Here is a 72,089-nt window from a genome sequence, read left to right on the forward strand (position 1 = left end):
GTCAGTTTCATTCTGCTGGAGGCCTCCGACACCGAAACCCCATCTTTTTGGGTTAGCCAGGTGGTATGTGACACACATCCCTGTTATTTGGGAAAACAGTTTATTAAATTGAACCATTATTGTTTTCACTATTAATAAAAATAACAGTACATGATGGAGTTGTAGCCTTGGGGCAAACTATCACAAGTCACTATAAAAGGTGGGAAGAGCAGATAATGTGAACTCTCTGGGCTTCACTTCCACTTATCTCAGAAGGAAGTAAAAGCTAAAGAGCAGAGACCACACCTAGAAGCTTTGTAAGATTTAACTTTGACCTTTTGAGGCTTTTGTTCTGTTTTGTTTTTGCCTCTTAGCTGTTTCACCCATAGTGATGAACACTGAAATGTGAGATACCTTTTCTCTGATAGCAGCAAAGGGCAATAGAGAGCTGGCAAGCTCTCTCCTTTCCACAGCCAGGTGTCAGAAGAGAGTAGTCCAATGGGCAGTAATGCGAAGGAGACTGAGCCCTGGGGTCTTTTAATGGGGCACATGAAGATCCAGTTTGAGTTTGAAGTGTGGGTGTGCTGATTTAAGAGACAAGCTCCATGAGAAACACGTATTGAAGAAAACCATCCCTGCTTTTAGGAAACATTAAAGGACTCCAGGAACGTTGCCCAGTACCAATATGGCCCCAATATCTGTGGAATGTAGTCCCAGGCTAGCTGTTCAACTCTGTTTCCCATAATTTGCTTTCACATTCACCATGCCTTATGTAACAAACTATTTGGGGTTGCCTGTACAAACCCAAAATGCTCTGACCTTAAGCAGTTACTTCCTCTCAAAACTATTTCACTGTCCTCTCCACATGTGTTCCTCATTCCAGTAAAAGGAAACTGTTTATCAACACTGATAATTGCTCGAATTAAAAATTTGAAACCATCCTTGAATCCTTTTTTATATCCACTAATGAGCTTCATCAACAAATCCAGATTCCAACCATGTCTCACCCCTTCCATTACTACAAAGCTGGTGCAAGGCACTGCCTCCCTTGCCGAGATTATTGCAGGAACCTTTTAATACGTCTCATTATTTCTCCCCTCACCCTCCTGATGTCTGTTTTCAACAAAGCAGAGGGAGATTCTGTTAAAATATAAATCACATTGTGCTACTCTACTCAAATTTTTCTTTATGTCCCATATCAGTCCAACAAAGGCTGATGTTCAAACAATGAGTTACAAAACCTTCTATGATCTGGCCTCATCTACTGTTCTTGCTCCCTGCTCATTCTGTTCCAGTCAGAATGACTTCCTTGTTTTTTTTTTTTTTTTTTTGTACAAACTAATAACATTCACTCCTCAGATCCTTGCCACTACTGCATGAAATTCTCTTCCCCTAGTTATGCAAATGACATTATCCTTTACCTTCTTCAGATATATGCTTAACTGTCATAGTCTTACTAAAATCTATTCTTATCTTTTCTGCACAGGACCCATCATTATCTATTTTGTTTATATTGCTTTCCTATCTGCCTCCTATTATTGGCAAGGAAGTTTAAGCAACCGGCAATTTTGATGTATTTTGTTTATAGTTGTGTCACCCAGGCCCTAGATGAGAGCCATGCATATAATAGATTCTCTTTAGATGTTTCTAGACTAGATAAATTAATAAAGTCAACTCTTACATTGTTGAAAGACTTCAGGAGTTATTCCTCCCTTGAAGGGCCATAGTTTTTAGAGGGTTTGGAAGCATACAACTCCTGAGTTTCAAATAACAAGGATGATGAATTCTTTTTAGACAAATGTCACTATTGTTATTAGGTCCTTATTTTAATTTCACAAACTCCCTGTGGTCATAGTTAATCTGAGACCCTTTTGGGAAAAAAAAAAAAAAAAAAGGCAATTATCTCTTGGTTTCTACTTTCTCCAGCACCATGACATCCTCCCATGATTAATTCTCCCTTCATTTTTTCATAGAAGCAACTTTAGATCCAGGACTCATTCTCTTCAAACAAATTACTGAAGGCAACATGATAACCTGGCAGAATTGTCTTAGCTTCAGTTGTCTATTTCCCTTTGAAGTTAAATCCCCTCTGCTCTTATCAGATTATCTCAGTAGATTGTATGTGATGTATTATTGGTTTTGTTGTTCTATTTTAGTATGAACATTTTACTGTGTTCTAATAAGAGGGGAAATAAATTTTCAAATGACATGAATAATTATAAGTGTAAACATTAGCTGGGGATGTGCCTACTGGGAGAATGCCTCAATAAGAGAACAAAACCTGTGGAAGCCAACTAAGAGAAAAAGCGGCAACTGTAATCAAAGTCTTTCTTCCCTTCTGGTAATTTATACTGCATATAGGCTCTTGACGCTGAGTACATGAGCAAAGAGGAAGGCGGAGGAGGATACAGACTAAGTTTTCAGTTTATAGAGTTGGTACATTATTTGTGAAGCATGGACATGGGCAGTGTTGGACTCTGAATTGCTCAGTGCAGAGAAAAATGGCTCAATTTAATTCTAATCACCTAATATGTATGATGGCCTTACTTATAACAAGGGATCGGTGGTAGGCATTTCCAAAGAAACAGAGATGAGTAAGCATCATTTCTGTTTCAAAGAATTTTAAACTTAATTGAGAGAGAAGACAAGAATATAAATGACAATATTGCAAAAATTTAGTCACTATTTGGTACCAAGATACAGGCATAAATAGTCAAAATGATACAGGCATAAGATTACTATGAAGTTCAATTGATGAAGAAATTATAACTAATTTATTTGTGTTTGGTGAGGACTGGAAATGAGTGTGCATATGTATAAATACTGGAATAAGTCTTTGCTCCTCTATAAAGAGAGAATCTAGATTGAGTTTTAAAATATGTGTGTGATTTTTTAAAATAAAGAGCCTCAAAAAATATGTCAGCAAGTGGATGTAAAGTTGGAAATTATCCATTGAAAAAAGCATGGAAGAGTGATGGTAAGTAGGGCTGAAAGATAAGTGGAAACAGATATTAATAAAACCGTTGAGTATAGAGCAAAAGTTTATACCTTATGGGAAATGAGGAGCCACTGAAGACTTTGAGGCACAAGGGCAACATTATAGGAGCTCCCCAAATGGTAAGATTCACTTAAAAGTTTCCAGGGAAAATGTAAAATTGCTACTCTCTCTTTTTCTTTCTTAGTATCTCTTGGTCATTGGCTTCCAAGGTCTTTGCAGAGATAATCTGACCTATTATAAAGAATTTAGAGATTGAAGTTGAGATTTTGATCAATATTAAGTCCTAAAATAGAATAGGTTCTCACAGCAATTGCACTATTATTTCTGGCATTGTAGGTAGAGCTGAGCTAAGGAAACACTTGCAAAGGATTAAGTAACCTGCCTAAGGTCATATAATTAGTAAGTAGGAGAGAGAGAGAGAGAGATTGAGGGAGAGAGAGAGAGAGAGAGAGAGAGAGAGAGAGAGAGAGAGAGAGAGAGAAGGGAACCAAATGTGCATTGTTGAATTGTTACAGAAGCACACCATTAGTCATTTGCTTAACATAATATAATATAGCCTTGGGTCAATTAATTTAAAGCACTAGAATTTTCATGGACACTAATGAGTCGGATTAACAGTTAAAATTTTTAAATATATGGCTGAATATGTTTGTACTTTTAGTTAAATATTTCTCAATTGCCTTATTATATCGACTGAACAGTTTTAATCAAAGAAGTTTACACAGAAATATTCATGTATCCTGAGCTCTCAAGGCTGTGGCTTTCAGTGAAGAACAAATAGAGATATCTGAAGCACGAACAAAGGGAAAAAAGGCTTCTTACTTCAACTGTAGACAAATAAATTTCCTTAATACTTAGTGAACAGTAAGTAGGTTTGGTTTGGGGAAGTAGGTACAAGAATAATTCTGCAATCTTTTTTTAAAAGGAAACATTCTCATTAATGCAGCTGAGGTGTTCTTGTTTGCTCCATTTAACAGCCATTCAGCTGTATTCTTGCATGGTGTGTGTGAAGAAATCAGTTATAAAAATGTAAGCACCCTTATTTAAAAATAGGTAGCAAGGTTATCTTTTCCTCCACTTACCTACAAAAGGATAATTGCAGCTGCATAGTGCTCAAAGAATTAAAAATGGGAAATCATTCAGGGAATAGTTATTCAGGGAAAAGCAATAATAACCCATTTTTTCCCCCTCCAGTCTCCAAAAAAAGACTTTGGAGAAGTTTCAATTTCCTTAATATATTTTCCAGTTTCCAAAAAATGACTTTTTAGAAAAGTTGTGATTTCCTTAATATATTTTCCATTTCTCTTCCAGGTCAGCTACTTAGCCTAAAAATCAATGTCTCTTCTCTATTTATCCTTTGGCTAGGCTCCCTTCTAGGTACTTGAAGGGGCAAGAACTATGTCACTAATAGTATTGATTTTACTCCGCTATTAGGGATGGACCATCATAAGGATAAACTTATTAGCATTTGCCAAAGTGTACTCTTAAGTGTTCATTTCCATAATTAAACTGTAAAGGTCCTCATGAACAGAAACCAGAAAATGTGTGTGTATATGTGTGTGTTATTGTTAAAACACTATTTGTTGAATGAGAAGTTAGAGAAACACATGAAGAAAAATCCTTTGGATTTGGGAGTCAGGAAATCTTATATTTCTGAGACTATTGTGAAACTGTAATATTCATTTATAAGATATTACACTTTGTCAACCAAGTAAAAGACGTCATGTAATTCCTTTTATTTCCTTTCCTTGAGGATGAGGCTCCATTAGAAGTTAGTGTTGGGTCAAGAATTTTTAAAATATAAGTTGTACCTTATCCAACAATTCTCCTAGAAATATAATTTAGAGAGATAGACTCTCTGGGTCAGGCTCCTAGATAGTATCTTAAATCAGGTTTCAGAAGCAGCATATGCAATACAAATACATGTGTAAGTGAAGTGACTTTATATGAAAGTGCCCCAGGAGAAACTATGAAAGAATAGAGGGAGAAGAATAGGGAAGTGAAAAAGTTGTAGCAAGAGGGCAGAATCAAGCAAAGTCCCATTATATAACAGCCTGATGACACAGGAGGACTCTGTGGTATAAATTATGCCTCTAAGTTTGTCCTGGCCTGAGGCAGGGAGCTGGGCTTTCATATTCCCACACCTGCATTAGCTAAGGATACTTGTAGCTCTTTGCTCCATGTAGGCAAAGCAGTTTCAGGAGCCCAAGGGCAGTTTGCAGAAGAGTCTCAGTGCCAGTGGTGTCAGCAAAGCCCGCTGAAGCTGGGAGAGAGGCTCACAGAACATTACAAGGGGACAGAGGCTGACTGAGCAGAGCAGAGAGTGTTCACTATATAGACAGGCAATAATTAGAGATGTCCATATTTACATCTGAGTTTGCTTATTACAATCACCTGAGAATGCAAATATGGGATGAATAGCTTTATTCACAATGTGACATACTATACAGACATTTAAACGTTTTCATTAATTTATTCAACAAGTATTCTTTTGAGTTTAACTTACTTCAGGCACTAGGAAGACATCAGATAAAAGAGAAAAGACAATCTGTTCACATGTGGCTAATACCCTAGAGGGGAAATGCGACAAAAAATGAATAAGGGAGGTGTAGTACACAGAAGACAATAAGTTATACAGAACAAAACAGTACCAGGCATGGTTAAGTAGAAATTCCAAGGGTGAGAGGCGTATACAAAGAATGGAATACACAGTATATTTTAAATTCAACAGGGTGAGGATTGACTGTGGAAGAGGGGCGGGGATGGGTGGGGCAGGGAACAGCAATGGGGGGGAAATTGGGACAACTGTAATAGAACAACAATAAAAGAATCAAAAAATAAAAATAATAAAATAAAACATAGTTGAGAAATGCCAACTGAGGAAATACTTGAAAGAGATGAGAAAATATTTGCACATACATATCTGAGGAAGGATTTTTCTAGTCACAGGAAATAGTGCAAAGGACATAGCAGAGGGAACGTGCCCTCTGTGTTTGAAGAGTACTGAGAAATTTAGCTTGTTAATGGCAGATTAGGAGAGAGGAGTTCTGAAAGTGATAAGGTCAGAGAGTTAACAGAAAGCCACATCTAGGGCTTTGTAGGTCATAATAAGGACTTTAGCTTGAGGAAAATCAGAATCCATTGGAAGATTTTGAGCAAAAATATGGTATGATCTGAATTACATTTTTAAAAGGGTCACTTTGGCATAACCATTTTTTTCTGACTTCCCTCCAATTACCACAGTTTTTCGTCTTTCATTTAAGACCAACTCCTTTATATTTGTCTTGGATTCCACCCCTGCCAGCCTTCACAAGAACTCTTACTTACTAAATTGTCACTCTTAGTTTGTTTCATTATTCACTTATTTCTCTCTAATGGTTTATCCCCTTTAGTATGTAAAAGTGCTTTTGTAATTCTCATATTAAAAGAAAATTCCTTAACCCTTTGTCTCCCCTCCTCCCGCCCTTAATCTATGGCCCATGTTCCTATTGCCTTAGATATTTCTACTCCATCTCACCTCTTTTCCTCTCAACTCATTCTTGCACCTTTTATTCCCTGACCATTTCAAACACTATTTTTACCAAGGCCTCCAGCAAACCACGTCTTGTCAAGTCTATGTTCTTATCCAATCTCACAGCTCTGTGCAGGGGAAATTTAAAGCTCTTTTTTCTGGAAATATTTTCATTCATAAATAACACAATCACTTGATATGTTTTTCTTATGAAAGTGTCCTTTGCTAGCTTCTCCTCTGTGGATCAATTTCAAATATTGGAATAGGCAAGGGAATGGTCCCAGGTCCATTATAGTCCCCTCAGCTATTTGGCTTCTGTGTGTTTCTGTCTCCTGAAACATTTTTGAGGACAGACATAGCCAGTGGGAGATAAGCAATTTTCATGTAGGTATTTTTTTAGATCTAATTATTTTATTTATAACATTTTATAAAATAGATGTCATTACATAACACTTCCTCTAAGATACTTGTGCAGCATAAAATACACATGGTTTCACAGTATAATTATAAAATAGCACAAGAGGTTTCAAAAAGCTTAGTTCTATATACAGATAGTAGGAATATACATGTAAGTAAAAGCAGACAAATAAGTATTGTTAAGAAAAAAGGACTAATTCTTACCTTTTTACAGTCATGGGATGGGTGCCTCTCTATTGGAAGAGGAATCTACATACTGACATAGTAATGATGTTTTAACATTATTTAATGAACAAGAGGAAATCTTTAATCTAAAAAACTAACAAAATGTTGATAAAAATATATACCCTGAGAATTATTTTTTCTCTCTTGATTTCAAGCACAAAACATTTAACTTATTACTGTGGGCTGGGTTTTCTTTTTTCTTCTCTATTTGATATTTAGTTCTGTTCTGCTCTAAAAGAAGTGTGTGTGTGTGTGTGTGTGTGTGTGTGTGTGTATGTGTGTGTGACAAAGAATGACAAGTATAGATAGAGAGGGGTGAAGGGGAAAGGGAGAAAGAGTTAGATTTAGATTTAGCCTTACTGCCAAAGAACATGAACATTGATTATTGAAAGTGAGTCAGAAGTATTATGTCCCCATACTTCTTCCTGACTCCAATCCTTTTATCTGCCTTTGTCAGTTTGCAAAGCTCATCTCCCCCAAGCAGGCAAAAGAATTCACTCCCACTTCTTCTTCCCACACACACCCTCCTAAGTCAATAGATGAGCAATAAGAACTATATGGATGAGCTGTCAGAAATGGAAGGAATAAAAAAAGGTCACCAAGTGAAGCTGTTAGTGTCCCTTTGGCACCCACAGAGCTGTTTCCCACTGAGCAAGGATCAGAGAAACTCTACAGATTCCCTGGATAGTATCTTTCTTCCTCAGAGGAAGAATGAGAGCACTTAATTTGGGGGTACCTTGGGCAGCATGTCTGCTCGCTTATTCTTTCTAGACTTTCTAAAACTTTTGCAGCCATAAATACTCATGTTCATAGTTACCAATTTTCTACTCTGTCCTGCTAATAAAACACTTCTTTGCTGTTTGACTTTAATAGTTCCTATTTCTTCTTTGGCTCATTAAACCAAAAGATTTTTACAGCTGAGTCTAGTATTTCAGAGTCTGGCTTTGTTAAGTGTTTTCTCCATAAGTGCTTTGGTTTGATTGGAAGCTATACATCAAGCTTATTGATAATCCCAAGAGCCCAAAATTTGGCTTCCCTAAAGTGTATAGATGTAAGGCCTAGGAGAGCTCTAAAGTATCTATTTAGAACAATAGTCCTGGCACATGTGGCTCTGCACATGTTTAGCAAGTCATCCCACACTTTGATGCCCACAGAAGTAGTGACATGGGCCAGAATGAAAAGTGCATATGCATACATGCAACAGGTATTAATGACCAGGGCATGCTGGAGGGCATAGGACCAGATCAAGAGGAAAATACCTATTCAGCCCCAATCATTTCTTGTCCATTGGGCATTCAGGTCTATGTTGTCTTCTGTTCTAATTTTAAGAGGAAGCAGAAATATGGGTTTTTCTGTGAAAGCTCCTGATAAAAGCATTATTTTGCATCTTATTTCCTACAAGTCAGTAGAGTAAGAAAACTATCCTGGTTCTTCTAATAAACATAATGAATACTTTCTCAATAATTAAACAAAATTAACTTAGTTAGAAGTACAAAGTATGTAAGTATAACAGATAGGGAATACAATTCTGACCAAGAACTACATGAATTAGATAATAATTATTTTAAGGAAAAAATGGAGTTTATTTCTGGCCTGGAAATGGCCTCCTTCATTCAAGAAGAGACTTGACACAATTCTTTATGTTGAGGGGAAAAATAACTCACCTCTGTGTCTTCTTGTGCAAACCCTCTAAAGCAGGGCTTGGCACACTTTTTTTGATTTCTCTTGCAACTACTCAGTTGCACCATTATGGTATAAAATTAGCCAGGCCATATGTAAACAGATAGTCAGGCCTGTATTCCATTAAAGTCTTCGTTCTCTACTACTACCAGGCTACAAAAAGGAGTACCTTTCATCCTTTTTCCAACAACAACAACAGCAACAACAACAAAAAACCAGGACTAAGGGACATTAGACCAAGCAGTAAACTTGGAAAAGCCAAATAAATGGACAAAGAAATTCACCAGCTGTCAACTTCTCCTCTGCATTAGACCTACATAGAGATGTCCATAATGCAGCTAACCATTATTATTATACAACACTTGGTGTGAAGCTCTGAGGCAGCTTGCCAGGATATGTTACAAGGTCCTATGTCTAAGATCACTTACCAGTTTTCTTCACTGGCTATATCTCTTCTCAGATGAAGCAAGATAGCTACACCTTTCTGTACTATACACTAAACCATGAGCTCAGCTAATCCAATGGACCAACCAGCTAGAGCAGTGGTTCTCAACCTGTTGGTTGCGACTCTTTTGGGGGTCAAATGACCCTTTCACAGGGGTTGTGTAAGACCATCGGAAAACACATATATAATTACATATTGTTTTTGTGATTAATCACTAGCTTTAATTATATTCAATTTGTAACAATGAAAATACATCCTGCATATCAGATATTTACATTACGATTCATAAGAGTAGCAAAATTATAGTTATAAAGTAGCAACGAAAATAATTTTATGGTTTGGGGTCACCACAATATGAGGAACTGTATTAAAGGGTCGCAGCATTAGGAAGGTTGGGAACCACTGAGCTGGAGTAAAATTTATTTTTGCCAGTTTTATATCACCAGTGTTTCTGAAATCTCCATACTTACTTCATCCAAGATACTTTCAGACATTTTATTAGCTAAATGTGAATGACATAGCAAATGAGTTTTTCTTTCCATAAAATATTCAAAGTATCATGTCTTCTGGTTTCAAGAAGCATTTATTTATATTTTACTACTATACCTTCAATAGATATTCTAATTAAAAATCAAGTTGCAATTCATGGCACTGACCATGGGTCTTAATGGGTGAGATAAATTAAAAATTTAAGTTCAGTCAAGAACTCTTAGAAAAAATTGAATGTCAGACAAGGTTGGATAGCCTGGATCCCTAAATGAATGAAGAGGAGTAAGGGTACTTGGAAACAAGCCTTGACACATGACCTCATGATATTGCTTGAACAAAGCAGTTGAAGAGGGCATATATACTCTCTATTAAAGGAACAATTACACATATTGCAGTTGTCATTTAATGACTGAATGGTCTGGTCAAGGTGAGTTATAATTGAATATGTATTATTAAGATGCATTAATGGATTTTTACTTGGTAGTTAATTCATCTACACAAATGTTGTTTATCAATCTTTGCATTTCTTAGTGATCATCTGGCATTTAAAACATTTATAAAAGGCATTCTCTACCCTGATCACAATTCAATGGGGGGAAAAAAGACTGATAAGAGCAATAACTTGAAACAGAAATGTAATTTCATATTTCAAAGCTCTCAGTTCTCTGATTAGACTATTACTCTCTGCACATAATCTCTTACTTAACTAAATTGATTCTTTTTCAATATAAAAATAGTACAAAGCCTTTGAATTTTGAACTAACAAAGTTCTGTAAGCTCTTTGAATTGTGAGCCAGAAAATAACAAATCTTATTTAATTAACAAAAGAATGAGATAGGGATGAAAAACATGATGTTAAGACACAGTAAGAATTGATTGGAGCTGCGTTTTTTTAGCTGTAAATTTGGTGAGCAGACTTTGCTTATGAGACAAGCAATATTAATTTACCGTGTTCTAATAGCAGATTCTTTGTTTAAAAAAATTAAACTGCACAGACATAGGAAAGCATCTGTGGGTGCATTTATTTGCACCAATAAAATAATTTTATTGATTTCTATTCATGTGCATACTTAGAATTTAAATCCAGATTATCTTATACATCTTTATTAATTAAATATTATATACCATTTTATATGGGTATACTCATAGAAGGAGAATATGGGGCACAATTAGAAGAAATAAATTTAGCATGGCTTCAGCACTCTAAAATCTTCTTGTCTCTGTGAGGCTGACCTGCCCCATGTTTGTGCGCCAGATGAGGCTGAGCTGCCTCCAACACCCCGGCTCGGTTGGAAACTACTTTGTCCAGCAGAGGTTTCACGACCACGGTGGAATAAATTTATCCAGGACATTGTATTTTGTCTGCGGGAGAAAGGAGGTGGCTGTTCCCTCTAGTGGAGAAAAGAACAAGACCTCCATCCCTCATGTTTTTTATTGAGAAGGGTATGCATAGTAGATACAAGGTCAAAATTCATAAATCTTCAATAGCTTTTAGGCACCTGGATTATAGTTGACAGTTATAGATTATAAGTATCAATATAGAGGGCACAGTGACCAGTCTGTGTCAGGATCTATTAAACATCTTGACGCCACACTGGCATTAGGTGCAAGGTTTCATAATTTCTTGCTAGAGATTGTTTATAATTAACTGAGAAATAAGAAAAGCAGAGCAAGCTCTGAAAGATAATAAGCATTTTTTAAATCTAATTCCCATGGAAACCCTCTGAGTGGCCTTCGGTCCAGTCTGCCTCCGCCTTCCAGTGTTCTGTTGAGACTTAGAGGCCTCCCGTGGGGGGGCCTGGCTCACAGCTTGGGCTACAATTCCTGAAACCACAAGGAACAGTTCCCCACATCACTGTGTTTAACTGACTCCATATTGCATGATCAGTATCCCAGTGATGGGAAATTTCAAAATCAGTTTATTTTCACTGTCAAAATTTACTATATATTATAAGTCATATTAATAGTCTAGTTTCTATACACCATGAGAACAAAGATAACAAGATAAGTATTTCGTAAGCTTTCATCATTCTTTGGATCCAGTAATATTGGAAAACATACATGAGCTCATTCCTTTGTTCTTTGTTCTACATAGAATTGGTCTAAACTCCCCTTACGTGGTTTATAAATAGTTCAGTTGGTGGGTACTTAGAGGAACAAGAACGAGAAGTTTTTAGGGAATTGCAACTTTTGCAGCAGCTCCTCTTGCCCCTGACAAGTGTGACATAGGGAAGACTAGAAGAGGAAGAAGTAACCAGGTTAGAACAGTGATTTGGCATTGCACTTCTTGTTGGAGATGCTGGTGTTCTAGGAGCAGAGGATATCACCTGGGCTCTGCAGATGGGCTCTGAGCTTACCAAGGACAAGCTGGATTTTGGAGGATTTGAGGACTTTTTTATTACATGACTTGTAATTAAAAATATAGTCCAAACATGTTATCTGTGCTACTTTATTATATCATCTTATGTGAGACTTGGTGACGGACACCAAAGAAGCAGCCTGTTTCCTTTTCACTTTTTCTGGAACTAACTCAAAGCAAGCAGAAGACAAAAGACTAGGACACAGTTCTGGTTCCAGAAGTTGGGAGAACAACATTCTTCCTGGAAAGCAAAGAACTTTCACAAAACATATCCAAAGTCCAAAGAAATATAGTTTAGCTTTTGACAGTTTACATTATGGTCACTTGATTAAGAAAATATATACTGGATCTAGTAATGGGACAGTAATAAGGGGACAATTACTATTCTACTTCACAGAAAAGAACCGTGGATTGGCCAACCAAGTCCATATAGTCTGTAGAAGGGGTGAAACTATTCAAGCTAGTGCGTCTTCTGGGAATGACTCTATCAGTGCTATTTTAAGCTTTAAATTACAGTACTACTGAAGTTACAAGGGAAACAAAAAAACAACACATTTTTATGTGGATTTCAAGAACATTTTGGAAATGCTTATTCATGACTCATTAATGTATCAGCATATTTCTTCACCCCATGAGGAGAGGACAACACTTACATCCTCGCTTCTCTGAACTTCTGTGAAATTTCCTACTTGAATTTCCATGAATCAGCTCTCCCCGAGATCCCCAACAGAAATTACCACCATTAATGAACAGCCTCCTCCTTTTCCTTGCCCTCACTGTGCTCATGTGAGGACTGCAGAAGTTCAAAAATGCAGTTTCTGTTTCTGCTTCTGACACTAACTATATACACTTCAAGCTGCTATCAGGATAAAATAGAACAATGAATCCCCAAGTTGGGTCTCCAGCTTATGCAGAATCCTTTCCCTTATGAAAAGTCATGGAATTGTTACCTAATTTCTAAATACCACTCCAGGTTCTGGAGAAATCTCATTAGTGGGGGAAACAGTTCTAGTTTGGCATCCCAGTGTGTCAGTATTAAGTCAAACTTGCTGAGAGTTTTGGACTTATTTGTTAGTTTTAAGAAATGGAATTCATTCTTGTTTCCTTGACCAAGCCTCAACCTGTACACTAGCACTGGTTACTGAATCACTGTCAACCATCACAGTCGCTACCCTGACTACATTTCTATTTCCATATGTCCCCTTCAGCCAAAACCAAGCTCTTGCTTGTTCCCAGATATTTTTTTTTATCATCAACTGCCTGTTACCAACTTTTCTAGATTCTGTTTTAGATCAAGTCTTTACATTCTGGTCAGTTTCCTTTCCTTTCCATCCTGATGCACAATTTGTTGAAAAGTTTTCTGAACACTGTCAAACATTCACAAAATATAAGGTATTTTATTTTTAGCCACTATTGCATTTTTAGATGATATTCTTCCTCAGGGTGTAGATTGATCCTTCCTTTACATGACTGATCATATCATTGCTTCTCCATTGCTATTGCTATGTCTTGTTCTTCCTTCCACCTCATTAATATAGACTACCTTTCAAGGCTCCCTCTTCAATCGTCTGTTATTTTCTTTCAACATACTTTCTTTTAGAGACCTCATTTACTCCCATGGTTACAACCATCATCTCTAGACAACTGATACTTGGGCCAACATCAGTCAGGAACTCTAGTCCTTGATTTTCAATATCCCATTTACTATCCATTGGTTTAATAATACCAAAACTAAACTACTAATCTTTTCTCACAAACCAGTGCTTCCTACAGACAAGCCCATTTTCATTAATTGTACCATCATTTCTCTAGGCACCAAGACTCAAAAAATTGACATAATTTTAACCCTTTAAGCTTGTCAGTGACTTCACATTATCAATAAGACTTATCGATTTCCTATCCCATCTCTTGCATTACTTCTTTTTTTAAAAAAATTCCTTCAGTGAAGATTCTAATACAGGTCATTATTAGCTCATACATTTACCTTAGTCTTCTGTTTTCCCACCTCAAATCATTGTTTATATCCTAAGGTTAATCTTGCTGAAATTCTTTACTTAAACTTTAGTAGCTGTCCATTAATGGTAACACTATTTAACAAAGAATGAGATACATCACAGTGATTAAAAATTGAGAAAAAAATGATTATTTTAGTTGTATAGCTTTAAAAATAGGCATAAAATATAATTATTACTTCAAACAGTGATTATGTGAATAGTATTGCTTAGGATAAATATAAAAATTTTAAATGTCTCAATTTAAAGGAAAAATGAGTAAAACATAGTAGGAAAACACAACAAAAAAGAGTAATACTGACCTCTTGAATGAAATCTCTGTGACTTACTGTCATCTACTATTTTTCCAGTAACTTTTCAGTTTTGTTTTCCACTACCCAACCACAGAGATTTTCTCCTCCTAACATGTAAATTGATTTAGCATCCCTGAAACATAGTATTTTATTCCATATGAGGTTGCCATGGGGTAGCAGGGCAGTGAGAAGAAGGGGAACTAGTTCAAGGATAAGTATTATATGATAGAAAGACAGCAGAAACAGGAGTCAAGGTCAAAGATGGAGGGAAATAATTGGAGTATCAAGCTCATAAGACACGCCAAGGATGCACACCAAAATCAGGATGTGCATTTGGCAATCAAGGAGGTCAAAACTGAATTGTGGTATGTGGAATCAGGTATAGTTGGGGCCCAATATAATTATTCACAATCTTAATCTGTGAATGCTTGGAATGAAGAACAAGTAAGGCTAACACTTTCAAGACTCCTAATGTTTTCCATATTTATGATTTTGCCTTGCTATACTCTCAACCTGAACTTTCAAATTTCCTAATATTTAACTTTCTGATTCTTACCTGTTTTTTGAAGTATATTTTATTGATTATATTGTTACAATAGTTCCATTTTTTCCCTTTTCTTCCCTCCGCCCAGCACCCCACCTCCCCCAGCAATCCCCCCCCACAAGTCCATGCCCACGGGCCGTATATACAAGCTCTCCCGCTTCACCCTTTCATATATTCTTCTTTTTAAAAAAATAAATAATTAATTAATTAATTAATTAATTTAACAATAAAAAATAACAATCCCTCCCTCTCAGACTTAAGACCCTTTATAATCTTATAAAGGACAATGGGCGAAGGTCTCAAGCTGCTTCAAGCTGGACATGGTCATCATCCTACCTACCCGTGGGTCCAGAAATCCCTAATAAGAGTGAGGGTGTGGAGGGGAGGGTGGCCTTCCCACATGGGGAAGGATCGTGCAGATTCCAGGTCAGTTGGCTGTCCCCGGACAACGGCGTGCTTGGTTTAACAGGCTGGCATCCTTGTTGTATTCTGGGGGCTACAGGTTTGGCAAAAGCGTTAAAAGATATCATTCAATCCATAACCACTAGATGACAAAAGGCAGGTATTAATTTTTCAATGTCCCACATTAGGGAAAAGAAGGGCTTCTTTGGAGGAAGGTGTGCCAGGCTCATCTCACCTGTCCAAAACACTTTTGCCCATTATACTTAGTTTGGGCTGAGGGAAATATTTTAGGTTTCCCGCCTCTCAGATCTCTGGGCTCTTTCTGTCCAAGCCATTAGGACAGAAAAGAAAAACCAGTTTTAAAGTGAAGCCCATAGACCACCCCATTTTTCACCAACCCAGCCACTTAGTTCAGCCAAACCATTGAGTCTCAGGAGGCAGCAATGCAGACAGGATTAAGTGAGGCCTATATGTACAGACAGACACTCAGGTAATGAGATCATAGGCTTATGCCCTTTGAAAACAGAAAACAAATGTTAATTTCTGTAACATAACCCACAAACAAGTCTCTAAATCTGTAGGACTGTCTTATTGGAAGACATTCAGTTACAAGGCATTTGACATTCTTCTTGCCTGTAAATTAAACATCTTGGATGATACCACAGACATAGTTTAACTTTCAAGTGAAAACAAATTTTAAATGAAAAGAAACTTTAAAGACAGTTAACTTCACTACTTTATAGTCTACCACTGAGCATTGTGATTTTCCTTGAATCACGATTTTTCTCCCTAAGATTACACTCCTTGTCATTAAAGGGACTGGATTAAGCCCATTTTTAATTTATCCTGTTCATTTGCATAAACACAACAAGAGCGGCAAATGATCACTTATGATCTTTAGTTCTGCCTTGCTGGAACTTACGCAAGGAACATTTAGGGTGACCTTCAGTCAGCCCTTCAGGGCACAGAAGCTGAGTCACATACCTGGCATTCAGCCTTGCCTGTCCTTCTAATATTCACTGAACTTGCATTTCCATTCTTTATATTTTCATTTTTTCCCCCACTAAAAATTTTTTTGTTTGTTTTTCCATTACAGTTGTCTCACTTTTTCCCCCCTTTTGCTTCACTGCACCCTGCCTCCCTTCTCCCACATTCAGTCCCCACCCAGTTGTCCATGTCCGTGGGTCATTTATACATGTTCTTTGACTAGAACCTTCCTGTTCTTACCCCCTTATCTCCCTCCCATCTCCCCCCTTGTTACTGTTAGTTTTTTCCTTGTTTACATACCTCTGGTTCAATTTTGCTCATTTGTTTGTGTTGTTCATTAGTTTCCTGTAGTAGGTGATAGCATATGGTATTTTTCTTTCATTTCCTGGCTTATTTCGCTAAGCATAATCCTCTCTAGTTCCATCCATGTTGTTGCAAATGATAGAAGGTCCTTCTTTCTTTCTGCTACATAGTACTCCATTGTGTAAATGTACCACAGTTTTTTGATCCACTCATCTACAGATGGGCACTTACGTTGTTTTCAGCACTTGGCTATTGTAAATAGTGCTGCTATGAACATAAGGATGCATAGGTTCTTTTGAATTGGTGTTTCAGGATATTTTGGATATAATCCTAGCAATGGAATTGCTGGTTCAAAAGGCAGTTCCATTTTTTGTTTTCTGAGGAAATTCCAAACTGTTTTCCATAGTGCCTGCACCAGTCTGCATTCCCACCGGCAGTGCACTAAGGTTCTCTTTTCTCTGCATCCTCACCAGTACTTGTTGTTTGTTGATTTGTTGATGATGGCCATTCTGACTGGTGTGAGGTGGTATCTCATTGTGGTTTTAATTTGCATCTCTCTGATGGCTAGTGATGTTGAGCATTCTTTCATATGCCTATGGACCCTCTGTATGTCCTCTTTGGAGAAGTGTTTGTTTAGGTCCTTTGCCCATTTTTTAATTGGGTTGTCTGTGTTCTTGATGTTGAGTTTTATAAGTTCTTTATATATTTTAGAGATCAATCCCTTGTCTGAGATATCATTGGCAAATATATTTTCCCGTATGGTTGGTTTCCTTTTCATCTTGTTGATGTTTTCTTTTGCTGAGCAGAAACTCTTTAGTTTGATGTAGTCCCATTTGTTTATTCTTTCCTTTATTTCCCTTGCCTTAGGAGATATATCAGTGAAAATGCTGCTACATGGTATATCTGAAATTTTCCTGCCTATTTTTTCCTCTAGGACTTTTATGGTGCCACAGCTTACATTTAAGTCTTTGATCCATCTTGAGTTTATTCTGGTGTATGGGGTAAGTTGGTGGTCTAGTTTCATTTTTTTGCATGTCCCTATCCAGTTCTCCCAACACCATTTGTTGAAGAGGCTTCTTACCTGGTTTTGATGCTCAATTCAACACCTACTTTTTCTAATGATTCTTATTTGATAAGCCCAGCTGGAGTTTATACTTTTCTTCTTTGAAATATTACAGCACTTGTTAGCATATCTAATCATGTGACCTACTCATATTAGCATGTTCTGCTTCATATCACAGTGATTTACATACATGCTTTATGTGCACCACTTTGGAAGCTCTTTAAGAAGGACAACAGTGACATACACATAAATCCAATATTATCCTTGTAATACAGGCTTATTTTGTTCCAGGACTGTAATGAAATAGTTTGCTTATCCTGTGCTTAATATTGATGAAATTTGTTTAATATGTAAACAGAAGTCAAAAACATTTCTTATGGTGTTTTGAAGGTCAGAGAAATTATTGTAAATAAAAGAACTAGTTTGGGGGACAGATATTTTTGCTGGTGCTTTTCAATGAATGCTATTGATCAGGAAGTTGCAATAAAGACATCAAATTGCCTTTACTCTTCTAAGGAAGGGATATGTATGCATATTTTATGGATAAATAATTTTGAGACCACTACTGTGTATATGAGGTTTGTCATGTAGCTATTTTAAACCAAGTGGTCTAATAAAGTCCTCTTATCTAAAACATAAGATCTATGTTATTTTGCATTTCCAGAGCCACAAGTAGTTGGACAGGTAGAAATATATAAACACACACACACACACACACACACACACACACACACACCAGGAATGTAGCTATATAGGGTTCAGTAGGAATATACTTACATTCATATAGTGTTACATCATTTTGTCTTCTTAATAATAAAAAGTTTGATCTTTATATTTAACATTCCCCTTGCGGAAATCTTAGAAAACTCACTCTTATTATAATGAGTTTCAAGATGTTAGCCTTCCATTTTAGCTATCATAAGACATAATTCCTGATCCATATAATTAGACTCAAATGTACGGTGATGGAAGGAGATTTGACTTTGGGTGGTAAATGCACAATACAATATACAGATAATGCACTATAGAACCCATATAATATTGTTAACTAATTTCACCTCAATAATTAAACTTAAAAAAAAATTAAAAATATATTAAAATTGAAAATATACTTCAAGTTTCATGAATTCTCTTTCAGAAAAAGAATAAAATTTTTTTGGACTAAAATTACATTTTTGCAAACATCAACATTCATAAAGTCTGGGACAATTTTAAAGTAAATATCCAATATAATTGCTGCTGATATTGCACTAAAAGTTTCTTACTCATTCATATTGACCCAATCTTTGGTTTAATCTTTCAATTAAAAATTAAGCACATATCAATTTATCTACTATAGCTAACCATAGGAAAATTGAAAGTATAAAGATTGTTTCTTCCTTACTCTAAATTACCTTATAATATATTATGTACATGATAAAAGAATGCGAAAATTAAATTAAATCAGATATAATTAACATGTCAGTAAAACATTACATCTAAATTTATGCTAAAATGGCAAATGAATAATATAAAAAATACATATCATGCATTACAGAATCAAAATCAAAATATCAATATGGGTTGTATATACAAGTCAATTTTAGTATCTTTTAAATAAACAATTTATTTATTTATAAAATATGGTTCTGAAAAGTACATGAAAAGCTTTTAAATCCTTTGATAAATTCAATTATTTTTGTCAATATAAAAAATAGCTTTACTAACTTTATACAGTAAAAAATATTTCTAGCTCACAAACAAATCATCCTTGCAGATTTTAACTTACTGATACTTTTCACATTAACCTTGCTCATTCTACTTTTTAACTAATAAATATTTAAAATATAAAATATTTAATACCTCTTAACTAGAGTAACTTTCTGTTTTCACTGCTTGTTATGTTTTCCCTCTCCAATCTACCCTGGTGTCAAATTCAAATTTTTACAGTATACTTCTGACAATGTCAAAAGAAATCTCAATGACTTTTCTCTGCTTATGAATAAAATGCAAATGCCTTAGTCTGGCAATATAATTAGAGCCTACTTTCCTGAAATTTTCATTGTCCTACTCTATTTTTTACATATGTCCCATGTTTTCCCAATTTTTGTTCAGGTTTTCTCCCCGCCTGAAAATTCTACCTGCTTTACACTTCCATACAATCATTTAAAAAATGTCCAAGCCTTTATCTTATTCCTTAAAAGATGTTTTAAATGCTTGTTTATGTAGATTTGTCACTGACTTAATCCAGCTTACATCACACTCTTCTGAAATCTGGCTGTAGACTTTTTAAGGTGGTATATTTCTATGGAGCAGCAGCAGTTCTAAGGAGCCAAAGAAGATAGAGGTTATTTTCCTTCATTTTAGAACCTATAACAGAGTTCCCACACACATAGACATCATATATGGGTATCTTATGTGGACCAAACATTTCTTCTGTGAACATTATGTAGCAGCATAATAACATATCATTTTATTCTTCTTTTCTGTAATAATATTCTCTTAACTTTGATACTGCCTTCATGAAAAAAATTTCAGTATTCCTAAGCTGGTAGCCTATGGAAATACATGTCAATACTTTATAAGCAATACACATAGAATTGGCATTGAAAGCAACATTTGAAAATGTGAGCATATATTATGTATAAATATTTTTAAGCTTGCCTCAAAAACCATTATGATGAATAAGCATAAATCACTGTATGTTCACAACATATTCAAATAAATCATTATCATCTGAAGTAATTAAGGATAGGACAATTTTAATTATATCTTTTGAAAGAAATGTGTTGTTAGGTGATCCATCATTTTGTAAAATTTGAAGTGAGGGATCTCAACAGTCAAGGGCTTAATTTTCATCATTGTTGCAAAAAAAGGAATTAGGTATTCCCAACCCAAGGATCCAGAACTCTCTCCTTCCCTAACAAATCATCGAAAACTGATTTTAATAAAAATGTGTCACAGTTTTGGTTCTACTTAGACCTTAATGTACACAGAATTTTCCCTCTAAAGTAAAGATAGTTTCAAAAATTGTTTTTCTTTATTTTTTAAATATTTTATGTATTTTGTGCTTTTATGCCCAAAATATCTTCACAAAACCTCTTACTAAAAATACAAGTTTTATGACATTAAAATATGGATCATTGAGGCATCTCTTTATAACTATACCCTGTGTATTTTCATGAAGTTGCTCATCTTAACCTGTCTGTAATTCTCCTTCCTTAATTTCTGTCTGTTTCAAGCATAATCATTCTTTACAAATATACATAGCTAAAGTAGTCTTTGTATAACTCTATGAGACTGTAGAGCACTTACTAGCAGTGTTCCTTTGAACAAGTCACTTAAAGTAAGTTTCTTCATTTTTAAAATAGGCAATAAGGCAAGTTGTGAGAAATAAAGTGTGTTAAGTACATATTAGTAGGTCTGGTATGTTCCTACAGGCTGAGGAAATTAATAATTCTTTCTCCTTTGTCTGGCAGTGAAAGAGAATCCTTGGCCAGCCTAATAACCTTCATTTTTCACATCTTCCAAGGCTCATAGGATGGTCTATTCTAGAGCTTTTGTAATGGAGAGTCAAGTACAAAGAAGGACTGCAGGAAGCACACTTGTACAGGGGCTAGAAGAATGGGACAGGCTTGAAGGCTTCGGTGTGAGAGTAGCCATTGTATGTAAAGTCATTGAAAAGGAGGGAACATAGAGTGCATTTAGGGAGTTTGATTGTGGTTGGTCTTCTTCAAGGTATTTGAAAAAGCCAAGAGATAAGTTATTTCAAAATTGCTTTTGATAGAGGAGTCAAACCGAAAGAGCTCCCAATGGCTAAAACTGAAATAATTTAAGGAACAAAATGAATAATGATAACACTAAATTATAACTCTCAAAATGCTAACAATAGATGGAGGTCAGAGGTTTGAGGGCAGCAGCCAGTCAGTGAATGCCTTTGCTAACCCCCCAAGGTCATGGTGAGGACATTGAGTTTCCAGTGCAGTGCCAGGTTGCACTTCTGCAGGGCATGGGTCTACACTGCCTGGGTAACCAAGGCATGCCTTGTGGACAATCCACTCCTTGTGTGGATGCTCTGCCCCTGGCTACAGATGCTCTTCCCTTCCCACTGAAGCCTCTCTTGATGGCACTGCCTGCAAGGCTGTGTGGGGTTTCCAGGGTTCCCTTGCTTAAGTCTTTGGTTCCATTGCTCTCTGTTCATGGGCCCCAAGTGTGGGCAACTCACTGCATGTGGGGAATAGAGCATGGGGGTTGCAGAGTTGATGGAGCACCAGGGGAGTTTCTCCCATTGGCCAAGATGGTGGCAGGGAAAGGTTCTTACAGTGACTGTGCCTGAAAGGCCTTCTCCCCTACCCTTCCAGTATCAGATTTGGGGTTGGGGAGTGGGATCAGGGGAATGCAGGCACATGCTCCATAAAAGTCAAAATGGCCCAGAGGGAAACTCTGCACCAAAGAGACCTGTCAATCTAGCCTGGGAAAAGAAGAGATTGGTTGGGAAGTGGACCCACCCAAATTGCAGGAAAATTTGGGAAGTTGATTAGTCATTTTGAGAAAGCACTTGGTATGTTCCGCATCCAAACTAGTGTAGTCCCAGAGGAACAAAGAAACTCTCTCTTGTTGTCTCTTACTCATCACTTTTGTGAGTGACCTGGACTCACGTGGTCTTCTGTCAGCGGGCCACGTGGTCTTGGCCCATGGCTTCCAGGAAGGAGTCTCTCTCTCTCTCTCTCTCTTTCTCTCTCTCCCTTTCTCTTGCCAGCCTGATGATGCATTCACTGGGGCATTTGTGCAACATTGCAGCCCTAGCAGCTGTATGGTGCCTGGCCTCATGAGTACACACACAACCTCCAGGAGGGAGCCTGAAATGTACAGCAGCCAGGAACAAGCTAAGCTACCCTGATGACCATGTAAGCAGCCACCTGCAGACTTCAAATGACTGTGCTTTAAATTGGGGCAGGAACCCTTTTACATGGTTTTGCTGAGGAGATAGGCTTTCAGGTAGAGAGTCTGCCATTCTCCCAGATCAGCACAAACTGAATAAAACCTCTTTTTATGTCAGCATTTGCCTCATGAATTTGGCCTTTGTAGTGACAGGCAGACAACCCTTCCCCCCCTTTCTTTTGTTTAGTAACAAGAATAAAACAAAGATTCATGTTTATAGTTTATTAAATAAGTCATTGAATAAATTAGTAAATGGAAGATCTTGTCTTCAATAATTATTGCTGTCTTACAGAAGAATTCCAATTAATAAATAAAGAATGAGGAAAACAATGAACTACTATTAGAACTACAGAGTAGATCTAAAAAAATAATCTGTGGATGGATGCTAAAATTATTGCAAAAATTTGAAGAGAAATTGAATAATTGCATATATTTATTCATTTCAGAGGGAAGAAAACTTTACCATGGAGAAACTCAGCAGATACTCTCTTAATTAAGGGGTCAACATTAATACCAACGGTAGTAAGACAAATGGACATTGATGCACTGAGAAAGGTATATAACTTATATGTTAATTCTTTCTAAAAATGTAAATCCTTAAGCTACTCATTAAAAAATATTAGAAAAAAAACCAAATTGAGAGACATTCCACAAAATAGTTCCCTAGTACTCTCCAAAAGTGTCAAGGTCATGAAAGACAAGTAAAGACCAAACATGTCATAGATTGTAAGATACTAAGCAGACATCATAATGAAATGCATCATGTTGTTCTGGATTTGCTCTTGAAACAGGAAAAGACATTAGTGAAAAAAATTTATATAAACTAAAAAATAAAGTTAATAATTTATTTAATAGTATTAGTTTAGTTAATAGTATTGTACCAATGTTAAGTTTGATAATATAGTTCCTATGTTAAATATGAACATTAGAGGAAACTGTGTGAAGCACATACAGGACCTCCCATACTACTTTTGCAGCTTTTTTATAAGTCTACAAGTATTTCAAAGTAAAAACTTAAAAAATATTTTGGCTGAATAAATTACATTTTTTGGTTACCAAACTGTTCCAGGATAGAAATATGTGGCTGCTATTAATTGCCCCCCTTCATTCTCAGAGGTCCAGGCATATTTACCACGAGGCTACTGAAGCTTAAGCTTTAGGTTGGCCTCCTCACTTGCTTGGGGCTGTCCCAAAGCCCTAAATCAAATTTTGTATTCAGAATTGTGTGTTCCTGTTCTAAAAGAAGGCTCCACGCATATTTTATATGAGTAAGCTTCCAATTCCACAAAACAGGGATCTATCTTTGCCCAACAGTAAGTGACATCCTAACACTGGTTCCAAGCTGTTAGGGAAGGGGAGGAAGTGGAAACCTGGGCTAAAATAGTCCACCCAGTTATAGCACTGAATGTCATATGATGTGGAAAAATATTCAATTTTCAGTATCTAAACTATAACTCACTCAACTAGAGCTGATGTTCAGGTGGTCCCATTTCGTAGAGGAGTCATGACAATTGTCAGCTTAATGATAAGACTGAATGAAAGTGAGAGAGGTGGCAATATGTTCGGGTATTTCTCTAGTATTTGCAGGAACCTCTCCCACCCCCATCAGAGCAGAAAAATAGGGGAGAAAATTGGTTTCGGCAAGTGTAAAAAACAGGAAAGTTGCATTTTGGTGATTGTGCAAGTGGTCCATGCTTCCTTAAGTTCCCAGTATGAAGATTTGAGTAATGGAGCAAATTCTAGACTCTTCTTTGAGAATAGAGCCCCTAATGTTCTTCTTGTCCTGGCCAGCACAGGCATAGAAAATATGAGATTGCGTCTTTAGGAAGACATACCAACATTAAGACTGTATAAACCCTAAATGATTAGGTCACATCCACCAACAGCTAATGCTCAGTTTTTTTTGTTTTTATTATCGATTAACAAAGCACTCACTTGTTTTAGGTGTGGACCTAGCTAACTCAAGGATTTTGTTTTGTTTTGGTTTGGGATTTTTTATTCTTTGAGGGGTTTTTGTATATAATAATAAAAATGATGATAAGAATAATAATGCAAACATAGATACATATGCACCATTTATAGAGAATGTGGTATAGGTAAGACACCCTTTTAGGGGCTTGTTATTATTAACCTTATTTATTTCAAGTGGCCCTGATTTTTTCTAAGATTTCTCAACATTTAAATCCCTGAAAGGTGAATATGGAGGTAAACAGGGTAGTTTGGGAAGAAATTGGAGGAAGAAATAGAGTAGAATTTTGAGATACCAAGAGGAAATAGTAAAGTCATAACTGGGAGAAAAGGAGAGATTATATCAATTTGGGGGTATTTTTTCTATATTTTGTAATTTATTTTATTACTCTAGATAGGATACAAACTTATTAAAGAAAATAGTAAAATCTAGACACGAGCATGTATTAAACTTGCCAACAGTTGACCATGAAGCAAGAGAATCTGCAATAATATTGATAAAAAAAGTTCAAATCCCACTTCCCAAACTCTACTTATTCACAATAGTTAGTTCTGCATATCAAATATATCTGCCAGAAAATTGAGTTCCTCCTTGATGCTTTCCATAATTTGAAATGCAAGATTAGGACCATAAAGTTACTGGGGGTGGTTTTGGTGAAGTGTGTGGTAGGGAATCATCCATTACACAGAGAGTTCCCTGTAAGTGCCTGTGTGCATCCCTTGGCCCCATCATTCCTCTCTCTCTCTCTTCAGACTGAGATTTTGCATGTCAACTTTTAACACAGTCTTTTTGTGTAGTGAAATTATAGGTCCTGACAGGAATTGTTTACTATGAAACTGCAGACAGATACTCATCTCCACCACTGCTAGTAGACACCATGAAGGGTGCTAACCCAGTTAAAACAAAACAGAACAAAAATACCAATGCTATGTACAGTCTCTTCACCAAGCTCTAGCAGAAGTCAAATTTGTAGGGGTCATTACTAAACAGAGCCTACAATCAAGGAAGCCCATAAACAGGTAAAGGGAGATATAATGTTCTCTATGCTCATCATTGGAGCAAGAGCTGCCTGAGATTCTATTGACTAATCTAATATTTGAGGCTCCCAGTTGATGAATATCCTTTAATAGAAACACCCAGCAGAAAGTACTGGGAACTCATATTCATTAGATTATTTTTAATGCTTTAGCTAAGTATGATACATACTGGACATAACAGTGTTTAACAGTCTGTCCAGCCTACTGGGACTTTGCAGTTAGGTAACCAATATTCTCCCAGTCTTGTTATTTTTTCTCTCTCAACAAATTTATACTTATGTATACAAAATATACATCCTTTTCAGCCACTTCCCCTCAGGTAGGGTTAAAATAATGGCAACACGTAATGCTAAAAGTTTCCTAATCATAATTTGAAAAATCATTTTCTATGTATTAATATAAAGATAATAAAGGGAAGTGATTTTTCTATACTCTGCTATGCTGCTAATTACTGTAGGTTGATGCAACTTAACACAGATCAAATATTGTTGCTGCAAAGTGGCAATACCTCACTAAATCCACTTCATAATTATTGATTAATAGACTATTTACCTTAAACAATGTTTAATTCTGTGAAATTCCATAACAACTAAAAAATCTGAATAATCTCTTAAGTGTGTGCAGGAATCAATGACGTTAGAGAAATATAATAAACAAAGCATAATAATATTCAATTTCTCTTTTATTTTTAGAAGCAATGTACTTGAAGCAAATATGGTAATTACAGTATTTGTTTTCCTTTATATATTTTTAAGTTGGATATCCAAAGGGGATTTGAAAAGACATTTTTTGAGCATGAGCATGTTTCTTTGATATCATTTGGATATTCAGTAAATTCTTAGAGTGACTGTGACTTTCCTTTTATATCCAACAGTAGAATACCATGTTGTCTGTAGAGATAAAGGATCAGGTAACATGAATTAGTCCAATGTGCTTCTGATTGGGGGCCTGCACTTTATGATAAATGAAAACTGACTATAAATGCTAATTGTGCAAGACCAGTCATATAAAATAGTCATGGTGATTAGCTTCCTATGTATTGTCATAAATGCTTTGCTGACTAAAATTATCAATCCCTTCTTTATCATAGTTTGTGCAAGTCTGTGTTGTTATACTTTTTAAACCATGTAACTTGTAAAGATATAAATTCTTGTGTATTCAAATGGAAGTTTTATTATTTCTAAGAGGTTTCATTAAATAAACCCTTATCAGATAGCATTTCAATGGAGAAGCTAACTTAATTCCTATCTGGTTCAAGGCAAGGGATAAACAATACATATAAATATTAGTGGGGATTTATTTGTCATATGTGTATCTACCTGTGATGACTGGTTAATTGAAGAAGCACCTTCGTATTTGGTGCAAAAAAGATTTATTTTGACTGGTTCATTATGCTATCAGGTTGTGGACAACCTCCACTTTAAGCCAGAATTCCAACTGGTTTCTCTGTAACTGGACAGGTCAAAATGTCCTCAACACTTAATTGAGGCCCAACACACTACCATGGGAAAGAGAAGGACTAACAAATGGCAAAATATTATGGAGAAATGGAAAGAGCATGGTTTAAAGACAAGAAGAAAAAAAAAAATGGAATCTGGCTTTGTCCTAGCCTAGTTGTTCATCCTTGAGAAAGTCATTTAACTTCTTAGAACCTCAGTTTCCTCTATTGTAAATGGAAATAGCAGGATTATCTTGGAGAATCATTGGGAAGATAAAATGAGACAAGGTTTGGAAAATACCTGAGCGTATCTTAAGAATTCATATAGATACCATCACAGATGTGATTAAGTATCTCCAATCACATGGGTTCCATTTCTCCTTTTTCATGCCACACACAGCTATTTCATTTTTCTTTCTTTGACTTGATTTTACTTCATAAATCTTTCCACCACCTCCCGACAGATGTGCTATTTAATAAAACTAAACCTGTCTAATTCCACCTTATATGACAAATCACACCTAACCTGTCTAAAATCCTTTAACACATAATAGCTTCCCATAAGCTTTTCAAATGAATAAATCCAGACACTAATTGAAAGCAGATCTTGGCTATTTCTCAGAAGAGGAGATTGTTGGTCTCCTTGAAATGAATACTTTTTACTTAGTGCATAAAACAAACAAACAATCAAACAAACAAAAAACTAATAGGAACCAAGTGAGGTATGCAAAGCCATGTTTCTTAAACCTTGGGTTATACATACACTGGTTTTCCAGGCAGAGTTCAGATGCCTGCCAAACAAGCCAGGTCATTATAATAATTAGACTGTTCATATGTGCACTGATATATTATGACAAATTAACAAGGACTGCAAGAGAGCTCATCTTCTCTTCCACGTGTTTTCAGGACAAAAGTTCCTTTAGGCAAAGGAGTTACATGAACCAACACAGAAAATATTCTGTCTATTGGGATAAAATTTGCTTATGTATTCCTTTCCTTTCCTGTAAGGTAAAGGCATAATCCAAAAAAAAAAAAGTTGAATAGTTTATGAGAGTAAAGAATGCCATTAAATATTCTTTAGGCAGTCAATATAGTGTGAATGGGCATATGCATGCAGCTAAAAAGACAATGGTATAGATAATTTTCTCAGAATATTTTCTATTACATTATCTCCACTGTAACCATTTACTATAGAGCCTAAAAAAATGCATTCCTTATTTTCAAAAGGCAAAACTAAGCTGAAACTTCACAATGAAACTAAAATGTCATTTGTAGCTTGATCACTGTTTTTTAAGCCTGTAAAAGAAAATTCTCCATGATTATTCTTAACCATACTTACTAACCAAACATACCATCTTAAGTATTGGTAGAAAGTTAAAATGAATGTGACTTTAAACTTAGGATTCTAATGAGATTTTGTTAAAAATTCACACTCTTCTTAGCCTAGCTACAGATTCGGTCAGTAAATGAATTAATTTTTGGCAATTTTCTGATCTCATTATACTTTTTGTCAGCAGAATGATTTATCAGAATTACAATGCCTAAAGCTGTATATCTTGTGAAATATAATCATGTGAACCAAGACAGTATTATCATTTGACTCGTTCAATATATGATATTTTCATTAGCGGCAGGATATTCATTCCTTCCCATCTACTCAGCAGGGCTATAAATAGAGAGGTCAGCCAACCAAATCACACAATATTGTAAAGGTCAAAATAAAAATACAGTGTATTGTTATAATTTACAGAACACTGCTCACGAAGTATTAATACTCTCGACACTTTATTTATGTACAGAGAAAACAATGAAACATAAAGCAGCATGGAGTGGTCATGTTATTATTGCTGTGATTGCAGAGATAGTATCCAATGAATCTTTGCAGTTAACAGGAACTAAACAAGTAAGAAGGTCTATTTAGTCAATAACAAAATTAAAGATGTACCTCCTCCCATTAGATCAATATAGGATTTTAAAATAAAAAACATAAAATTAAAAATAAAGAAAAGAAGCACACTAGTCAGGACCGAGGAATACTCTATTTACCTGGTTCCAGAAGAAACTAAAATTTATGTTCTAACTGGCAAAGATGGAAGACATTGTCTATAAGAACACCTGATTCAGATCAGACCTAGATGGTTTAATTTTAGCAGGTCAAATTTATTATTCTGCGTAAACAATAAAGAGACAGACTACAGTCTCATGCTAGGGTTTTTTTGTCTTAATTCCTGCTTGAGCTATCAAATTCTTTAGATGACTAGGTTAAAGCAAGAACAAAAACTGCATTCCTCATCTGCACTTAAGTGAATAATGATATTTGTGGTAAGTGTTCATATAACTGTATAAATGAAATGTTAAAACCGAAATCTTGTTTAGAAAATAGAGCTGGATTAAAGACAGCCATATTTAAATCCCTTCACTACTTTTTTTCTTCTTCCCTGATTTGTTATCCAAATTCTAAAATTTGCTGCATTTATTGAAAGACATTTACTGCCAGGTATTATGCAAGGTGATGCAGAAAGCAAGAATTCACAGTTCCCAAATCCACCATTTTCTCTTCCTTCCACAACTACTGTCTCAGTTTAGGTCATTACTTTGTTACCCTGTCTAGGGTAATTTTTTTCTTAAATAGACTACTATCCCTCTAATGAATTCTTCGTACTCTAACCAAAGGGAACTTTTCTAAAATCAAAATATTGTATTGTTTCTTCCCAGTTTTAAACTTTTGTTTGTTTTTCTATTTTTTAAACAGAGTTTAACCCCCTCCACCTGACATTCATGACCCTTCATGACTGAGTCTTTCCACTCTCCTCAGCCCCAACTTCTGTCAGGCTCTACTTCAGTTAAACTAGCAGCAGAAATGGTTTATAATCCCCAGAAACTATTCTTATGGGACTCACATAGGAAATTCCCACATGAAGTCTGCCACATTAGCACTTTTCCTTCTTAAAGGAACAGAAGGGTGTTAATAAATTATAGTTCTTCCATTGAACATCACTAGGCCTTTCTTTTCTAAAGGTACAAAATAGTGTCAAAAATCACTACATTTGTCTCAAGGTAGAATGAATACTTTGCAAAAATCCCCTCAGATCTATTGTCATATGCTGATCTCCCCAATATATTTGCTGAACTTTAAAAAGGGGACAGAGAGGAAGAAAATATGTTTTAGAGGAAAGAAAGGAAAATAAAGGGGGAAGAAGAAGGGAAGAAGGGCAGGAGAAAGTAATGACCTCAGATAATAGAATCTAATAGGATTTTTGCTATGAGATTAGGCTATTGGCATACTTCTGATTCATTATAAGTTTGTAAATTTTGCCCCTAATTTTTAAAATCAAATGCCAGAGCATGCCTTCCATTTTATAAAAGAGTCACCTGGGAATTGCCCTACAGGAAAATTATGTTTACTCTTACCAAAACAAAACAAAAAACTTACCTATCTGCTATCTGCCACCAAACATGCTGATAGGACTTTGTGGACAATTTAAATAAGTCATTTTCTACACAGAACACATATAGCAGACTAGGGATATCTAAACATTGTTTCATTTTTGTACTTTATGTAGAAAATATGACATTTGAAGTCATTTAATTTCTTCTAATCTCTTGATATCCTACAATTTCCATGTCTTTATAATGAAAAGATCAAGAAACAGCATCAGTAGAGGGAGGGGATGCAATCTAAAGTTATGCAAATATCCTAACTACCCCATCTAAGACACCAGCCTATTCTGCTCACATTTTATGTATACTCACTCTCTTTTAGATATCACATACATGTACCTGGAATTGCATAACCATTTATGCTTATAGAAAATCATTTTGTCTGATGAGAAGAGCTGCTTTAGACATGTATTAGAGGGGTGATATTATGCATTCTTCTAATATCACTAACCATTTATGATAATGGAAGATGAATGTAGTACATTTTAAAAGATAGCAATAAAGGAAAGAGTCTTCCTTCAGGTACTAATAAGGATGAACTGTTTTTCTAAAGTTGTTCATTTTCCCACAATAGACTATAAGTATCAGTACTATATTATTAACTGATAACATGTTTTTCTATTCCCTAGCTCTTTGAATAGTGTCTTTCTCATTATAGGTACTTAAATTATAATTATTACATAAAAGAATGAATCATACAACTCATTGTAATGTTTTCTGAATTCATACAATTCATATATTATTTTCTCTCTCCATATATTATATGCTGATCTCCCCAATATATTTACTGAACTTTAAAAAGGAGACAGAGAGGAAGAAAAGATGTTTCAGAGGAAAGAAAGGAAAATAAACGGAGGGAGAGGGAGGGAAGAAGGAAGAAGGGCACTCAAAGCTGAAATTCTAATTTATCAACCAAACCCAGCTCAGATGTTGCTTCTTTTATGAACCCATCCACTGTTCATCATCCCCTCCTATATTCTCTTTTTGTACATAGGTAGGATGTATTGTGCTCATAAAGTTGAATTAGACTGTGTTTCCTTATTTCTAAAACAATTAAAAATAATCCTTTCAATCATTCCCCCCTCGATGTCTAGGGTGACCATTCTACCTAGGTTGTCTAATATAGTGTTTATATATGCCTGTTGTACCCACTGGCCTATTTATAGCACCTCCATTTATTCCAAAACATGTCACTCAACTCTTGTAATTATTGCCAGTTGATGAAATCATAAGCCATCCTACAATGGATGTTCCAGTCCTGCCGGATCACAACTTGATTAATTTGATTTCCACCTCATTCCCTAGGTCTCACAGGGTGTCATTTTAGCCTGCTGTCTTTCTAGACACTGGACCACATACGTCCCATACTTTCTGGCTTAGCTCATTCATCTTTTCTGGTTCCCAACTCTGCTCTAACTCTGGTTCCAGAGATCATTCCACTATTCTGGCTACTTTGCAGAGTCCAGACAGCTAAGCCAGTCTAGACCTCATCTTAAAAAGGAAAAGAGGGCTCAAATAATACATCCCTATCTTCTACCAGGTATTATGTTATCATTTATTTCTTTCCCACTCTGAGGATATTTCCTAGCACAAAGTAAAGTCTCCAAATGTTTACTGAATTAAGTTGTGAAATAATTGTGGTGGGCTGATTGTATTCTCTTTACATGTTGAAGTCCTAATCCCCAGTAGCTGTGAATGTGACTTATGTGGAGATAAGATCTTTACAGAGATATTCAAATTGAAATGAGATCATTAGGCTGTGTCCTAATCCAACAGGACTAGTATCCTCAAGAAAACTGATACAAACTGCAATGTATTTTCTCACATATAAAATGACAATACTACTTCACAGAGTTTGTGTGAGGATTAAATGTGATAATTTATGTGAAATGTTAAGTACAATTCTCAGCATATTCATTAAATGTCAATTAGTTTTGTTATTATTACCACCATCTGAGGTTTCTTTGCATGGACAATAAATTCTTTGCTAATCTGTTCTTATGAGCTCCTTTTAACCTTTTAGCTAAGGTAAAAAAATATCTATTTTCCTGATTACTATGAGAATATTTTCCCTCTTACGTTTAAAAATATTTTAGTTATATTTAATTTCTAAACTTTATTTTCTTATACCTAAACTAATTCCATAGCCATATTTATATGTGGAACGCACTGCAGAAGAATTCAGGTAAGAGGCTTGTTTAATAATTAAAGTATATTAGCTACTAAATAATATGCTCTTAATTGCTTTATACCTTATTTACAGAAAATCTCTTGAAATGAGTGCCTTTGAAGCGTGAACTCCATTCATTATTCAGAATCATTTGATGAAGAAGAGTGGTTTGGATGTATATTAGAGATGTGATATCATGAATTCCTCATATTATTAAGAGTTTATAATGATGTGAGGACAGTGGAATCTAGTCAGGCTTTCTCACCCTGGATACCCAGGCACGGGCTGCTTGAGATAAGAATTAGATTCACCTGCAGAACACACTTGCAGTTATATAAGCATTGATGTCATGTTTTGGCTAGTGGCCAGCTTTGTCTATGTATAATATAAAAGAAATGGAACCCCCATGGGAGTATTAGTGTTCATAGTATTTGTGTGCAGACAGCGAGCAGCGAGGGCTGCGTGCGGAGCTGCAGGAGCATGGCCGGTGGCTGGCTGGTGCTCCAGCGCAAACCCAAGGGCGGAGGGCAAATGTGGTTGCTATAATGTCTGCAATAAAGGAACTGTCAGAGATTCCAACCTTGCCTCCCATATTTTATCAGATTACTGGACAAAAGGGAATCTGCATTCATTGCTACAACAATGATATCAGTAGAAGACAACTAAATGTATTTTAAGGAGTGCAATAAAAAACAGATAATATCTTGCTTCGGGTATTAATATGGATGACCTATTTTGCTTAAATTAAAATACAGAAGTGTATCTTGGAATTTAAAAAATCATGTGAATGCTTTAATGAGAATTATATCACCTTTCTGGAATTTAGAATCCAGAAGGAAAATATAAAAAATAAATTGTACCAAACAGGAGCAGGGTCAGGATTAGGCGGTGATTGATCCAGGGCAGTGAGTGGCCCAGTGCTGACCCTGAACATAGGTGACCCCAGCCCACCACATGAGCCTCCTAGCCAGGCCTTCTCACACATTGCGTGCCCACCATCAAACCTGGCCAGGCAGAGCAGTGAAGCTGATGCCAGCCAGCTGCTCTTCACCAGCCTCAACCAGGACATCACCGAAAGAGGCACCAAGAACAGCTCATCTCCATCAGGTTGCTCTTAATGGTCCCTGGATGTCGGCTGAAGCCCATTTATAAACTTTTCTACATTTCTGCTGTGGATAAGCTGGAACAGATCCATGAAGGCACTGATACTGAAGACGTGTACACTGCAGAATGATTGTTCTCAAGCAGCTTGGTGGCCATCATTGACCTCAAAGCTCCTAGAAAGCTAAAAGTTTGACACTTAAGAAAGGAACTGAGATCGTCAACTACAGCTACTCCAACATGTTACTGGCTGTCACATTGAACGGGCAGAGGCTCAGGGTATGCCTGCAAGAGTCTCTGTATATACACAACATTTGGGACATGTAGGACTGCCCACGGAGACCCCCAAAACCTGCCAGGTAAATGAACTGTGAGAAGAGAGCTCTGTTTTTCAGGGTCTGCATTTTAAAGATAGCCATGGCCTGTGTCCATCAACAATGATGACTAACTACTACCTGGCCTGCACCAGCGGTGCCACCATCCAAGAGGTGCAGGTCTTTGCCACCGCTAACTTAAGACCTGCCACCATGATCCCAGATCACCACAGCCCTTTAGCCATACTGACTGACTTCTGAGGCCAGTGGGACCAAGCTCGCCACTGCTTCAGAGAAGGGGACTGTGGTTAGGGTATATCCCATTCCAGAGGGGCAGAAATTCTTTGAGTTCCAGAGAGGAGTTAAGAGGCATGTGAGCATCTGCCCCTGGCCTTCAGCATGGATGGTGTGTTCCTCTCCACCCCCAGCAACACTGAGACTGAGTACATATTCAAATTCGAAACTGAAGGAAAAACCTCAGGAGGAGTCCCCTGCCTGGACTGGATGCTCTGGGATGGTGCTCATGCCTTCCACCAGCTATTTGCCCTCCCAAGTAGCAGAAATGTTCACCCAAGGCAGAGCCTTTGCCACACTCTGCCTGACATTCTGTGACCACAAAAACATCTGTGCCTAGCCACAATTCAAAAGATTCCCAGACTTCTGGTGGGAGTTTCCTGAAGATACTTGCACAACCTGAACCCCCAGAAAGGGGGCAGCACCCCCTAATGGAGCAGTACAAATTGGATTGCAGTATGGAGACAACCAATGAAATCTTAGACTCCACCTCTCACGACTGCCCCCTAGTAGCTCCAACGTACAGCACAGCTGTAGCCAAATGTACTCGGTTGCTTGCATCTCCTACAAGACCTGCCTACACAGACAAGCTGGGTGCAGTGAGCGCCTCTTATCTGAAAGAGGAAACTAGGGCACTGCAGCTGGAATAGGACAGTGAGCATCCTCCCATGATTCTTTGGAGTGACTAAACTTGACTTGTGAACTCTGTCCCCCAAAACAGAATACTGGTTGACAGAGGACTTTGTGTTATGCTTCTATACACTTTAGCCTGTGCTGTGGGAAAGAATGGCAGAGACTATAAAAAGAGAAAACAAAAATGAAGCTGTAGCCTCATTCCCTACTGTTGAGAAATACATGGTTTTCACTTCAGTGGTGAAACAAAACAAAACAAAGAACTGTACCTTTAGAAACAGCCATTATGATGGCATTATGTACAACTAAGAGTATTATAGTGATCTAAAACTTTCAATTTGACATTTATTTCTATTAAGCAATTTATTATTATTATATTAAGGAATTTCTTTAACGTGGCAATAGTTTTTTGGAAATTTTGCTTTTAAGCTAATAGATTCTACTTATATTAAAGTAATCATAGTCTTGTTTTACCAAGACAAGTTTTACTTAAAATTGTGGCCATTGGACTTTGGGGAGATAGCTCGAGACACGAGATGCAGAAATGTGGTACCAATGCTACTTGATTGAATCAAAGACATGGATTCTTACCTCTACCATCACTGCTTGTTTCAGGAAAGTAGCATAAGTACTTTGTGTCTCAGTTTCCCTGTTTATATATAAGGAGAGTAATATCTGCCTTTCTTATATCAAGATTGTTGTGATATATGAGATAATGTGTGTAATATACATGAAATATTTTAGTTTAATGTTGGTAAATATAGCTTATCAGAGCAAAATCAAGTTTTGGTCTGAATATACTCCATGCCGACCAAACTCTCTGCTGTTTTGTTGTATGAATGGAAGACAGGAAATGAGGGTAAGGATTTTGTTACATAAAGTTATTATTAGAAGCTGTTATTTTATAATGCCTAACTGGCAATTGTTGCGGTTAATTTAATGGAGGGGCCTTTGGTTTTCTCAGATGATGAACTATTTGGTACTACTAGAGTCGTTGTGTGTATTAAGCAGTTTATTTATATTTTATGTTGAAATAACAAACTAGGGCCTATATTGATCTCTATAGATAAAAAGTATTGAAATTCCATTAATAGGATTATTCTCACTGATGAACTCATGTTCTAAACATTATGAACTTCTCTTCTGTGTTTAGACTCTAGTGATTTGGAACAAATAATATTATAAGAGCATGACTCTCTGCTTACCCTTAAGGTGGCTTGGAAATGAGGAATAGAAAAATAAAACTTTTAACTTGTACAGTGGATTAGAAATGAAACCTGACCTCCATCATGTCTCACTTGCCTCATTTGTTAAAGAAGGTAGCAATATTTCCTTCTCTCACTAGGTGTCACACAAATTAGCTTGATAATGATCACAGCATGCTGTGGAAATTCAAAGAACTCTGTAGGTTTCTTATGAATACAGCTCTGGAGCCAGAACAGGGTTGGTCCATTTTAAAGATTCGTGAACACTGGAATCCATTTACAGTCTACATTAAGATAGCTCATAAGTATAGTTGGGACAATTAAAACTATTTTAAGATGTTCTTGAAAAACTGTGAATGTTTATGACTTTTAGGGACTCAGAATTTTTTCAAACATTTTAACCACTTGTTTGTGTGACAGTAAAGGCAACAGTTAAACTCTAATATATATTTGGGGTTTAAACCCACCTCCATCTCTTCAAGTAAGCATGAGGACCAGAGTACCAATCAAAGTGTAATAAAGTAATTCATTAAATTAATTTTTAGGCAAGAAATAACCTTTCTTTCTCACTATTACTTTGTTACATACATTATAAATTTATTTAATGTTAGAATCCCTGTACAAAGAACACCAGGAAATGTGTTGGTCATTAAAGTGCTAAGTTCAGTAAATCGGCCAAGTAAGGGAGAATGCTGTTTTCTCAGGGTCTGAGTGATGTCTCAAAGGACAAGAAACATCAAGGGTGCTTAGAGCACTGAATTAGTCAAGGTTTGCCTGGAGTTAGTCAAGGCTGATTTTAGTAAATGGAGTATTGGGTGGGGCTTGGTGAAGATTTGCAAATTTCCAAAACAGTTATCATCTTCTCTTTAAAAATTGTAAATTTTGAAATATGAAACACTAACATGGAGAGTTAGTGTTGCTCTGACATTTCTGTAACACTGGATCTGAAAGCTGGTTTTAAAGTAACTTGTGCTTAGGTTCTTTGTGCTGCATATTATGGTTTATGTATAAATAACCATTCTCTTGGCCTAAGATAAGGTAGAGGCTAAGTACATAGTGCTGAAGGAAGGTGTTCCATACCTGTTAATGATAACACTGAGTGGCTCTCAATGATTTCTTATATTAACTCACCATTATTAGAATGAAGGAGAGTTGAATTCTCTGTTGAAGTATGACACAAAATAATTTCTAAACATATCCTTGGTGATTAACCTGGGAAAAAGAATATTATTTGAACAGAATTTATTTTATGTAGTAAACTATGGATGTCACCAGTTGACAAAATTATTTAAATCTATAGACAAATTATTTTTGTTGATGTAGTTGATAGTTAAAATATTTTCTCAACTTCTCATTTATTAGTTTTCTTTCCTTTATTATAGGGTTGGCAAAGAAAATGAGTATATATATATTTTTAGAGTAAGTTTTTAGTTAATTAAAATCTAGAGAATGGTATATAAACCTGAATATACTTGGTATCTTTTTTTAAGTGAAAGGATATATTTTGTTACCCATTGGCCATCCAAGAACCTTAAAGTTAAGTTAATTACTAAAAGACATCTCAGTTGTCTTATTGTTCTGAATTTGGGACGCTAAATAGGTACAGGTCATATTTTGTAAAGCACCACATTACGTAGTAGCTTGATTATTAGGAATTTAATTTTTTTTCAAAATAAGGAACTGTTTTAAGAAATCATTTAAAAGTGTATCAAAGCAGAGAGAGATAACACACTGTTTTGGTGGGGGGAAAAATCCCCCTCTCTTATCAGTTTGGTATTAACTCTGTCTAAATGCTATAGACAATTCTCTAATGAAACCATCCAGACCTGAGGGTTACTTTGTGGGAAATATTTTAATTATGAATTTCATTATTTTATTTTTTTACAGAAGCAAAAGATCATTTTCATTTATTTTCTTCTTTAACAGATATCAGTTACAAAACTAATTTACTTGCTATATACAAGTATATGGAAATTTAGATAGTTTATTTGCCATAGGGAGAGAGCAAAGATGGGCCAATGTGTTAATAGAAAAATATGGTTAGCAAATTCATTAACTGGTGACCTGTTTACTGCCTTATCATTAGCCTCAGTCTATTCTAGAAACATATTTGTACACATAGTTTCTAGATACACAGTTCTATTCAAGTTTTTCTATCTTGTCTTGAACCAGTTTTGTAAAGTTGTATTTTTCAAGGAATTTGACTATTTTACAAAAGTTATTGTGTTAATATAATATTTTCCCAGTATTTACTGTCCCTTTAATGTCTTTGGGATAAATAATGATACCTCTTTCATTCCTGATGTTGGTAATTTATATTTTCTCTTTTTACTTGATAAGTCTTTATAGAACTTTATTGATGTTAGGATTTTCAAAAATAAACATTTAGTTTTGTATATTTTCTCCATTACTTGTTTTTAATTAATTAATTTTTAATTCCACCCCTCTTCCCTCTACCCTTTGGCAACCATCAGCTTGCTCTCTACATCTGTGAATCTGTTCCTGCTTTGTTTATTCATTTTCTTTTTTAGATTCCACGTGTATGTGAAATCATATATTTCTCTTTGTCTGACTTATTGCACTTAGCAGAATACCTTCTAAGTGCACCAATGTTGTCACGAATGGCAAGATTTCATTCATTTTTATTACTGAATAATATTCTACTATATATATCCTTAATCCATTCATCTATTGATGGACATCTAGTTTGTTTCTATATTTTTTGGCTATTACTAGTAATGCTACAATGAACATAGGCATGCATTTTTCTTTTTGAATTAGTAGTTGTTTTTTAAAAAAATAAATATCCACAAGTGGAATTGCTGGATCATATGGCTACTCTATTTTAATTTTTTGAGGAATCTCCAGACTGTTTTCCACAGTGGTTGCATTAATTTACAATCACACCAAAGAGTGCACAGGGTTGCCTTTCTCTACCTCCTTGCCAGCACTTCTTATTTGTTGATTTGTTAATGATAGCCATTCTGACAGGTGTGAGGTGATATCTCCTTCTGGTTTTAGATTGCATTTCCCTGATGACTAGTGAAATTGAGCATATTTTCATGTCTATTGGTCATCAGTATGTCCTCTCTGGAGAATTGTCTCTTCAGGTCATCTGTCCATTTTTCATTGAAAGTTTTTGTTTTATGTTAAGTTGTGTAAGTTTTTGATGTACTTTGGAAATTAACCTCTTATCACATATGTCATTGGCGAATATCTTCTGACATTTAGTAGATTGTCATTTCATTTTTTTGATGGTTTCCTCCAATGTGTATAAACTTTTTAGTTTGATGCAGTCCTGTTGTTTATTTTTTCTTTTGTTTCCTTTGCTTGAGGAGACATATAAAAAAAAGATTGATATTGCTAAGAGCAATGTCAGAGACGGGGGGGAGGAGGGGAGAGAGAGAGAGAGAGAGAGAGAGAGAGAGAGAGAGAGAGAGAGAGAGAGAGAGAGAGAGAGAGAGAGAGAGAGAGAGAAGAGAGAGAAAGAGATTTGTTGTTTCACTTTTTTATGCATCTGTTGATTGATTCTTGTATGTACCCTAACCAGGGATGAAATCTGCAACTTTGGCATATTGGGACCATGCTCTAACCAGTTGAGCTACCCGGCCACGGCTAAATGGTACTGTTTTCTTAATTTTGTCTCTAATCATTTTTTATTGGTATATAGAAATGCAACAGATTTCTGTATATTGATTCTCTATCCTGAAACTTTACTGAAGTCATTTATTACTGCTAATGTTTTTTTGATGGAATCTTTAGAATTTTCTACAGAGAGTATCATGCCATCTCCAAATAATGACAGCTTTACTTACTTTCTAATTTGGATGTCTTTTATTTCTTTGTCTTGTCTGAATTCTGTGGCTGCGAATTCCAATGCTATGTTGAATAGAAGTGGTGATAAAGAGCATTCTTGCCTTGTTCCTGGTTGTAGAGAAAGGCTTTGAGCTCTTCACCATTGCCTATGATATTAGTTGTGAGTTTGTCATTTATGGTTTTTATTACATTGAAATATGTTTCTTCTATACTCACTTTGCTGAGAGTTTTTATCATAAAAGGATGTTGAATTTTGTAAAATGCTTTTTCTGCGTCTATTGAAATGATAAAATGGTTTTTGTCCTCTATTTTGTTAATGTGATGTATCATATTGACTGATTTATGAATGTTGAACCACACTTGCACCCCTGGAGTGAATCCTACTTGGTCATAGTGTACAATCTTTTTAATGTATTGTTGAATCCAGTTTACTAATACTTTGTTGAGAATTATTGCATCTATGTTTATTAAAGATACTGGCCTATAATTTTTTGTTTTTGTAATGTCTTTATCTGGTTTTGATATCAAGGTAATTATGGCTTCCTTCATAAAATGAGTTTGGATGCTTTCCTTCCTGTCCCATTTTTGAAATAGTTTAAGAAGGATAGGTATTAATTCTTTGAATGTTTTCTTTTTTCTAGTTCCTTTAGGCATAGAGTTAGATAGTTTATATGGAATTTTTCTTATTTTTTGACGTAGGCCTGTATAGCTAGAATTCCTGTCCTAGAGTTGTTTTTGTTGCATGCCATAAATTTTGAAAAGTTGTATTTGAAAAGTTGTATTTTCATTTGTTTCAAGATACTTTTTGATTCTTGTTTAATGTCTTCTTTGATCCATTGGTTGGTTAGTAGCATGTTGTTTAGTCTCCATATATTTGTATTTTTTACTGTTTTTTCCCTGTAGTTGATTTCTAGTCATATGCCATTGTATTCAGAAAACATGCTTGATTTTATTTCAGTCATCTTGAATTTATTGAGGCTTGTTTTGTGGCCTAAAAGGTGATGTATTCTGGAGAATGTACCATGAGCATTTTTTTAAAATGTGTATTCTGAAGTTTGTGGATGAAATCTTTTATAAATGTTTATTAAACATTTGATCACATTTAATGTGACATTTAAGGTTATTATTTCCTTATTGATTTTCTGTTTGGATGATCTATTGATATAAGTAGGATATTAAAATTCCCTACTATTATTTTATTATTGTGGATTTCTCCCTTTATATCCATTAATAATCACTTTATATATTTAGGTGTTCCAATGTTGGTTGTGTAGATATTTATGATTGTTAATCTCATTCTTTATTGAAGTTCTCCCTAAATTATCTCTCTTATACTTTCAAGTTTGGTGAGGATCCTTATGACCATTACTTTGAATGCTTTATCAGGCAAATTACTTATTTATATTTCTTTAGTGTATTTTTCTGGGATTTTACTTTTTTCTTCATTTCAGAGATAGTCTTCTGTCTTTTCATTTTGTTCGACTTTCTAAGTTTGTTAATATTGTAACCGCAGAACCTGATACTATTCTGTTTTCACAAGACCGGAAACCAAAATTTAAACCTTGGATACACTAGTTACAAGTAACACTTGTAAACCTGCTACCCCTTAAAACACTGCCCTTAATTCAGGATCAGGAAGACATATTGGAGACTTGCCTTCTGTCTTCTTGCCAGTCAATTCTAGCAAGAAGAAAAAGGAGCAAATAAAGCTGTTTTGTTTTTTTTTTCTTTTCTCAATAGCTAATGCCATAGTATTGGCTTCTACGTGCGTTGGGCAGCGAACCCTTGTTTAGTAACAATGTGAATTAGACAAAATAGCTGTATCTTTCAGTAGTAGGAAAGTGGCTTCCTGTAGAAGAAGCTGGCTCTGTGCAGACTCTGTGTGCCGGGTGGTTTCCGCAGGCTGGTAGGAGCTGAGCAGAGCAGGTGCTTAAGGAATCCAGGACCCTGGCCTAGTGAAGCAGCTGTGGGTGGGGATGCCAGGTGCATGTAGTAATGCCTTGTTGATCCTGCCTGTTCCCCTTGTTCCGGGCAGCAGTAGGCTCAGTGACGTGTTTAGGAACACAGTGCAGAGCACCTGGATAGACCTCCCGCCCACCCTCTGGAGGTGGAGGGGAACTTAATGGCGCTCACTGGCTCCTCCAACTCCAGAGAATTCCCGCGGTGCCCAGAGAGCTCGCGCGGCTCTCCAGACTTCTCTATCTTCTCTCTTGTTTGTTGTACCGAACGTGGCCCTGTAGAGCAGAGACCCCTGTGCAGGCTGTCTGTGCAGGGTAGTTTGGGCAAGCGGCTTGGAGCTGAGCAGGCACCTAAGTCTCCTGGAGCATGGCCTGACACCTGGAGCAGCTCTAAGCAGGGAGGCCAGGTGGGCGTGGTGACATCCTGTATTCCTGCTGAAGTCTGCAGGTAATGAGGCTGCGAACTAGTGGCTACAGCAATCCAGAAGGTAAGCCACAGGACTGAACAGAACTCACGGCTGCTGTCAAAGTAAAGGGACGCAAATGGTGGGGCTCACTGGCTCCTCCTGAGAGTTCCCACGTCTTCTAGAGGCCCCCTCAGATTCCCAGCCTTCTCTAGGCGGTCTCTTTTTCTTGACTGTTGTCAGAAGCTGTTCATTCAGCATTCAGTTGTCTTACCCGGAATAGTTGTTACTTACATACTTGTATATTTTATTTTGCTCATTAGAGGGGGCTTGTTCAGCGTCCTTTTTTTTGCCACAGACATCTTAGACCACTGATTTTTGCTTTTATCTGTATTACTTTTTAAATTCTATTATATTGAATTTAATTTGCTCTTTTGGTCCCTATCTTTTTGCTATGAACCAAACTGAATTGTGTCCCTCTAAATTCATATGTTGAAGCCCTACTTCCCAATGTTGAGGAGAAACTGACCATGAACGTCTAGCCTCTAGAACTGTAAGAAAACACATTTTTGTTACTTAAGCCACCCAGTTTATGGCATTTTGTTATGGCAGCCCAACTAAACTAATTACTTCTTAAGGTAGAAAGATCATGAACTTAGTTCTTTTTTTAGCCTATAAACATTTAAATCTCTAAATTTCCTTTAAATCATTTCTTTAGCAGCATTTCTCCAAATTTGGATATGTTATTTAGTTATTGGGTTTTAAGTATTTTTAAATTTTTCTTGAGACATCTTTGGATTATTTTGAAGTGTGTTAATTTTAAAATACTTTGTTATTTTTAGTAATTTAATTTATACCTATTTAATTAAGTCGATTAGAGAACACATTCTATAAGGTTTCAATCTATTGAACGGTATTGACACTTGTTTATGATAAAGCATATACTCTGGCTTGGAAAATATTCTTTGGACTCTTAGAAAAATAGTATACTCCTATTTTTAGTGAAGTTGCCTGAAAATGCCCATTATGTCAAGTAAGTATAGTGTTACTTACATCTTCTATCTTGTTACTTATTTCTTGGTCATATTTTCTAATCATTACTGATCGAAGGGTTTTATGATATGTAAATATCATTGTTAATTTTTTTCTCATTTTAGTTTTATCTGTTTTTGCTTCATATATTTTGAAGCTTATTTAAGATTATTATGTTTTCCTAATTGCCCCTTTTATCATGAAATGTCACTCTTTATCTTTAGAAATACTTCTTGTTTTCAGATCTACTTCATGTAATATTAACATGGAGATAATATTGATTGTATTAATATTTGAATATCTTTTACATTCTTTTCTTTGAAATGTTCTGCATAGTCATATTTAATATGTCTTAGAAATGACATATAATTGAGCCTTACTCTTTCACCAAGCTTACATTCTTTGTTTTATAATTGGAGTATTTATTGAATTTTCATGTAATTCACTATTCATATACTTGAGTTTAGATCTACTTTGTAATTATTTTTAGTTTATTTTTTTAGTTTATTTTTTTATTTATTGTTGTTGATTATTGGCTATGGTTCCTTATCCATTGTATCTTATTTTGTTCTGCAAGTGGAAGGCTGGGAGCTGAAGCTGAACACGGAATTAGAAATTATGAAGACGGCATTATATGTGTCATTCTAGTAAGTCTAAATTTTATCGTGTCTATATTGAAGAGTCATTGAATTTTCTATTTTCTACTTTTAAAATTTTCTTAAATGAAGAGTATCTGAATAAAGCTTGGCCTTAGAAGGAAAAGATTTGTAAGTAATCTGTGGAAAAAGTCTGTTAAAACATAGAGGGAGATTATAATTTAAAAATTCAAAATAAAGATAAAGAAGAGTGTACATATTTGAGAAGAATTTAGAGGGAAAATTCTCAGACTCTGGTAATTGATAGGCATGGAGTTTTTGAAAGTGTTTCTAAGACACTCAAGTTTCTGTCATGAGAAAACAGTATTATTGATAGTATCATTCATTGAATAAGGTACACTGGAAGGCAGGTAGACTTGAAGGTACCATGAATTTGGTTTTGGACTTAATATGTTTTCAAACACTTATGGAACATTTAGCTGCAGATATTTAACTGGCAGCAAGATAGACAAGTCTGGATATTCAATGAAAGTTTTGATGTAGAGAAACAACTTTAAAAATCATTCATTTATAGGTAGTATTTAAATGAGAGAAGGATGAAATTTCCTGAGGGGTGTATAACCAGGAATTTATGTATGTGTCTGTGGTCATGTGAATGTGGACATGAGTATGTATACACATATGACTGTGCATGAAGATATTTTAACGTGTTGGGTACAACATGAAATCTAAGTTCTCATTCCATATGAAATCAAACACAATAAAACAAAAAACACACTAAAAATTGATTCTATATAAATCAAAATTGATAAAGATGGCCTTTCCCAGTTCAATCATTAGCTTTTATCTATGAAGTTAATGCTCTGCTTTCTTTAGGTTGCAACCCTTTAACAGGATTGGGGCTTTTCAGCTCCCATTCTAATTACATCTCTGAGACAATTTTCAGTCTGCTCATTAGAAGTTAAGAACGAGCTTCACTGAGTAAACAGACTAGCATCTACTTTAAAAGAATAACTGTGCAGAGTCTATAACAACAGTGTCTTAAACTTTTAATGGGGTAGATCCATTTTACATCCAATTTCAGAAGGTAATAAAAATTTTTGATACCAAAACTCAGTTATATCAAATGATTCATAAACTAGGAATTTTTAAATATTTATCATGAATTTTTATTATAGCAATATTTGAAATGTATTTTTAGACTTTAAGGTTGCCTACAGTAAAACTGTTTATGCAATAATTTTGCTGGTAACATACTAGGTTGGAAAGGGGAAAAGGAATTAGCAATCCCAACACTGAACAATTAAAGAATGAAGAATAAGGTAAAATCTATTACCTAGGATGCAGTCACTGTACAGAATGACCTTTTCTTGTATGGTGATTTCATATGTTCTCATAGATGTTAGATGAACTACTTTACCTTACAGAGCATGAACATCTGTAACTCACTGTATTGCTTTTCTGCCGTATATCCATTGCTCACAGACATTTAAACATCATGGCCAGACTGATTTCATGATGATGCACATATCCTTAAAGTGAAATTTTGATTATGTGTATGACTCTAGAAAAAAATATTACATTATCATTCAAAAATAGCACAGCTTTTGTCAAAGCCTACAATGTTATTAAAATATTTTCCATTATCATCTTCCTACAGGGCAGAAATAAATAGACAAGAAAAATAAGTTCTCTCAGGAATTCTCTTTTCTCATTTCCGTGGAAAATTCACACTCTTCAGGTGAAATGTGTTTGTTTTCTGTTCAGGCTGCAGAAAACATCCATTCTGCAACTTTATGCTTAACTGCATATCCTGGGGCTATGATAATTTACACACCCTTTGCCCACACAAGGTGCTGTAGGTCAAATAATGCATGTTGACAGAAAATGACACTATGACGTGCTGCTGCCATACCACTTCTCTGCTCTCAGTCTGTGCCTGACCTATTGTTCACATACAAAATATCCGGCCATCTGCATAAGGCAAGGCACTGTATAGAGCCACTCATGAAGATAGGCAATGTACTCATTATATAGAAATTAGAGTGTATACTTTTGGAGGCGAGATTGTGTCCCTTCATCCCAGCTCCTTCTTACTACCCATTCCTGAGTACCCAGTCCATTGTTTTATATATAATAATTGCTTATAATATGACAGTGAATGACTGCTTCAAAAATACAAAAAACAAAAAACGCATACACACACACACATACACACCAATTGATATTTTAAGTGATAAAAAAAATACTGCATTGAATTCATATTCTTCACTTTTTCTCAAACTGATTTGTTATTTTTCCTATACATGCCTTAAACAGTTGTTCCTTATGCATGTTAATATTTATATCTCATACCAAATAGTAATCTCTTAATCTTGCATAATTTTTAAAAATCCTATTTAATATTTTATTTGATTCTGACAATCACCCTATCTTCACTATAACATGAGTTTTTAAAAATCAAAATCTATGTCTTATTTATCTTTGTAGCATCAGTGCCTGGTAGATTACCTGGCATTTTAGGCTGACATTCTAATTGTTGAATGGAAAAGTGAATGAATGACTAAATGCATGAATCAATCAATTTCATTGGAGCATCAGGAAGCATGTCATTATAGCAGGCTTGCTCTTGAATTCAACTTTAATGAGAAGTAGGCCAAAGGAACGTTACTTATAAAGGAAAGCAAATAAATGGAATAGATTAGGTATATTACTTTGGAAATTGCAAACAAAAACAAACAAAACCTTTCCTGGAGGCAAAGAAGAATAGATTGAGAAAAGTCATTGATTAAGGATCAGAGTGAAGAAATGCAGTCATCCCAAGGAAGAAGCTGAATATTGGCTGGAGTTGAGGCATTTTGTCTCTAAAAAGCTGCAATTAGGGCAACTGAAAATTAAAGTCGCAAGGAGAGATGGGCAGGAAAAGGAGAAGAGAGAGAAACCTACCATTTTGCTTTTTTATTTCTGTTGTTGTGTAATAAACTGTCCCTAATTTAGCAGATTCTATAGGTCAGAACCTTGATCATGACACAGCTGGGTTTTTGCCCAGGGTCTTACAAGACTGAAATAAAGATGTGAACCTCACCGGCTTCTCTTCTGGAACTCCGAGTCCTTCTCCTCGCTCCTGTGGTTGTTGGCAGATTTCAGTTTCTTGCATTTGTAGGACTGAGATCTAGTTTTCTTCTTGACTGTCATTTAGGGACCACTCTTATCTTCCAGAGGCTGCTCCAAATTTCCTGATGTATGCCTCTCTCCAAACATGGCAATTGTGTCTTTAAGCCTGGCTGAAGATCGCCTGGTGCTCTTCTTGTCTCTTTCAAGGGTTTAGCTGATGGAGTCATGTGCACCCAGCTAATCTTCCTTTGATTAGACCTTAACTCTACATACAAAAGCTCATTTTGCATATTACCTAGCCATAGCACCCAGTGATATCCCATCATAGTCACAGGTCTACCACACTGAAGAAAAGATTGTAAAGAGCATACACCCACCAGTGGGAACCTCAGGGGCCATGCTACAATTCTACCTGCCACAGAGAGTGAATAAGTAATACCTGAGAAAGGGAGAAAACAAATGGCATATAAAAGGAGAAGAAAGGAGGAATCTCAGGTCTTCCCAATGCTAGAGTTAGAACAGTTGATTCCCACATATTCTGTGAGAGAAATGTCAGACTTGGAGGTGAGGAGAGGTGAACAGAGGCAGTCTCTGAGGGGAAGAAAGCAGAGAAAGAAACTTACTAATTATCCAAAGGATATGGTGCCTTGTCAGGAGAAGAATTATAGCAAAGAAGTCAGAATGTTTACCTAGTGATCACATTGGGAGAACTATGATTATAAAATTACTGGGACAACACTGAATGACATGTTGGCAGTAATTCAGCTTTCGAAATTAAATAGGGGCGGGATAATGGAGTGTGTTTTGAAAAGGAATATAGTTTAAAATTTAAAAAATCTCAAAATTGCTGGTTTGATTATGCAGAATTACAGTGATAAAAACCATATGAATACTAGTCAAATATGAAACGACTAAGGAAAAAAACAGAAATGAGTGACTAAAAAGACACTGGAAATGTCATAAGTATTCACTAAATAAGAAAGAGGTGAGAATGAAAGATGTAAGTTAAATCATTTAGAAAAAGTTAAGTGTCATAGAATGCAAAGCACTATTATCTGTGATATTGTCAGGTGCATTACTCTGGCTGCATGTGAGACATCTGTCAGGACACTTTTCACTAAGTAGAGAGGTTCTGGCTGACATAAACAGCTGCCAGAGGTAAATAACAGTGTATTTTTATTTAAATCCTTAAAATATGGAGAGGAGAAACAAAACGCACAGCTGCAGAAACAATAATTTAAGCCAATTATATGACACGGAAGGGCATATTGAGTGCAATTAGTCACATCTGCAAAGACTAGAAGAAAATAAAAACAAAAGATATTTAGAATAAAAGGTAAAAAAACCCACACATTTTGTAGAGGACATAGTTTGACTTGAGAGGTGGTGCCTTAATATCACTTAAATAGAGCCAGTGGAGTATGAGCTGACGTAGGGTACAATAATAACAGGTTTCAGTTTGGGGAAAAAAATCTGAACATTTTTCGGGATGTGTGCATTATGGAATTGATATACACTTCACTTCTAAGTCAAGTTCTTGATCTAGGAAACTAAGATAAAGGGAAAGAAAACATCAACTGGAGAAACGGTGACAAAGAAAGTAGAGAAGAGAGTGGCACTGAAAGGTCTAAATGAACTTCATAGAGCGATATGTGTTAAAATAAGGCAAATAGGTGCTGCCAATGGCAGGAGTGCAGAATAAAAGTAAATAACAGAAACGAAGCAAGGGACTACAGAATGGAATTATTATTGTTTGTTTCCTAGAAAGGCAGTGCGTAAGCCAAGCACAGGTGCCTAGCAAGGTGACGTCTTTGCCTTGCTGTTTGCCAACTGGGCCTCCACATCTTCCTCCCCTAGAGCCAGTCTATCTAGACCTGAGCTCTGAAAGCTCTTTCCCAAACCTCCCTTTCTTTGCACGATGCGAAAAATAAACTTGAAGGTCTCTACTTTATCAGAACTAATTTTGAATTGGTTATTATTTGTTGCCGTTGAAGAGGGACCTAGGAACTAATTCAGATAACGATGCAGTCTGATAAAACTTAATGAGATTTCCCCTCAGGAAATTGTACATTTTGTTACAATGGAAGGATTACCTAAAAGTGGAATTTTCAGGCAACAAACGGCTGACTTTAGGAGCACAGACCTTCCCACTTCTATTAAAATTAAAGTACGTGTATAAATGCATAGTCATCCTTCAAATACAAGGAGCCCTGGCTGAAAGTCATGAAGTTTTGGGAGAAGAAATTTTAGATCTTATGATTGTATATCACTTCTCTGTACCCTAAACATTATCAGTTGTGATCATAGAACAAAGTCCAGGCTATGACAGTGTTGCTAATGATACAGTTTCAGTTTGCATTTTAATTTTTTGGGCACACTTTAACAGGCACTTACTAAAGAATCTGCTATGTAGCCAACAGCGCACTTGACATTAGGGGCACAATATTGAGTCACATGTCCTGCTGCCTTGGAGCTCACAGTTAGCAGTTTAGCAATTTAGCAAGGAAAGCCGTCTCATACACAACCATCATATTTCATTAGTTCTGAAACATACCTTTTATTTACGCTCTATCAGTTCAAGTTGGATGCTTCATGAAATTGATGGCACCAGAATTTAACGAGAACCATTTCTCTTTCTTAGTGGTATATAAAGTAATAGGGCACATTACAATCAATGACATCTTAGATTTGAGAAATATAATAAGTTTAATTACAAAGATATAAATGCTACATGGATCTTATTAAAGATCAAGGGAGAAAATGGGAGAAAACAAAGTCAAACTTCATAGAGGAGTTGATTCAATGAGATTTGAAAGAAGTTTAAAAAGATTTTCCTAGATGAGGGAAGAGGGATATGAAGACCTTCTGCTCATAGGGAATAGCAAGAACATTTTACATTTTAATCTTAACAAAAGTAAGGAATACTAGATACTAATTACTAGAGGTGCTTGGAAGCACAGGATAAAATGAAAGTGGGAAGGTAAGTTGTGATGAGATAGTAAAAACCTTTAAATGACTTTAACTTTAGGTTTCTAAGCACTGGTGTGATATCATTTGTTTGATTTCTTTCGGTTTATTTTCCTTTCTTCACATCTCCATGACAGTAAGCTTGTATTCATTTTCCTGACTACTTGGCAGTTTTAACTAGCTTGTAGAAGCATTAGCACTACTCAAGGTTAAGTTTTCTTATAAGACAGGTATTGATTTGATGATTCTTAGTTGGGTGACTCCTTACCCTCAAATAATGAGAAATACACAATGGTGGAAAAGAACAGTGATTTTTAAAAAGTGCTTCTATCCAGATGGAGTTTAAATGCCTTTCTCTCTTTTCTGTTTGTGACTTATCCATCCATCAACCAGTTTTGTTAATGTAGAGTTTTAAATCTTTCCTTGGGGACCTGAGTGTGTATGTTCCCTTCTTTCCTACCCCTAAGAGAGGCTATCAATTATTAATACTTTTCAGGACAGAAACAAGTTTGATAATGACTTGTTTATTGTTAGCATTTGCTTTTTGGTATTGTTGTGCATTCAGAAATTACAGAACACTAAGTTAATGACTCGGGACTGGCTTGGTTCTTAAAGTCACTTCTCTGGCACCACAGCATGGTCAGGATTATTTCTTTGTCCAAGAACCATAAGAGGTGCTTGGTTTTTGTTAGGCCAACATGTTTCCAAGAGCTGGCTCTCAGCACAGAGTAAAGAGTCTGGATCCAATGCTCTGACCTAGGCTGGGCTGCAGAGAGCAGGGGCCAAGCTGGGTGTGGATGAGTGTGCTCCACCTCACCATGCTCAAAGGCCCTCAGGCATGTTAAGGTGCTTGCATTCCATATGCCATTTGTTCTCTCACCAGCTGTTGACAAGGTATTCATGCTAGTTATTAGGCTGTTACCCTTCAGATGCAAATTCACAGTTCTATATTCTTCCTTATGCTGGCTGTAAAAAACAAACAACAAAAACATCTTTGCTTTGACATCTGGCTTTGAATTAGGCTCAGTCAGTCGGGGCTGATAGAAGAAGCCTCCAGGTCTGGAGGAAAGAGAATGTAGTCCTTTCTGTCTACTTCCTGTATGCTTGTTGTTTTTGTCACTGTCACCTCAGCAATACCTCTTAGCCCAATAGCAACAGTTCTTGCATAGCAGCAGGTGACTGCCAAGAGGTCCGGGCCTCAGTCTCATGGGCTTGCCCATGAATTTCTAAGTTTTGTATTATTCCAGACTCTTCTCTTTTTCCATAGTGATGGTAGCTATTTCCTGATAACTTAGAGGTTTTTTGTTTTGTTTTGTTTCCCACCTGTAGTTACTTAGTACTTTCAAGCCTAGTTAATTCTCTTTTGTATTAATTTTTTTATCTTAAATTTTAAAAAAATCATTGGTACAGCTTCTACCACTTGGCTGGGACCTTACTGTTATTGTCTCAAAAAGCTGCCTCTAGTCTCCATATTATAGTGCTGGAGTTTGTTTGTTTTGCATCAAGTCCAGGACTTTTACTTTTGTCAGAAAGTAAAATTAAGTGGGTCTGAGGGACAGGTCCATGCATATCCTCCTCCCATTACTTGTGAACACTCCAAAGGTGGCAACCAGTGCGGGCATCAGTCCTAGCCTTTTCCTGCTGTGCAGTTCCACATTTATTTGGGTTTCCCTCTATCAAAGAGAATGCCTTGTTTGGGATTCTTACATTATCTATGATACTATTTGAGATTTTTCTGTGACATAGCTCAGAATACACCTGCATTAATGTCCTTATATCTCTAGTGCATGCTAAGTTTACTATTATATTTTGATTTTAGCTCAGTACTTGATATTCTTGTCAAGTACTGGCTGGTTTGGCTCAGTGGATTGAGCATCGGCCTGCGAGCTAAGTGTCGCTGGTTCGATCTTCCAGTCAGGGCACATCAGAGAAGGAAAACTCTGACTCCAAAAAACCTCCGCTGCCTTGCGGCATACCTCTTCAGGGGAAAGGCTAAGGGAGTAAACCCCGACAGAAAATCCGGAGCCGGAGTCCCTAAGGCGGTTTGACGTTGTAGTCAACACCGGCAACTCCTGCGGCGCACCTGAAGCCAAGCTGTATTGACTCCGTCTTTCCCTTGGACCCTTCAGCTGCGAAGAGAGGGGGGGTCTGCTGCATGGGCAACAGCAGACCCTCCATATCACCCTGCCCAGGCTCTGTAGCTTCAGCTTCACTGGAGAGGACACTCCAGCGTCATCACAAGATGTCGATTCAACACGGGAGGAGACAGATACCATGTCACTCCCGAGTTGGACTGCACAGCCATTCTCGGCGGTGCAGATAGACTCTTAAGAAGCTACACCATCGTCTCTCGAGACGGATGGCTGCCGACGACGACGACGACGACGACGACGAGTTAATAGTCAGAACAAAATGTTTGGTAGCAATATTATGGCTAAACTAAGAAAAATAAATATTATTAGACAAAATATATAGCTGTTCAACAAAAACATTACATGTAAACAATTGTCCTTTTAAATCAGATGTCAATATAATATAGGAGACATTTAATTGTGTTATAAAATTTCTTTATTCATTTATGTAGTATTACTGCAGCATATATAAAGCATCTGTTATGTTCCAGGTGTTGTTCTGAATCCTGGAAATGTTTTAAAGAAGGAATAGACTACGTGCCAAGTGAGTGAGTGAAGCATGTCAAAAAGTACTTAATTGCCCTGAATGTGACAAATATTTGAGTAAACACAGAACAGGGGATGTTCACTCTTTCCAGCATGTGGGAAGGGACAGAAGGAGGGTTCAGAGAAGATAAAGTGGGTCATAAAAGATCTGTAGAAAGGGAAAAGGAATGAACAAAAGGTGTGAAGGCATGGTAAGGTGAGAAACTACAAATAATTGGCTACTATTAGAACAGAAGTTGTAAGAATTAAAGGTGTAGAGCAGAGGTGACAGATGTTGAGGACAGAGAGGGAAGCCTTGACAAGACCCTGGAGAGCTTTATGTCATCTTGCTTAGTAGTTTGTCTTTTAGATGATGGGGACCCATTGAAGAATTCTGAGATTGCCATGTAGAGATTTGCATCTTGGATAGGCACTCCAGTTGCAGTCTGAAGAATGTCTTGAGGGGAGATACTCTAATGATAATGAAAGTAATTAGGATGCTATGTTAATAAGCCTTTGGGAAATCAACGGCCATCTCACTAATATAAGCTTTCCATCTTTCCTTCTCTTCATCCATATCCTTTTAGATTTTATTTTAAATAAGTGAGCTGGAGAGTCTTGTCAAGTGCTGGGACTATGATGCACACATCTTTGCAAGCCCAGAACCTAATGTGATGCTTGCCAAAGAGTAGGTCCTCAGTAAATGTTCATGAATGAATGACTGAGTGGACCTGAAATAAGGCACAGACAGGGAAGGTAAAGGGACTTTTTAACAATGACAAGGACAACTGCTTGGTTGTGGAGTGTGAGAAAAGAAGCATACTAGAATAACTAGAGTTTCTGAGCAGGCTGGGTAAGTGGACAAATGGTAGCACCACAAAAAGACTGAATAGGAGGGGATCACCAAGCTTTGGAAGTAAGTATTCAAATGGTGTCCTCCCACCCCCACTTAGTCATAGATATATACTTTAGGCTGATAATGAGTTTGCCTGAAAATAAAGCCATGGTGAGTTCCTGCTTCACCCCAAACAAGGGAAAAAGAAATGAGACCATTCCTGAGGTTTTTGCCTAAGCCAGACTTCCTTCATCAAATTATATATATATATATATATATATATATATATATATATATATATAAAACTGTGACTAGATTCTTGATATAATATTCTGATATGTTATTTATCTTCATCATCTATTTAATTACTTGAGATATCAGTGATCTCTGTTAAATTCTCAACAAACTCTGGAACTTTACAAAGTTTCTATCCTCATTTTCTTCATAAACATACTTGCTTCCACTTATAATATTTATGAGTTGCAGGTAATTCTTGACTAGCTTTTCCCATCTTAGCTTCAGAGTATATCTGCACTCTGAGATTTTACTGCTGCTCTGATAACATACATCTATTACTGTAAAATAAAGAGTGAAAGACTGGACAACCTTCAAAAGACTCATTCGATTTCACAATAACACATTGTTGAAGTTCAGACATTTTGCTTATAAAACGAAACCATTTATTAACATAGAAGCACAATTAAAGTAACTAGTTTTTCAACTCAGAATTACCAATTAGAACAAAATTTATAAAAATAATACATCTCTATTATATAAATTTTAATTAATTCAAGCCCACTAGAGTACAACTGACTAATGTGTAAACTGAAGCAACTAGATAGTATATCTTCTTCAAGTCTCTTCCGGTTCTAACTTCTTATGTTTGTTTGTTTGTTTGTTTTTTAATAATCTCAGCACTGTCAGTCACTGGCTCGAACTTCAGCTATAAAACGTAGCAGAAACTAACTCCTAAATATGGCAGTTTCTGCCATAATAAGCATAATATATTTCCTCTGGCTAATATGCATAATAGACACATTCACTAATGTTCCATTTTACCCAAAATATAGTGCCCTACTTAATTTTGGAGGCCTTTCTCCTCTGACTGGCCAGCCAGATTGGAATATTATTCTCTCTGTCATTTCTTCTCAATGATAGCTTTTTCTAACCTTTTAATTTTTTTTTAAATGGTCTTCTATCATTTAACTTCAAAGATGCACCTTTTCATATATCTTCTCTGACGTCCTTCAATCTCAAGGAAAACTCATTGTTATAAAATAGCCCATTTTTAAAGCAAAAATTTATTTAAAAGTCACTCTAATTCATACAAGTATGAGTTTAATAGTTTATGAAGTATCAGTAAAAATAGTTATATCATGTTAATACAAATTCCTTATCCTGTAGCATTATGGACTTTGTATAATGATCTCCCTTTCTGCTCCAACTTGTTTATCCCCCTCAGCTAAGGACACAAGGGAGGGGACCATGCCACAATAGTCAACTCAGGAAGTAATTTCAAAATCTTGTACATTCACAAATAAGTGTAGATCCTAAAAGATTGAGGAAAATATGACTTACAATGATGTGGAATATAAATATGTATTAGCCAAGACTCCCATATACTATGCAGGTGGTCCCGCCCTTACATCTGGCAAGGCCTCATGCTTTTGAGGGCCCACATATTACAAATACTCATTCACAAAAATATATCAAGACACAAGAGTGTGTCTCTCACCTGAAACTGATTACTCTGGTGTGGCAGAGCCCAATCTATAATCCCAAACATTTCATTCTTATGACCAATACCATTCAGGGAAAGAAAAAAAAAAAAGGCTACTGCATCTAAATGGCATAAAAGTTTGGGTTGTACTTCAATCTACATTGGAGACTTGAAGTGCTTAAGTTAATAAAGAAGATCAAATTAAGTAACCTGTTAAATACACCCTCTCGGATTACATAAATGCATTAGATCATTGTTTAACAAAATGTTATTTCCTAGTAGTGCCAAATGTCCATTTTCTTTCTTCCTTGTTGGGTATTGTTTTTGGTGGTTCTGAATAGTCATATATTCGAGTGATATTCCTCACTGTTACAAGGGAGATTGGGAACAATTTTTCAATATTAAATAAATAAATCATATTACTCTTAAATTTGTATGTGCGTGGGTTAGAAGTAACAAGCATAGGCCTAATACTGATTTTTCACCATTATGAATTACATGGACAATGAACACTACAATTGTAAATTTACTGAAACAAAGATGTACTAATATATCAATTATTTTCAATTTTTTACTCATTGAAACATTACCACTTCCCCTCAAAGCATCCAGATGATTCCAATGGTAATTAAGTTGATCCACTTTTAATATTTTGATGCTAAATTTCAGGCATTAAAATAAACATAATTTTACTCCTTTTAAAGTCTTATGAAGCTATTTTTTGATTAAGATAGCAGTGTAAGACCTATTTTCTTTAACAGGTGTCTTTACATATTTGGACTTACATTTTGCTGGTCTCTGTTTGTGATCCTTCCTGGGTTCTAGGGATTTTAGCATGGGCTCACTTACCATGACATTGTTTGCTGGAGCCTTGTATCACTGGTTTCCCAGTTAAGGGCCTGGGGACACAGTGTGGGGCAATCTCTTAGGGGCAAACAAGTATATTCTATTTAGGTGTCAAAAAGACAGAATTTTATAAGTGAAGGCGACTATGATGATCATTGCACACAAACCTTTCACTTCATTAATGATATTACTGGGATTGAGGAAAGTCATGTGACTTTTTAAAGACAGAAACTAGTTCTTGGAAAACAGGTAAACGTTCCCCTCTAATGTATCAATGTATATATCAAATATTTTCTGAAGGCATGTTTAGGAGATGTTTCTTCACAGACTGTTTGATTCTCTGAAAAATAAATACTAATTTAATAAAAAAGAATGAAATCTTACCATTTGTGACAGCATGGATAGACCTAGAGGGTACCATGCTAAGTGAAACAAGTCAGTTAGAGAAAGACAAATGCCCTATGGTTTCACTTATATGGGGTATCTAAAGAACAATATAAGCAAACAAAACAGAAACAGACTCATCGATACAGAGAAAAGACTGATGGTTTCCAGAGAGGAGGATGATTGGGAGACTGGGTGAAAAAGGTGAAGGGATTGAGAAGTACAGATTGGTAGTTAAAAATAGTCATGGGGATTAAAGTACAGCATAGGGAATGTAGTCAATAATATAGTAGTAACTATGCATGGTGCCAGGTTGGTACTGAAATATCAGGGGGAACACTTTGTAACTTATATGATTATCATACCTCTGTACTGGATACCTAAAACTAATACAAAATAATATTAAATGTAAAAAAACAACAACAACTAATTTAACGATGGAAGCATAGCCAATTAGCTATGGAAGTAGGGAGGAAAGAAGGGACAGAGAAAGGAAAAAGAAGGAGGCAGGGAGGCAGGGAACAAAGAAAGAAGAGGACAGGAGGCAATAACACAACAGCTTCACTTTTTGGAAATGTGGCATGGCCTTGCTTCAGGGAAAAAAAGCAAAAACCAAAACCAAAACCAAACAAACAAAAACAAAACAAAACAAGAAACAAACCCAAAATAACAAAAAGCAGAAAAACCTCCCTGACATTGTCATTGAGTCCATGTTCAGTGTTAGAAAATTAATTTAACAGCATCTTATATGCTTTGCCTTCATTTCCTTCTGCATGTTACAAATTTATTTTTTAATACAACACAATAAAAAGGGCAACTTCTGAAGCAAATTAAAATCATGCAGTCCAAAGCACATCATGTTACTTATTCAGCAACCAATCTGAAACTGTCCTTCAGAAAATTAGAAATGATGTATTTTCATTTTAAAAAATACTTCCTTGCACATTAGACATTTATGGAATTCCTGAGATATCATGTCTTCCATCTTTCTCACTTCTGCTGTCAAATTTACATGAATTTCTTTTCTTAAGTCATCAAGAAGTAAATGTAAACAGGAAAAAAAAAAAAGCCTATACCTGAGTCTCAGCCTTACATGTTACTGATCCCAAGTTCTTACCTGCCATCATTTGTAGTGGCTCAAGAAACAGTCTGTCACACAAACCCTGACCCTCCTTTTTATCTATGCTGTAAACTTCTCAATGAACAAAATCAAGCCACAATGGCAAATATGTAAAATAATCATGTTAAGTGGTTAAAATTAATTGTGCTCTTTTATTTGCTATGACACATGGTCTCAACTCCTTACATATCTCTCCAGGCTCATAAATTTCTGGTGCAAGCCTGATTTCCTGGCTTGTGCTCCAGCCATTTGACTCACAAATTCCAGCTCTATGCAACACACCTCAAATGAAGCTTCACACCTCCATACCTTGGCCCATGCTGTTTCATGAACCCCCAAAGACCCTCCTTAGTGGAGTACATATGACAAAATCCTTAAGCTTCAGATCACAATTATATGTTGTTTGTTTTTCCTGTAGTTTTCCCTGACCGAGCTACAAATTCCTTCTTCATCTGTAATTTCCTGATGTTTTAGGCACTCATGCACTTATGCTGAATTTTAACTGTTTATGGATCTGCCTTCCTGATAGACTATGAATTCCTGGGGAACAGGGAAGGACAATATTCATTTTCATATTTCCAGCAACTAACTAGTACCTGACACATGTAGACCCAATAAATATTTGTGAAATTGAATGGACTCTTTCAGGGAGTCTGTGTCTCAAAACACCAAGGTAGACATTACTAATGTAAACCTTTCCTAAGGGCAGAATATTTTTGTTTTGTTCTATTTTTCAGGGGAGACTGTAGAGAATGCTCGAGGGCACTGGAGGTAAGACAAATATACAGGACACTCTATGACACTTCCTTTCAATACACATTTCCTGTTTTAGAGCCTCATTACACCATGCAGAGAACATTCTTGTTGGTTTATTTCAATGTTGATGTAGCATTTGGCCAGTAGAGGGAGAAAATACAATATGAAATACAAGCAGCAATGTTGAGATTTCTCCATTACAAGTGAGGTGATTTTATATTAAAAAAATTTTTTTTGGATCAGAATATGTATGACTTTGTTCCAAGAATATGTAGTTATCCAAATAATTTTTATTAGCTCCCCAAATTTAAGGTCTTGCCCTTATTTTTCCTTAGGTTGAAAGAACTCTGCGGTGTATTTTAGTTGAGAGCCAGTAAGCTCTCATCTGAAATTAATGGAAAATTATGCCTTTCAGAGAGAGCTGCAATTTCCAGGTGCTCATTCCTTCTCTCATTGCACACTAATGAAATGAACTGGAATATTTAGGCACTAGATATTATATTGCATGGGGCTGAGGGCACTTAGCAGAGATCTGATGATGCAAGATGAAACTCCTCCCTATAACAACAGACATTCGTGAAAGATGAGCTGAGGTGGACAGGTCTGGGGGGGGTGCAGCGTGGTTGTCTGGAGTGTGTCAGAAATGTAATATATATATTTCCAATCTGCCAAATTAATACTATGTGTGCTTAATGAAAGCATAACATAAAATGCACATTTAAAAATTAGGTAAAATGAAGAGGATTACTCAACATCAAAACCTGATTCTTCCCTGTATAATTAACAGTTCTCATTAATTTATGCCAAATAAAATTAGATCTTTGAAACAAGACACAAAGTTTTAACACTCATTGAAAACATCTATGGTTTAGTTAATACAGCTTGAAGTTATAGGGACTAAACTTTTTGGCACTGGAAGCCTGGGCTTGGGGGCCTGATATGGGGATGGGACTCCTTGCTCCCAAGATATCCCTCCTGAACTTTCATTCACCATATGTGGTTGTCAGACCAGCCCATTTTGAGTCTCCACCTCTCCTACCAGTCTGTATGGTTGTGGTTTCTAATTCCATAGTTGTCATACTTCCATTCAACTAGAATCCTTATGGGTCTAAGTGGTGGTTCTTGTATATTTTAGTTGTAATTTTGATATAGTTGTGTGAGGTGATGATCCTTGTTTACCTAAGCTGCCATCTTGACTGGAAGTTACAAAGTTGATTTGGTCTTTTCTTTGAAATGAAACCAACTCCTGCTAAACAAGCAATTGCATTTATTCCATAGAAGTAAAAACTTAGGTTCATATGAAAACCTGTATATAAGTTTTTATAACAGTTTTATTCACAATAGGCAATAACTAGAAACAACCCAGATGTTCTCCAATAGGTGAATGGTTAAATAAGTTGTTGCACATCCATAATATGGAATACTGCATGGAATACAATAAAAGAAATGTATTATTAATATACCCAACAACATGGATGAATCCTCAGAGAATTATGCAGAGTAAAAAGTAATCCCAAAAGACTTTATAATGTATATTTCAATTTTTAAAATATTCTTGCAATGACATAATTATTGAAATGGATAAAAGATTTGGGATATGGGAGGAAAAAGGAAAGTAGGATTGGCTATAAAAGGGTAAGATGAGAGAGCTTCGTGGTGATGGAAATATATGGTAGCAATGTCAATATCTTGTGATATTGTACTATGTGAGTTGTCAGTGAAAGAATTAGAGTAAAGGGTATACAGGATCTCTGTATTATTTCTTATAATTATATATGAATCTAAACTCACAATTTAAAAATATTAAAAAATGTTTGGATACAGTGTGAAATATGGTTGTAGGAAAGCAAGACTTCAGAAAGATGAGGGAGTGAACTAAGGGAAGGAAGGAATTGAAAATCTATTGGAAAAAATAATGAAAGAAAACTTTCCTAACTTGGTGAAGGAAGTAGATATGCAAGTCCAGGAGAGACCCCAACAAGATGTATGCAAAGAGGCCCACTCCAAGACATATAATTAAAATGACAAAGGTTAAAGATAATGAGGGAATCCTAAAAGCATCAAGAGAAAATCAGTTAGTCACCTACGGGGGAGTTCCCATGAGACTGTCAGCTGATTTCTCAAAAGGAACTTTGCAGGCTAGAAGGGATTGACAACAAATATTCAAAGTCATGAAAAATAGGGACCTATAGCCAAGATTGCTTTAACCAGAAAAGCTATTATTTAGAATCAAAGGGCAGATAAAGAGCTTCCCAGACAAAACAAAAACAAAAAAACCCCAAAAAACTAAAGGAGTTGGCATTTTTCTTCTTTTTTAAATTAAATTTTATTGATTGTGCTATTATTTGTCCCAATCTTCCCCCTTTGTCACCTTCTACCCAGCCCCCACCACTCCCTCAGGCAATCCCCACACCATTGTTCATGCCCTTGGGTCATGTGCATAATTTCTTTGGCTACTCCATTTCCTATACTATACTTTACATCCCCATGGCTATCATCACCAAACCATTATTTTATGAAACGTTAAAAGGACTTATTTAGAAAAAAAGATCAAAACTATGAACAATAAAGTAGCAATAAATATATATCTATCAACAAGTGAATCTAAAAAAGCAAAGAAGAAGAATGGAGAAAGAATCATGGATATGGAGAACAAATTGATGGTTGCCAGATGTAGGGGGCTTGGGAAAATGGGTGAAGAGGTGAGGTGATTAAGAAGTACAAATAGGTAGTTACAGAATAGCCATGGGATTGTAAAGTACAGTATAAGAAATGGAGTAGCCAAAGAACTTATGTGCATGTCCCATGCCCATGAAGAATGATGTGGTGACTGCCTGAGGGAGTGGGGAGGGGAGCTGGGTAGAGGGTGGCAAAGAGGGAAAAATTGGGACAACTAATAGCATAATCAATAAAATTAATTTAAAAAAAGAAGAAAGAAAATGACAGTCTTTCTCACCAGCAATGTATGAGTGATATAGTTTCTCTGAATCCTCACCAGCATTTGATGGTGTTAATTTTTTTTTTCAATTTTGATAGATATTTAGTGATAACTTGTGCATTTAATTTACATTACTCTCCTAGATCACAAGGATTTTTTTTTTTTTATGATTATTGTGTGGTTTTATGTTTTAAGTTTAGGTCCTTGAATCATTTTGAGTTAATATTTGTATAATGTGTGAGATTCAGGTCAAGGTTTTTTTTTTTTTTTAATTATTATTATAGATGTCTGATTGCTCCAGCACCATTTGTTAAAAATGATATCTTTTCTCCATTGAATTGCATGTGCATTTTTTTGTGAAAAACCAGTTGTATATATTTGTATGGATCTATTTCTGGGTTATCTAGTCTCTGGCATTGATCTATGTATCTAATCCTTAGCCAACATCACACAGTATTGATTATTGTAGTTATTTAATAGCTCTGACATTTTCTTAGAAATAATAGCCATTGATAGGAGTAGAAGGAAGATATGGAGTGAGCTGAAGGAATGTGTAAAGCATCTGGCCTTATGAAAGCCTAAGAGACCAAACAGTATGATTTGAGGACATTGAGACTGAAGGATGTGAGTGCTAAGTCCATACAGAAGAGTCTATAGAAAGGGCAGCTCAGAGTAGCAGACATCAATAGCCAGCCACCATGACAGAGAGTTTCAGGGCTTGGATGTCCTGTGGTCAGAATCCATAGGGCTGTCATTTACTTAGATTTCAGGCTTTTCCACCAAGCCCACCCATTTTAAGTAAATATAGCCTCTCTGCTAGAGTGTTCTGTAGCATAAAAAAGCTGCCTTAAGCAGAGAATCTTGGTGTGGAGCTTAAGTCCAAATGATCACTAGTACTTGCTCTTGACCAGGCTGATTCTCTAGCCTATTCTTAGTTTCTAATACATACTTCCAGCCACTGCCTACGTATTGCCTATCCGTCCTCTTTCCTACATCCTTACCTTGGCACCTGTTGGACCAGAATCTCAGTAAATATTAGCTGCCTCTGCAAAACACACACACACACACACACACACACACACACACACACACACACACACACACACACACACACACACACTTTTGCTCCACATACAGAAATTGTATGTAAGAGACCCTTCTGCTCCCACAGATTGGCTAATCCGCCCACTTCTCGTTTGACTTCTCACTTGGAGGAAGGGAACAAATCCAACCATATTCAAAGATAAAAATTACAATCTGGATTCAAAGATAAACATGATGTCCAACATAAATTAATTTTAGATGTCTAGTTACCAAGAAAGTTAAAATGAAATAGCTCAGCTTTGAAAATGGAAAATTAAGCTGATTGGGCAATGATTGGCTATAACCTCCAAATGTGCAATTCCATGTATCTGGAACTAAGACAAAAATGAAAAGATTAATATTTTAGTTATGTACACCCCTTCTTCATAGTTTTTTCCATTTCATTGCAACTTGTTACATTATTTGTTTTTTCCTTTAAGTCAACTCACATTTTTATGTAAGTTTATTCATAAACTAAATTTTGTATTGCCACATCAGTGAAATTCCAGTAGTTTCTAATAGGCTCCTAACCATTCTAATTATACATATTCCTTACTGTATGACTTAAAATTATTTTCTACAACAGAAGGGGATCCTCCATCAAAAATACTATGTATATCACAGTGTTCTACCTCTACTTTATGATCAGCTAACTGATTAATTATAGACTAAATACTGGTGATGATCATATGTATACTTGTAAAATTTGTACTAGTGATTTGCCTTGCCTTGCAGAAAATAATTTAGGCAACTTGAAATAAATTATTTTCTGGCTTAAACTATAGAGAAAATATATTGCCACAATTTCCAAGTTCAGTTTTTGTAGTTCTTGGATAGATCCCTCCTGGAATAGACATAGTGGCCATAAAATATAGTATCAATATTATATTTTTACTTTTCAATACTGAGTTTGTCACATAATAATGTTGATCTCACTTAATCTAGAATATTATGATTTGTGTTTCTGTAATACACTATTTATCCTGCACCTATATTTTAATATAAATGCCAGGGTAGAAAGGGGAAGAGAAGGAAAGAGGCAAAGAATCAATACAGTATTATATTGGAATAGTGAAATTTAATGTGATAAACTTAACTTGTCTGAGGCTGAAACAATATAGTTCAACTGACTATTTCAGTATAGCGAATATACCATTATAAGAAGAAAAGAAGGCTAAGGAGGTGCAGGCACAGGAGAGAAGAGTAGATTGATACAAATGGAAGCCTGAGATATGAACATGTCTCAGATCTTACAAGGACTTGTGGGACATCTTAGAGATTTTGATCATTTGTCCTTAGGATAAGAGAAATAGACCAGCTATTAACCAGAAAACTTAATTATAATACTGCCTGGAGATAATCCAATTGTTTTCAAATCAGATGCCAATGACCAATTATTCTACCTATTAGTATTTTTCATCATGCATCAAATAAAAACTTTTAAAATACTGCCATCTGCCTACATCAGTAATTGTGGCTATATTATGTTTATTTTTGAGCTCTTGAATGTGCATTTAAATCTGAATTTGAGAAAATGTCTCAAATGAACACAATGAGTGACTTGTATTTTGGACCAGCCTGTGCTCATGGACACCCTTTGACATAAGCAAATAAACTACATTTAAAGAACCAGTTGGTTTCAACATTTCTTAAGGTCCTTTTTAGCCATAGTATTCTTAAACTTTATTTTTGACTTGTGGGCTAGAGAAAGAAAATGTTCATTTAGCTGTGTGGTATTTTGGTGGGGCCAATGAGGTTTAATCTTTTGATTGAAATCATCTAGATATGAAGCTACTATTTAGCAAGAAAGCACATTTTCTTTTCTCACTCTACTTGGCTACATATTTTTCACTCCCAGTGCTCAGTGCATGTGTGAATCCTTAAGAACAAACACTAGAGTGAATTGACATGTTACATATCATGCAACTTTGAAAAGTTAGCCAGTCTAAAATGTTTTGGGGCACATTTGTCCATGGTACTTACCAGAAAGTTTTCAGGGGCCTAATATAGAATTAGTATTTCAAAACACTACAGGTATTGCTCTCACTTCAAATAAAGCCAGGTAGGTTTTTGATAAGCCACTATCAGATATTTGGGGAGGATTATAATCAAGTTATAGAAATACACCAAAAAGAAAGAAAAGAGAAGTGAGAATTTAACTCCATATAGGTCAGAGTCTCCAAAGGAATGTCTTTAAAAATTCTGAATTGTCTGTTTTTCTGCTTCCAGTGACATTAGTTCCTTTTATAACTTGCTATTTCATCCCAGCTTGTATTTCCATGGGACCAGAATCAGCATAAAGAGATAACAAAGGTGAAAAGGTATCACATCTTTTTTCTTTCCTTTTGTATAACATGAAGCTATTCTTTAGCTCTTTTATTCAATCTGAGAGAAAAAAAAAAGAGGTCCTAGACATTTCAAAGGTTAAGAATTTAATGGATGAGAGATAAATATATTCTCTAGATCCTATGACTGCATATTACCCTGTGGGTGATCTCATAAGGTTATGGGTGGATGATGGATGCTTAGAAATATGAAATCAAGCCTACCTAGACTTTCTTTTCACTTTTTTTTTTTTTAAGAAAAAGGTTACTTCCTAGACTCTCTTGGATCAATGTGCTCCCACCCCACCTTAATGTTTGAATAGCCTAAGTAACTCCTGAAAAATAGCAATATGATTCAAAGGGAGCAGTGTCAGGGTAATGTAGAGAAAATTCATCACAAACTACACTGTTAATACTTAAACTACTAAAGCTTCCTCATATATATGGCAGTGTGCAATATGGACCTTCCATCATCAGATTATTCATATTCATGCATTCATATGTCTCTTCTTAAAATACACATAAGTCCATCATGTCACCCGATTCTTACATTTTTTAAGGTCTCTATGTTTAGACAAGGCTGAATCATAAAATAATAAGTGTTTGATGAGAAGTTAAAATTCCCTAGGAATCAGTGCCCCTTATGAAACTTCACAGGGAAATGGAAGCCTGTAATTGATTTTCAAATCTGTTTGGGGACATGGCCTTGAGTGTCTCAGGATAATGCTCCTTGGAAGTCTGTGGCTAGTATTATAGCTCAAGAGGTAAACCTTTAAATCCCATAATAAAACACCTCAACTCTAGGTCAAATAAACTAAACTTGAGAGACAACAGCACAGCATTACATTCTAGCATTCCTTGGAGCAACTGTGAGCTCTCCCTGGTGCTGATCAGGGCCTGTGCAGAATAGCTCCAATGGCTGGAATGTCAGGGTTTGATCTCCTGAGATAAATATCTTTGGGGCTTTGCTCCTGGTTATTGGTTGGGACCCGCTCTTCTCCACATTGCAGTTGATAGGGCCAATAGGGCCAAAATGGCTTCTTCGTTTACTTCTCTGGTGTCTGGGATGAGTTGTTGAGAATAGTTAGACCTGGTTAGACATTTTTTCCTATCCTTATGGTCTCTCTATACAGCTAGCTCATGGAATGGTGGTCTCTGAGTAGCTTTCCACAAAGCATCTGGTTTCCTCTTGAGTAATTGAACCTTAACTGGGCATAAGCTGCATTATATTGGTCAAGTAAGTCACCAAGGCCAGCCCAGATCTAAGGGGAAATAAATTAGATGCCACGTTACAATGAGTGGGCTTGCAAAGAATCTGTAGTATGTTTTATATAAGGTTTCTTAAACTAAAAAATGTTCATAATGAAGAGATGTATACATTTATTTCTGTTTCTCTCTTATGTGCTTTGGAAAAGCCACCAGATTTTTCTGTGCTTCTGTTTTTATCATCTGAAAAGTAGTAGAAATAATTCCTATCCTTTTCTACTTATGAGAAATAGTGACACATTACAAAATATAGAAAATATGGAGTGCATTAAGATATTCAAATAAATATTTACATAAATAATAGTTAATGCCATTACCTTTGCAATAAAACAGATGTAAGTCTAACATAACTCTTTCAATTATTCTAAGGTCATAGACAAACTAATGAATATCACATTGCCTTAGTTTCCTCATTTTTAGGATAAAGAATGATAACAGAGCCAGATTCATAGAATATAACATTTACATGCTCAACACAATTCTCATTACACAGTATGCATATAATGTTAGAAAACAGCTATTATAAATTCTTCCTATCAAATGTGAACTCATGAAGGTGAACCTTCAATGAAGCTTAGATATACTGATAAAGACCAGACTCTATTCAATACCTTGGAGATAACAGTTTTGTAAAGGCAGTATGCTATAAAGAATTTTGTTTCCACCTCTTTATTTTTCCAATTTGTGCACAATACTCTTCTTGTTACTGAGAACCACCAGTAGGGAAGTTCAATGTAATTAAAAGATTGATCTTCTGGAAACAATGCTTAACAACAGGCATGAAAAAGTGAGAGTAATTCTGCATTTTCAAACGCTGTCCTCAAGTTAATTTAACCTAAGGTGTTTTTGAACCACCTAGAAAGTCTAGAATCAATATGTCCAGGCTGAAATCAATAGACCAGAGAGAAATGAAGGCAAACTCTGATTGGTCAGTTTATTTAGATCAACAGAGCCTTGTGAGAGAAGCTCATGGTGGAGCATCCACTTTGTATGCTCCAGATGCCAACAGTTCAGATGTACAAGAGCAATACTTTTGTGTTTTACTTGTTCTCTAAAGGACAAAATCAGATTTCATGAATATGTGTGTACATGTATGTGTGTGCTTACAGATATATGTGAAACTATTTTGCATATTAAAAAGTCACAAAGTGAAAGTGGTGATAAGAAACTTCTTCCTTCTTATATGTCAAAACCTACCCTCTGAATAACAACAACAAAAATGAACCTTGAATAATCACAAACCACATTTGTTTCCAACTTTCTTCAACTAGGGCTCTGTGGGACACCAAATGTTCATTACTACCTTCTTTTGTGATTTTGAGAGTACACTGATTATAGCTGGTGACAGTGAAACAAGGAAGGACTTAGGATGGAAGAAGCAATAGTAGAAAGCCTAGGTGGCATGGCTTTGGCTATTTAGAAATGTTATAGCAAAGAAATGAGCCAAGGTGGGGCTGCTATTGGCTAACTGAAAAGTCAGAGAAAGTTGACTTTGGAGACAGATTCAGGGGTTTTGCTGCTTACTGATCCCATGACTGAAAGTCCAGTGGGGGTCCCCAGAGTGTTTTTAAGTATTCCCTGGAGATAAAAGCGTAGGCATGCTGCAGGGAGGGTGCACCTCTTTACTACCCTTTTGATGTATTTGTTTTATGCTTTTTACCTATGCTTCTTGGCTAGCTTTTCTTTATATTTTATTTGCCTCCAACACAGTTTTTATTTTGTTCTATCAATCTTTAATAGTTAATGATTTTTAAAAAATTTGTAGCACATTTTTTCCACTTACTTTTTATTATTGTTCTATTACAGTTGTCCCATTTTCCCCCATTGCTCTCCCCTACCCTGCCCACCTTCCCCCTCTCCCACAGTCAGTCCCCACCCTGTTGTCCATGTCCATGGGTCACTTACACTACTTCCTTGACTAGATAAACTTTTTTGGTTCAATATTCATTGAGAACCAAACATAAACAAAGCCTGACACAAAATGTTATACTCATTTTATTTCCTTTTTATCCCAATGTTATAGTCTCCTGGATATGTTTCATTTTCTCTCCTCTTTCCAATGAAAATTTCCCCAAAAGACACACTAAGACTTACTTTTAGACCACCGTTTGTTATCTGTAACACAAATATCAGTAAGTCAAAAAATAGAGGTCAAATATCCTGAGTGGTCATATGATTCATAATTCCAAAAAAAGGTAAGAATCAGTGAAACAGACACTGCATTTAAAGGTAACATACCATATGCCCAATAATTTGAACAACTTGATAGTCATTTGAAGGCAAACTTCTCTAAAGATTGGAACAGCTGTTTTTTAAAGATGTGTTATACATATCCAATATGCAGCAAGATCAAAGCCACCAAAAGCACCCATCTTTTTGAGGTCAACAATATTCGAGAGTGGAGAAAATAGCTCTCCATTAGGGTTACACAAGGATGACACTGACCACGTCTTGATAATTCTTCATTTTGAAGGAGTTGAACAGTTCTGGACCAACTGAGATAAGTACATCTTATGCTTCTGTTGTGATTACTCATCACTGAATAATGTTCCCACAAATAAGACAGCAATTCTGGGCATTTGGGTGGTAGCATCCTGTGTCTCTTACCTGAATCCCATCCCTGTGAAAGGAATGGTGATACTTTCTTTGTAAGGCATGCTTAGCAAAATAAGCCAGGCAACAAAAAACAAATACCATATGATATCACCTAATACAGAAAACTAATGAACAACATAAACAAATGAGCAAAATTGAAGTAGAGGCATGTAAACAGAAGCAGACTAACAGTTACTGGGGATGGGGAGGAGGGAGAGAAAGGGGGTAAGTAAGGGAAGGGTCTAGTCAAGGAACTAGTATAAATGGCCCATGGACATGGACAATGGGGTGGGGATTGACTGTGGGAGAAGGGGTGGGCTGGATGTGGGGGGAGCAATGGGGGGGAAAGTGGTACAACTGTGATAGAAAAACAATAAATATTAAAAAAAGAATATTAAAAAAAGGTACCACTAAGCAATCTTCCTTAAGAGCTCAAAATAACTCTGAAAATAATAGGCTATAGAGCCACCATATTGATCCTCCAGTAACAATAGCAATAGATAAATCGTTTTGATATTTTAAATGTTTACTGTTTAGAAAAAAGAGCTTTTACAGTTAAAGAAAATAACAAGAATGCTCTGTCACAAGCACAGACACAATTTGGGGTCTGAATCCTATATTTGAAAGTTGCTGGCTATTGTTCTTGAGCAATAAATAAGTCATTATACACAGTTTATTTGTATGTAAAAATGAGAGAATGGGACAACTTACACAATCACAAGAATTTAAAAAATGTAATGTTTTACCTCTCTAGAAGTGTAACATAAAAATGTGCTGGGCAGCTAGTAAGACAGTAGAATTATTATGAAATTATATGTTTAAAATTAAGAATACTTTAAAGTTTCAAGTTAGTATTTCCTCTAATATTGATGACACTTTTACAACTTACCAAAACATTATCTAGCCATAGTAAAAGGAATGTTTGTTCCTTTTCAAGGCAGTCTATTTCACTGTAGAATAGTTATAACTTCTTATTTGTGCTGATTCCTATAAATTTAACTCATTGATTCTAATTCTTTTTGTGAAAAATAGAATACACTCCATCATCTACATGACAGCCATTCCAATATTATTACCCTCCCTCCACTCTTGTTTGGGTTTTTTTCTTCTCCATTCTAAATATTTTGATTTCCCTTGATCATTACTCCAAGTATATGGATGCTAAACATCTCATAATCTTAACACCCTTTTCTTGAACCTCTGGTTTTCTCAAAATGTGATAACAGAAATAATCACAGTATTTGTATGATTAAATTGCAATGGGTTTATCACCTTCCTTGATTTGAACTTTATTCTCTAATAATGACACTTAAGGTTTAATTATTTTTAAAAGCATATAATACTTATTTGAATTATATTGCATTTGCGATTGACTAAAATCATCAGATTTTTTTTTTCCAAGATAGGTCTCCTTTAACTTGTATCTATGAAATTTATTGTTTGAATTTAAATGTATTTATATGTATGTGTGTGTGTGTGTGTGTGTGTGTGTATCCACGAGATTTATTGTGTTGAATTTGGATATTGACTAGTTGAGATACATGTATATCCTGGTTCTCGCACATGATGTCCTCTCATACAAAATCACTGGCAAAATTTATACACATTTAGTGAACATTTGTTCACTAGTAAAGATATTAGGCATGCCTCAAAAGACTCCCTCTAAACAATGCTGCGTAACTGGTGGATGTGGGTTATATTTGATGTTGGAGATATTTGGTAATGTCTGGACACAGTTTTGATCATCATGACTGGGGTGGGGAGTGCTATGGACATCTACTGAGTAGAGACCAGGGATATTGGTAAACAACTTATAATCATAGGAAATCTTCCCCCTAGACAGTTATTCTTCCCAATATGATAATATTGGTAGGCATAATACATATCAACTGGCTAGAATAATACATAGCAACTTGCTGATTGCCTTTAAGTGGAAATTTACTCAATATATCCATCTTGCCTAGTAAAATCATGAGAAACTAAGTTGCCTTGCAGTCAGGATATAGATAACTTCTTTGTAATGTGTCAGTGAATTTATTGAGAAAGGTAATTAGTTTTAATTTGTAATGCCATTTATTAATTATTATCACTTCTTTTAATAATTGACCACAGAGCATCTATTCTTAAAAATAATTCTAATTTTGCTTTTAAGTTCATCCCTGTAGAATTGAAATGTCCTTTGAGTATTACTTTTAAAATCAGGACAGAACTTTCCTCTTTGATTCTTTTAATATTACTTATTGTTTTCTAAAAATGTTAAAAATAACCAGTGTAATTTTGTAATCCTGTTAGAGAGCTCTAGACTGTATTTAGCATTGACATGGACAGAAAAACTTGTGAAAAGGGGATCTGTAAATCATTTGCTCTTCACTTACTTTGAGCATCAACTCTCACTGCTACCCTGTTCTTTGGAATCTGATTTCAAGAGGATTAGGTATAAGCGTATGATTTATGACCTGCTTAGCCCACCTCAAAATCTCCAATAAGTACTCTGTTATTTTGTATCATTTTTGGAAGGCCACTATAGTGAACTTTTCCTTCCATCATTCAATAAGCTTCCTCAATATCAGAATGCTCTTCAGAGAGGTGATTCCAGAGAGCATTGGAAGAGGCATGGGGAAAATGCCTTAGGGAAAAAAAGAAGCCCATTAAGGTTGTGTTACAGGTAGGTTACTGGTTTGGGTAATAGAGGCTCAGTACTACTTGGGAATTCTAGGAGAAGTGTAGAACATGCTTCAGAATCATTTTGCCTGAAGGAGGGTTAAGGAAATTGGGATGTTTATCAACTCCTGTCAGTCTTTTGTAAAGGGCTACTTGAGGTAGAGGTAATAACTCCAAAGTACGTTGTGTGACTATGTGCTGTGGTCCAGAGAAAGATCTCAAGCAAAGAATCACAGGTGTTTGCAGCTGGAAGCCATTCGGTTATTGTGTTCCAAAATGGTGAATTCTATGCTATGTGAATGGGTCATATGCTGATATGGAACCATTTCTCATGCATTTGTGACTCAGTACTTCTACTTAACATTTAATGGATTCAGTTTTCTGTTTACTAAAATCACTTCTGAATTGAACAACACATTCTCAAAATGAGGTGGTTCTACTCTCAGAGAAGTATCTTTATTTTCCCTGTAGTTCTGTGATGGATATAATAATTTGTACTTGTGGATAAGATTTTGAATGTAATCATTTGTTGTGAAAACTAAAGCATATAGTTCAAATTTTCTACACGCCTTAATAGTTAATGATTATGCACATTTGTGGAGTGCCTTATGGTTTACAAAGTACTATCACAAATGCCATTTCATTCAACTTTTACAGTAACCTTCTATATAGATAATGAAGATGATATGTAGATAATACCAAACATAAAAGAAAAAGAATGATTTCAGAAATCATTAAATGATTTCATAAGTATTACTCAGAAAAAAATTAACTAGCCAAATTAACTA

General features: G+C 35.8%; 1 pseudogene; it reads left to right on the forward strand.

The window, feature by feature from the left end:
- The first annotated feature begins 14,669 nt into the window (after window positions 1-14,669).
- On the forward strand, window positions 14,670-35,080 carry LOC150005947 (WD repeat domain phosphoinositide-interacting protein 2-like; annotated as a pseudogene).
- Window positions 35,081-72,089: the final 37,009 nt, after the last annotated feature.

Source organism: Furipterus horrens, unplaced genomic scaffold, assembly GCF_987537825.1.
Source record: "Furipterus horrens unplaced genomic scaffold, mFurHor1.1.pri manual_scaffold_6, whole genome shotgun sequence".
In the NCBI taxonomy this organism is placed as follows: Eukaryota; Metazoa; Chordata; class Mammalia; order Chiroptera; family Furipteridae; genus Furipterus; species Furipterus horrens.